The sequence below is a fragment of the Argiope bruennichi genome, chromosome X1 (genome assembly GCF_947563725.1).
Source record: "Argiope bruennichi chromosome X1, qqArgBrue1.1, whole genome shotgun sequence".
NCBI classification, from domain to species: domain Eukaryota; kingdom Metazoa; phylum Arthropoda; class Arachnida; order Araneae; family Araneidae; genus Argiope; species Argiope bruennichi.
The window spans coordinates 96817093-96878040 of record NC_079162.1 but is presented as its reverse complement, the minus strand read 5'-3'; the positions used below and the strand labels follow the sequence as shown (position 1 = coordinate 96878040).

The 60948-nt window shown below is 27.8% G+C and overlaps 1 protein-coding gene across 5 annotated transcripts; it reads right to left on the bottom strand.

Moving 5' to 3' along the window:
• Nucleotides 1–1242: 1242 nt before the first annotated feature.
• LOC129958795 (GRB2-associated and regulator of MAPK protein 1-like) lies at nt 1243–46816 on the bottom strand. 5 transcript variants are annotated; one of them, XM_056071470.1, is made up of 5 exons: nt 46697–46816; nt 43824–44026; nt 42664–42860; nt 6413–6561; nt 1243–2486 (listed from the first exon to the last, which is right to left on the bottom strand). In XM_056071470.1, exons 2-5 carry the CDS (start codon nt 43847–43849, stop codon nt 1524–1526), a joined length of 1335 nt encoding a protein of 444 aa, XP_055927445.1. In that variant the 5' UTR covers nt 43850–44026; nt 46697–46816; the 3' UTR covers nt 1243–1523. The 5 variants fall into 5 exon arrangements, with proteins under 5 accessions (XP_055927445.1, XP_055927447.1, XP_055927446.1 ...); XM_056071472.1 differs by having other exon boundaries at nt 43824–43932; nt 46697–46805; XM_056071471.1 differs by lacking the exon at nt 46697–46816 and adding an exon at nt 44112–44204.
• Between the last annotated feature and the right edge of the window lie 14132 nt (nt 46817–60948).

The window sequence follows — 60948 nt, the reverse complement described above, 5'->3', positions numbered from 1 at the left end:
ATACATAAAGTTAAAGACAGATATCATCAATCTAAATAAGTAATTTGTATCAATATAATGCTTTAGAAAATTTGAAATTCGACAAATTTGAATGCAATTTTGATATAGCATTCAAAATTAGACCTGGTATCTTAAATCGGAGGATTTTGTTTCATTTATGTCGGTTATATAGTTTTCTTTATATCGTTTTCAAGATGCATCTGATATGAAATCTGCATTTTACCGAATATATGGTTTAAAAAAATTCAGTTGTTTTGATTTTGGGAGTTCAGTAAAATAGAAAATGCAATATAAGCATGTAGTGTAAAAATAAGATTAAAACTGATTTCAATATTTTGTTAACATGGAGATCTTTAATGGGAATAAATATAAAAGTAACAAAGGTTGCATACTGATTCTCAAATGTTTACTGGATAATATAACTTTTTGAAATTGAAAAACAATTGCTTGGGATTTCTTCTTTTTCTTGTTATTAATCTTAAAATTATGCTGATGCAGTATAATAAAAATATTTTGAATAATTAAAAAATTACCAATTTACATAATTCAACAGTATAAAATCGTACAATTCTCCTTTATTGAAACGTTCAGATTTACAATAATCATGAAAGTGTACATGTACAGAGAAAATATACAAAATGTTTTATAAAATAACACAAATAACAAAATATTTACGTCAGTATATAAAAAATAATTCACCACAGCTGAGTAGTACCAATACAGCAGAAACCAGAAGCTTCTGTGAGGTCCACTAGCTGTATTACCAGTACTAATCACTAAGTGTACCGTAATCAAACGGTAACTTAACGTGCAAATAATAAAGAAGTGTTTTCTAAAAAAATTAAAATTCCGAAATTTGTTGAAATATTAAATTAAAAGGCAAATTCTTAATGAACTAAAAATTACCATCCTATTTTATAAGCAATTTTTATTACAGAAATGAAGAAAGGTATTTTTTTAATAAGCAAATGCATACGACTGATAAAGAATTTTACAACTAAAATTTAATAGACTAAATTTTGTAAAGCATACATAGCGAGAAATATCATGATAATGAATACAATTTCTAAATCTTACTAATTTAGATATTTTGATGAAAATAAAAAGTGTTATAATTTCCACTTCTTACTAATTTATATATTTCAATGAATGTAAAAAGTGTTACAAAAGAAATGATAAAATAAGAATTTCAAACACTGATAAGGTAAAGATATTATTGTTTCATTCAAAGCAACCATTATAAATAAAGAAACTTAAAAACACGTCATAATTGTAATATATACATTAAAATATATTTTGATACATTATAAGCATCTTTTTTTTACACATCTCAAATCAATAAATCGAATGATAGATGGATTTATCTTCAAGCGGAATATATAATTCGAATAAGATTCTCAAGGATATCCGAATTTTAACTTTTCAGTCTGATTGCAATATATGCAATGAAAGAATATATTTTGTCTCTAAAGAGCTTCTCATTTCTGCAGTTCAGTAAAATGGAATGCAGGATGCATTCTAAATTAACAAATCGAATGATAAATCGATTCATCATCGAGGCAAGAAGTGGAATATCCATCATCGGAACTAGATTGTCGCGGATACTCAAGTCTTAACTTTTCAGGTCGTTTAATTCTTAAGGAATCTTTGCAATTTTTAAACGAACCATTTTTGTTTCTACGCTTTGTGTAATAGGCTCTTAAGATATCGAGAGGAAGTTTAGAGGTTAAATCATCGTATTTAGCAGGAAATTCAAATCTTTTACTTCTGCGGAACATCCAAAAGCGTTTGGGGAAAATATAATCGCGATATGAATATCTTAAAAAATCAATCATATCGCAGGCTGGAAGGGACGGTTTTAATTCTCTGCATTCATTTTTAGGAGTAACAGAGGGTGTTAATGACGGGGTTGGGGTTTTACACTTTTCAGACGATTTAATGAGTTTTGGAATGACGTGATGTGCGATACGAATTTGCTGTCGCCATCTGTCTCCTTCTGTTGTACAAAGTTTGTACATCGTTCTGAAAATTTCCGTTCTCTGCGAAATAGTTTTATCTTTAGCAGCAATAAGTGAAAATTTAGAATTAGCATTAATTTCTAGTAAGATTGGCTCATCATTGACCATAGTACAACCTAAAATTATAGTTTCACGCCGTACCTCTTCCAACTGAATGACATTTGTGAATGGTAAGGCAATATGGGGTTTAGGGCCCGATACTATTCGAATGAGAGAGGGTAATTTTGTTACACGTAGCAAGTTAGATATTAAGTAAACATGATTCAGGGTATGTGAGTCAGGTGAGGATATACAGTAAAACCTTCCTTTGGCACTGTAAGGTAAATAGAGGACTTCGCCACGCTGAGACAGGCATTTTAAGTACATCATCAGGTCGGGATGGAGGTTTCCGCGACATTTCTCCAATATGCTTTGCCTATTTTGGTCTTCATATGATCCTATGACTTTCAGGACCTCTCCATGCGGAACCTTAAGCAGAAAAAGAAAAGTAAAAATAAGTGCTGATTTTTTAAAAAAATGTTGTTGAAATTCGAAATAATTTTTATTGAAAATAATAGACTCATTTTTTAAAAAAAAGCATGGATTGATTAGAAGAAGTGGATAATAAATTACATTGATTTTTTTAAAGAGAATATTGTGACTAATATTAATTCAGTTCTTAAAGGAAGCTATAGATGCAATCTTTGTTTCAAGATTGTAATTAGTGGATTTATTTTTATACTGTGGTTAGATAGTTAATATATTTTCCACGAGAGAAGCCTATTCTTTAAATCGGAAGATCGATTGTATGGGAAACTATGTTTTTGTTAATTTTCAGAATCAAGCGAAAATATTTTCCTTTTCTATGCCATATCCAATTATTGCATTGACTTTTTCAATCGATGACTCAAAAACATAATTTAAAGTGAACATCATTAAGAATGGCTGTCTCTGAAAGTTCGCCGCTTCTTTTTGAAATTTTTGTCAAGAAATGAGTCAAACATTCTGTGTTATTCAATATAAATATGAATAATTATATCATATACTGTTGTTTTTAGGATAAATTAGTAAAATGAATTTTTAAAATTTCATATTTTGATAGCAGTAAATGCAATGATCTAATTCCCAAAACACTTCGAGCACTTTTTTTCCCCAAGGAACGGTAAATGCATATCGATACTCTAAAAAAAATGTGCACACATATATAATTTTTCAAGGATTCTTCAACTTATCTTCGTTCTTTTCTGTTTATTAAAAAACTATCATCGGGTAGGCGAATAAAATTCCCGAAGATTGAGATATTATTTAATTTACTCTCAAATTTGGAGCCAAATTAGAAATTTTTATTGTGTCAGACAAAAAATTTAATGAAATAAATTTAATCGCTTTCATTAGAAAAAGACTGACGTTTTTCTTTATTTAATAAATGAAATCATATGTGCTGTAGTTTTGCATTTGCGAAGTCATAATCAATATCAACGCCATATTTCTTATTAAAGGCAATTTTTTTATTGACCCATAATTATTGATTATATAAAGTCAACAAAATACAGTTACTTTAATCTGTCGCCTTGGTATTTAAATTCTCTTAATCCAATCCATGGTAGATATTGAATTTAGAGATAGGTCTTATTTTCTGTTACTCTGCCCAGTTATTGGGAGAAGCTGTGTGACGAATTATTCCGTCAAATTTGGGCAAATCTACTAAAAGTCACCAAGGTGGATTTATATGAAATTCGCAGTATCGGAGCATCCAACCTAGACATATGTATTAAGGTGCATCCCGTAAAACGTCCTTAATTTAAATTCAAAATTTGAATTCTGTAAAAAGATGTCAATATGTTCATATATTTAAAAATTTTAGTCATGTTAAAATATTTAAGGCTCTCGGAAAGAAACTTAAGTTTCAATTTTTTTGTCAAAAAAGTAGATCTTAATTTTTTTAAAAATGCGTTAATAGAAAGAAAATTTTGGTTTTTGAAGTATAAAAATTTAAATGTTAAATATTAATTAACAGTATAAAAAGTTTATATCTATGCCGTGTGAGTTTTACCGAGTGAGTTTTAGCAGTAACATTATCAATTTCTCACAAAATAAATGCTTATTGTTGACAGGTTCATTTGCTTCTATTCTTCTCTTCTATTTACAAATTTCTTGCAATCATAAAGATAAAAACTATTTTGAAATTGAAATGTGTTCGCTAGACATATCTTATTTTTTATTTCACGAAAGTAAACTTATTTTTGGAATAAGACTAAATATAATTTTATATTAAAAATAATTTTACTGTAAAAAGATTATAAATAATATTCAATGTTCACAAATATTATATATTTATCTTCATAGAAAGTGAAATGTTTTTCCGTATTTATTTATACATAAATGTAAATGCAGTTGCAGAATAATGTTTCGTTTCAAACTTTGGAAATTATCATTTCTTCCAGCAATCTTGATGTGTGTGTATAATATGTGTGTATATATATCATATCCATATGACAATTTTTTTTTTTAGATTTTTAAAAATAATTTTGTTGGTTTACTTAATTGACGCTTTATATCCGGAATTAATTTATTACAAACTCTGTAATTATATTTTTTGCATCATAAGTTAAGTTTTAGTGATAACTGTAGGAAAGATGATAATACTTGTTAACTAAAATGATTTAAGGAATAATTCAAATAATTCTACTTCTGCCTTCAACTATCATTTACTGCCTGCAGTCGAAACAATACTCTGCATGACCTTGTGAGAACCATCAGGACAAAAAAAAAATAGGCATATCACGAAAATATAAGCATATATTTAAAACGGTACTTCTAGGGTTTATACAAAAACCAACTTTTTAAAAAACCGATTTTTGAATTCAATATTTCCAAAAAACCGGTTTTAGCCGGTTTTCAAATTTTTGTCAAAAAAAAAAAAAGAATAGGGAAAATATTTAATTTATATAAAATAACAAAAAACAAAATCGTTATCAAAATCAAAATATATATTAAAAAAAAATTAAGGATTCATGTACATATTACTTACACAAAATAACGAAAACTCAAACAAAAATTTCAAATAATATTTATATTATTTTCACTAATTTTAATTTCTCCTAAGAAAATAGGATTTTAAAAAACATAAAATATCTACTGAACGGTGGATAAGTCTTGTGCTTATTCTGGAGACAATATTGTCTGAAATTGAAAATACTCGTTCAATAGCTACTGAGCTTGATTTTATAGTTTTTATGGCATCAAATAACAATTCTAAGTTTTTTGTTCTTTTATTCTTTGCCTCAAATAATGAAATACGAATCGTTTGCTTTCAGTGTCTCTGGATTTGTAAGTTTTCCTTCAGGGTATTGAAAAAACTTATGAATTGATTTTTCCATGGCTTCCTTTACAAAAGCATTACTCTGATGATTAGTTTCTCGGGTTGCTCTTTATCAGAATAGGTTTCCACGTAAGAATTCGGAAATATTCCAGACAATATCTTTCCAGATAACTTGATCATTTCGGTTTTTGAAGCCAAAGAAAGTACACTAACTTTCTTCGCTGAACTAGAAATGTTTTGTGGATTTTGCAAATACAGCAAAAGAGTTGCTATTTCTACTTGTCTTCTTTTTTGAATGCGTTCTTCTAAAGCATATAATAATTTGAATTTTATTTCAGTGTTTAAATTTTTTGGTTCATTTAACAGAAATTCAAATATACCTTCACTTGTTAATAAATTGGGATTTCGTCACCCTAAGCCTTCAGCTGCTAGACTAATCGGTCCCAACCGATAAAATTTAAAATATTTGTTTGTTTTTATTGAAGAAGAGGAATATCCAGGCCTTTCCGGAAAACCGGTTTTCTTAAATTAAATCCGGTTTTCAAACGTAACAAATTTACTTTAAAAAACCGGTTTTTAAAACCGGGTTTGAAAAACCGTCAAACCCTAGGTACTTCCATGTATTGTTGGGATATAAAGGGTTAAGAAATGAAACGAAACGGATAGATTTGATTTTTAGATGTAAAACCCATATAAGCATCTACATGGCTTAAGAGAAAGGTACCTTTAGGTGAATGAATGACATTTGAATAGCAATATACAAAGAACTTTTATTTATGCAGCATTATCTTATTCAAAATATGCAGGAAGCCTCTCTAAATTATTTATATTTTTCGCATTTTTATTCCTTTTTCTCCATAGAATTCAAATAGTTAGATTTGTTAAATACTTTTGTAATAAAATAAATATGCAGCAGATTTTGAAATTGAAATAAACAAATAAACGAACAACAACAAAAAACAATGAAAATGCTGTGTATTGTCAACATTTAAAGCAGACGGATTTTAATCTATTTTATGTTAATAATAAACGAGCAAGATTTTTTTTTATAACCTTAAATGAATACTTGCTATGAATTAGAAAATAAGCATACCACTGTACGACACATTCCATTGGATGTCGTCTTCAATCCCACAACGGCATCTTGAACAAGAAACAGTGGAACAGCAGCTCGAGACACTTCTCCGATGCTGTTAAAAAAGCCAGCAGTTCTTCCGTCTCTCAAAACCATAGCAACCCATCCTATGTAAATAAAGAACTCCATAATAAAAGCATTTTGAATATATCTAATTGAAATTTCTAAAATAAATATATTGTTAAGATGTAAATTTTAATGAGTTACCTTAACAAACATCGGCTGAACATTGAGTGATCACTGAGTTACAGAATAGTAATTATCAAAACATAAAATAAGACAAAATAATCAATGATTTTGTGATTATGAATTATATTTGAGACCTATTGAATATCTGTTCGAACGAAGGTTAGACATTTTATTAATTGGAAGAATTCAGTCAGTCAAACATTAGATTAATTGATTTGAATCAACAAAATGCTTTCGCTTTAGAACTAATTGAGACCTTGAATAGTGACGGATTTAGTCATTTTGTTTACCTATGGAGGTCCCTCTTTTAAAAAATAGCCAATTTAGTTTCACATTTCAGCACAATTTTGATTCAATATAATATAATTTTTAATAATTTATTTTCTGTTAATTTTTTTTATTTTAACAATTTTATGAAAATGCATGCGTTTTTATTTATTAACTAAATTCTTGATTTTTTACTTATTTATTATGATTCTTGATTACTTATTTATTTACTATGATTCTTGATTATTTATTTATTTATTGTGAATCACATACAATCACGTTTGTACACGCTATTATTTAAGCAGACATGCTTGACATTTATTATTATTCTAATAACTAAACGAGCGTAATGAAAAAGGTAAATCATCCTGCCAGTTTTACTTAATAAAATATTAATATTATTTCAATTAATAGAAATTATATTTATTTACAAATTTATTTTTTTGAGCTAGACTAATAACATTTTGTTAATCAACCGGCTTGTGGCCAGTTTGCCTATTATCATCATTTTTAAAGCCTCATTATTATCATCATTTTTAAAGCCTCATTATTATCATCATTTTTAAAGCCTCATTATTATCATCATTTTTAAAGCACCATTCCTACGCATCTAAATCAAACTGGAATGAGCTACATCTCTTTTTTTTTCAGTCAAAGAATAATAGAGTAAACTGACAAATACGATTGTTTGCTACAAAATCATAAAACAAGTAGGACAAGAAAAAATAAAAACAAACATAATAAATCTCTCTTTTACAAAATCAATAAAATAACAAGGTAATTTTAACTATTAAAAATAATTAATCAGTTATTATAAATCCAAACAGATATTCTAGAATTATTGAAAACTTTTTAAAGGCTTTGAACAACTTTTTTCGATGCAAAAAAGGGATGGAGAACTATTCATAGTTATTTAAGATATAACATTAGGCAGAAAAATGCATAATGGAAATTATGTTCTTCAAATGTCTTCCATTTCTATTTCTGTTTGAGACTTAAAAGGATGAATTTTTCTAAAAAATAAATTACCCCTTTAAATCTTGAACATATTTTTAAAGGGGAAAAGTTATAATTGAAATAAAACTAATATTGCTAAAGATGACATCTAATCGTAATAAGTAATATAAAGTAATTGTAATAAAGTAAATAAGTTGCATATAAGTAAACAAATGTGATTCATCTTTAGGAAAGCATGAAATTATAGGATAAAGTAGTTCTTTCGCCCCAAGAAGATATTTTTAAAGGGGAAACATTATAATTGAAATAATAAAGCTGACATAAGTAATATATATATATATATATATAATATATATATATATATATAATATATATATATATTACTTATATATATATATAAGTAATATATATATATATATATATGTTACAGTTACAGCAGCTAATATATGAGTATGAAAAAGCTAGTTCGAATGCTGGTGGATAACATGCGGATAATCTTTAAAGGTACGAAACCGTAGGTCACTACAAAAGTTTTTTCATCCTATATTGGATTTTAAAAATATTATTTCGTCTGTCATATGGTAATCGAAGAATTTTTTTTATTTTTTTTACGAAAAATCTGATATGAGTTTTGCACTTCGATAATGATTGAAAAAATACCTGCAGGAAAAATGTTAGTGGATTTAGTATTTTCTAATTGCTTTGTTATGATAAGTTGAGATGATAATGGAGCAATTTTGTCTCAACTTTTTATTTCGTTCCAACTATTAAATGCGATACATTTTATTCTTGTATATTTTCTATTGTATAAAAAAGATTCAGCTATAACGGAAAAGGTTTTGAAACTCAAAAAAATCAGTAACTCCAAAAAAAAAAAGTATGACATAATATTATACTTTAATTGAAACGTAAAATATCTTTTGTTTTTATTTATTTTATACTCAGTTCAACGTAATTACGTAATTATTTTATACTGATGCTCATTTTGAATCAACAAGAAGGCTATTATGAAACCGGTCTCATAAATTTGAACCATTGTCCTATAGCAGTTAATCTGTCCAAATTGCCATGCCATACCAACAGGAAGACGTTTCACCCCCGATCAAGAGTGCCAAGAGATAGTATTTTTTTACAGCAGGAATGCATATAAATTTATAAACGAACACTCATGCAAAAACTATAATTTATTTTTCAATAATTGATGTTACTCATTAGATGGTTGGCTTATTCAGTTTAATAATGCTAAAGCCAAATTTAACCATATAATTCCCTCATTTATTACGGGAAAAATAAAAATACACAATTTTTCCCCAACATAAAATAGATAAACTAAAAATGCCAAAAGAATGTTAGGCGCATTGCAATTATTTTTTAATCCTGTGGTGTGTCAACTGGAAAAGTATTTTTTTATGTAAAGAAAAAAAAAAGTATCAACAGTTAAGCTATAACTGTACTTTCAACATTTAATTATAGAACATTGAGCGATGTAAAAACACTAAAATTCTACCATCAGTTCGCTCACCCTTTCAGTATAAATGCCTCTTTCCCTTCAACAGAACGTCATTAAAACTTGGCTCATGTTTCTCAATGTACCCACCTACTTTCACCTACCATTCTCCGAATCTTGTCTCGAGAGAATACGTCGTAACCATGCCAACCGTGGATTGCAGCTAGGGCTCCAGTAAAAATAATTTTTTTGTGATAAGTAGAAGCACTTTGGTAGATGCAGGATCAACGCCATTTCATTTTTCAAAAATTCAGGTTAATCTGAATACAATTCCTTAGGGAGGACAGCATAAGAGCTTTATTGCGGGATCCCCGCTCTATGCGCTTAAACGAAAACCAATCATGTTTGAATGGCGGATATTCGGGTTCAACGATATGCGAATGAGATGGGGAAAAAATGGCTGAACAAGAAACAAATTTATTTTGCATTGTGAGAAAACGCGGTTATAAGTACAAGGGTATTTTTTTATTATAAGTTAAAAAATTATTTAAAAGAATCCACAACCATATTAGGGAATGTAATACAGTAAACTTTTGATTATCTGAAGTTAATATTATAGTCCCAAAATATTATTAAAAATCTTTAATGTTAATACAAATATAAGTCATTGGGGTTATGTGGGTACGTATGTATGAATGTATAATAAGTGTATGCCAATCCTAATATAAATAAAAGTCATTGTGACTATTTATGTATACATGTTCCTCATCTGTTCTTGAACAATTTGGCCCAATTCAACCAAAGTTTGCCCACTTATTATTTAAGACAACAGAAAATATACTATCAAATTTTCAAAGTACAAAAATTAATTAAATTTTCATTTAATTAGAAATTTACTCAAGTTTTATCTTTTTTAACACTTTGAAATATTCTAACATGATTTTATAAAAAAATATCTTTTTTTTAATACGTCTGATATGGAATTTATTGGTTTTTAATTAATGGTTTAATCATGCTTAAAATCAAGCTTAAATCAATCGCTCAGTTTCAAACGAAGAACACTTTTTCCATACTTCTGCGTTTGTGAACAAATCTTTCAGTACAAATACAACAAATATAATAGCTTATGGAGAGTACAAAAGTAGAAAAATTAATTAAATTTTCATTTAATTAGAAATTTACTAAAGTTTTGGCTTTTTTTTTTACATTTTGAACTTTTCTAACATTATATTATAAAAAACTCTGTTTTATTTTAATACATTTGATAAGACATTCATTGGTTTTAATTAATGATTTAATCATGCTTAAAAGCAGAGTTAAATCAATAGCTCAGTTTCAAACGAAGGACACTTCCCATACTTCAGCATTTATGAACATAACTTGCAATACAATTATAACAAATATTAATATCTTATGGAGAAAATTAGATATCGTCTATAATTTAATTTTAGTTGATATTTTTTAAAAATAAAACTACACTTTAGATAATAATATAATTTTGCATATAATAATATTTTATACAAAAGTAGTTTCAGGTTTAAAATATTATATTTGAAAAGTGCATCATATTAACAGCTAACAAATATAGGTGTTTAACACACACACACACACACACACACACACACACACACACACACACACACACACACACACACACACACACACACACACACACACACACACACGATATATCCGATATAGGACCCATACTGAAAATAAAAAATTTTTAAATGTATTTTCATGTTGATCTCCGATCTTATTTGGCAGATTTTTGGATTCATTCCTCGCGTTTGGGGCGCCATCAAATCCTAGATTAATTAAAAGATTACAGTATTTTAGTTAACACTACATTCTTTTATTCCTTTACTTTGCTGTCAGTTATCAGCAAACATCAGTTAAAAAAAAAGGCAAATAGCTTTTCGAAGTGAAATTTTCGGAGCTAGAATTGTGAGTCAGGAAGAACTAACGTAACGTAACGTAACGTAGAATGACGTAGATCAAAATAATAAAAAAATTAAAGGGAGGGGCGCATGAGCATCAATTCATCGTGATGGGATTAGTCAGCTAGCAGGAAGTGATAGGGAGGAAAATAGGGCATACTTTCAAGTCCACGTTTCCTTTTATATGCTGTGGCGGATTTCACCACTTAGTGGTCCTAGATAGTGGATATTATGAGGCTCCAATTTTAATAAATTTATGAATTTAATTTCAGATTTCAACGTATTTTTTACTTAAATAGATGCTAATAATTTTTCTTCAATCATTTTATTTTAATGACTGTGTAAATGCATATATTTTTGAATAATTATTCATTAATATGATTTATGACTCTCGAGTATTCGCATTTGTACACAGTATTATTTAAGTAGACATACTTAATACTGTAATAATAATGTAAATGTAATGAAACATATAGCACTTTGACAAATTATACTTGACAAAGTGTTAATATTATCCTAATATTTTATAATGCGTAGGATTCGTATTTTTTTACAATTTTATTTATTTAGCAACTAGACTAAAAATGCTTTTTTAAATTGATATCTGATAAAAGGCTGCCTCAGTGTAACGACCCTCGGCTGAGGGGCGCAGTCGGCAATTCTCCATTGTTTATGTGTGTCGAAACGATAAAGCCGTAGTTGCATGCATTTTACATTAATATACGTTTAGTTTATGATTTCAGTGTGTCTATGAAATATGCTAAAAGCTTTGAATTACTTGTTTAAAATGCCAAAAATATCAGTTGAACATGTTAGAGAATGATGGTTGATGGTTTTTAGTGTTGAAAAACTGCGACATTAAAAATGGCTAAGACAGGGTGGAAGATATAATGACTTAGATGACCTAGGCAATGAGGGCTGATGCAAATTATGCGGGAGAAATCGAAAGTGTATTAAAGAAAATCGCGAATGCCTTTCATAACTGAAAGTCTTTAACAATGCTTTTATTGTGTTGCGCATCCTTCTTTGAATACTATAACATAAAAATTTAATTCATCTAAAATATTTATCATATCACTAGCTGATATACCCAGTGTTGTTCAGAATTTAAATACTTTCTGTTTAATATTTTTAATGTAAAATCTATTTTTCTATAAAATTTTGTGAAATACAAAATCTTCTTATCATCTGAAAGGGTTTTTGAATTAAAATAAATAAAAAAAAAATGCATCAAACGATTTAAAAAAAAAACTCTTGTAACTAATTTTCAATAATATAACTAACTAATTTTGTAACTAATTTTCAATAATATAACTAGCTAATTTTGTAACTTTTTTATTTCTTAATTTTAAAGAAAATTATTTATTACTACGATCAAACATGTCATCAGTTTAATTTAAATTAGAATAATAGCATATTGCTTAGTTAACTACAAAATAAATTTTTAAACAAATTTTATCTTATCCCTAAATAACAAATTAGTTGCTGCAAAACGTTTTATACTGAAACTAAGCGAAATTACCCTCTTATAAGGTCAGCAATTAAATACATTAAAAAAATAAAGAAAAATCATTGTTATCATCTAATCATTCATTTACATAAAATATCGCTTTCTATATATAATTCGGAATTATAAATTATTATATACCCATAATTATGATATTCAGGGACAGATTAAGCTTGTTCTGGACCCCTGATGGTGATGTTTTTTTTTGGGGGGGGGGGTTCTATTAAATTGTAAAACATTATATACAACGACTTGTCAAGAATCACGTTTCAAACTATAATTTAAGAGTTTTTGCGTATTTTAAGTATATATTTTGTAAATAATATCCGCATTTTATAATTGCTGTATAATTCATTTTTTATTTTTGTGAAACTTATAAGCTTTTATCTCTTTTCATTAGCTCAATAAAGCTATTATTAATTATTTATTGTCAAATACTTTTAATAATATAATGATATATTAAATAATTTTTGCATTTTTAGTTATTTCTAAAATTCAATCATTTCCAAAAATAGTGCGGCAATTTCAGCGAATAATTTGTTTACAATTGAAGGTAAAACTATCGGAATAATTGTTAGTTATTATATTAACATCATTTTTCATCACAAAACTATTTTTATTGTTTGTTTATGCTATTACTATTTTAAGGCAAATTAGAAATTCTTTAAAAAAATATTCTCTATTCTTCTCGTTCATTTTACCTATAGCAATACCAAATATATTTTTTAAAGAAATTAATAGGTGTTCCATTGAAATTTCAAAAAGAAAAAAAAATTAACTTTTAAATGATATATCAAGTTTATTGTCACGCTGCGGTTTTTCTTTCCTCACTTTCCATACAAAGAAATTAGATGATATATTTTTTATGAATTACTGCTCATACGATTCGTTTATATTACAGCGATATATTTGATTTCGCAATTAAACAAGAATAACGTTTGCGTTCACGAACACAAATAGATATTTTTGTCTTATGTTAGTCACGCAATTCGCGTATTGAACTGAAATAGAACCTGAGAAGTTTCGAGGAAATTGATTGCATTGCGTTAATAGAATAAGAGAGACAAACAATTAATTAATAGAATAAGAGAGACAAACAATTAATTAATAGAATAAGAGAGACAAACAATTAATTAATAGAATAAGAGAGATAAACAATTCATTAATAGAATAAGAGAGATAAACAATTCATTAATAGAATAAGAGAGACAAATAATTAATTAAGCATCCCCGGAGCACTTATGGTCTTCAATCTGTCTCTGGTAGCATTCATAAGTTGTAAAATATCAAAAAAGTTAAATTTTTGATGAAAATAATTATGACAAACTATCGGATATTTTTTAGTCATTCAAGTTACTCATAATTTTAATGATTATTGTAATAATTGTATTTAAGAACGATTATAGATTTCACGTTTAATCTAGTTATATTGCATAAATGAATAACAAAAATTAATTACTGCATATATTTTAACCTTTAAAATAAGGAGAATTGCTATCTTTTCATGAAATAAAGTGTTAAAAAATCTATATTTTCTTAAGTTCTGGAAAGTTCCCAAATAGTGCAAGTATACTTAATAAATATTATATGGCTTAATTTAGTTTAGCTATATTAACGTCCTGTTTTAAAGCAACACTAGAGCTATTTTGGGATGGATCTCATAATTTTGAGCCGCGGTCAGGGAATGAGCACGACACCTGAGCTGGCATCCCCTCTCTCCACACCACGCCACACCAGCGGGATAAACGAGTAGTAACGAAAGAGCTTGTTAGAGAGCGATTTTCGGCATTTTTTTTAATCGCTGAGATGCAGATGCTATTAATACACAAGTACCAGAAAATCGTATGTGTATTTTTAACACTTTTTTTCCAAACGATTACAGCCAATATTTGACGCAGAACTGCAACTACATTTGCATACCAAATTTTTTTTACATTTTTTAAAGTCATTGCATTTTCGAGTTACCACATGTATATACTGCTAATGAAAGTACAGTAGTCAACCCACTGGAGTAAACCACACCAGAGTAAAGATGTTTGCCCCCCCCCCCCCAACGGATGTAACGTGAACAATATTACATGGCAATTTTAATTCAAAGTGAAAAAAGTGAAATTACTTTTTGCTAAAATTTATGCAGATTTATGCAAAGAAAATCTGATAAATGTAATCTATAAAATTATTTACTGGCTTTTTATAGATTAAGAGTAAAGTAAAAATTTAAAAATTTATTTCAGATATAATGATCTTTCACTATAAAAAAGATTTAATGATCTAATGAATAAATGATATAGAGTTGTCTTAAATTTCAACTATGAAAATTACAATGGATATCACATTTGAAATTATTTTTAAAAATTTATTAAAATTCAGGTAAAATTATGGGAAACTGAATATATAATTCTGAATAATAAGTTTTGAAATTTTAAGCTGTTTTAAAATATATTATTCTTCAATAATGTTTTCTGGAATAAAACCTTATTGTACATTCATCATACAAGAATCCTGAAATTCTGCTCATTTTTTAATTAATTAAAATTCTAATAAAACTTTCTAAAAAATCACTTCGAAGTCCCTCAAAATATGTTTAAATTAAATGTGACAACTTTAAGTTAAAAAGTCTGTCCTGTAATGCGCCAATGGGCAGGCATATAACAAACTTGGCTATGATGAGTAGGGATTGCAATACCGGTATACCGGGATACCAAATGCCGGTATTTTGAGCCATTTGTACAATTTTGTAATACCGGTATTCACAAGTTTAAATACCGTTATTTCGAAAAATTGTTAAGATATTTAAATGTTCCCCTATAAAAAAATGGTTTTTATGGTATTTACTAGTTTTTAAAATTATCTCCACTATATATTCAGGGATCGCCAACATAGCAAAATAGTATACGTTTTTCTTTTTATGTCTCCTAAACGGACGAAATTAATTAGCTAATTAATGGCTTAATTAATTGCTCAAATCTAAATTAGCGAAACATGGATTATCCCTGAAATAAGATATTGTATCCATAACGACTGATGGAGCAACAGTTATGAAAAAAGATGGAAAGTTGATTGGTACAAATCAGTAATTGTGCTATGCTCATGGAATTCAATTAGGAGTAATAGATGTATTATAACAAAAAAATAAAGAACAGAATAATCCAAATACTGTGGATATAGAAACTTCGGATTCCAAATTTGAAGAGAGTAAGAGTGTGAGTGGTATTGACAATGTAATTGTTGAAGAAGATATTGCTAATGAAATGAAATATTTACCCATCAAGAATTGCTTCCTATATTTTATAAAGTTCGAAAAATTGTTAAGATATTTAAATGTTCCCCTATAAAAAAATGATATATTACTAAAATATATACTAACTGAAAATAAAACACAATATATGTTAATATTAGATTCTAAAACGCGTTGGAGCAGTTTACTCATAATGATGGAACGAGTTTTGAAACTGAGAAATCCAATCCAAAAAGCAATAATTGACTTAAACCTGTAAATTAATTTTTCAGATAGTGAATTCAACTTAAATCCAGAACTGTATCAGCTCTATTTCCAATAAAACTGACTATTGAGGCATTATGTCGGAGAGATACTAATTTATTAACAGCTAATGTAACAATAAATTTCATGTTGCAGTCACTGAAAGAACAGCACACATCACTATCTGAAGAATTGTATATTATATTGAAAAATCGCACAGAAGAAAGACATACCGAAATAAAAAAAAATGTCTAGTGGTATTTACATAATTATAATGATTTTAAAAATAAAAATGAAAAAGAAAAGAAAATAACCAATTCAAATCTGATTAAGTTTATAGTAAATTTTCTTAAAATTTTTTACCCACAAACCTATCCACATTCAGAAGAATTCGGTTCAATTATCGAAGATTATGATGATACTAAATGTCGATAGTGAAAAGGAATTGTGTCTTGAACAAAAATTAGAATTAGCGATAAATAAAAAAATTTTCAACGAACCAAAATACAGAAATCAGCTATATCCAAAACTATTCGACGAGAAATCTATTTATTTGAAGATGAGGGATTTAGAGGTAAATACTTGGAAAAAGTATATCGCGCATTGTTAACAGTACCACTAACTAGCGTAGATGCCGAGAGAGCGTTTTCGACAGATGGTAATTTTGGCACAAAATTACTTTTCAGGCTTAATAACAATACAATTGATGCATTATATTTTTTAAGATCACTTTTGAAAAATTTGTAATAGTACCACAGACTGAATAGTGATATTTACACTTTTTTGTGATTTAAATAAATGAGATGTTCCTTTACTTTTTTGTGATTCTGTATATACTGTTATAATTTATAGGTTACAAATTATTTTTTGTGATATTTGCACTCTCTAATAAAGCTGTCAAATAAAACAAAGAAACATCTGAGTTTTCTTTCTTTTTCTAAAGTTTCTAATACCGGTATTAAAACCGGTATCCCGTATTAAAATCTAAAAAATACAGAATACCGGTATTGAAATTTTGGTCTGATATTGCAGTCCCTAATGATGAGCCAAACATATCAAAATATAATACTCTGCCCCGCCCTGCGCCACACAGAAATGAACCAAATATACGATGAATGTGCAAGCACACAATAATGTATAAAGCTATGTTGAAGAGAGAGAGAGAGAGAGAGAAAAGGAAGAATTTCAAGTGTAAGAGATAGCATTCATAGAGTGAAAGTATGTAAGAGCGAGGAAATGATATATCTGGCTTAGAAAAACTACTATCTGCACTGGCATTTCAGCTTTATTAAATCCCTTCCACCACTGGAAAAATAAGAGTTACTACATTCAACAAAAAATATTCTTTGGATGATTCATTAGCCAGATACGATGTTTATCAATAGTTGAAAATTAAAATATTTCTGTTGATTTCAAATTCTGGTAAGCTTAAAAAAAAAAGTGAGCTGTTTCAAAATTTTTACTGAATCGATTCCGTCGGGTACCTACTTACATTTTTGTCAAATAATACAAAATTGAATGCAGCTAATATTTATCACCTATTTTATGGAAATTTACATTTTATTTTGAAAGGACTATAAAGATATAAAAAAAAGACTTATATTATTTTTACGGTTACATTATACATTTATTACATTAATTTTATAGTATACATTATATAGTTATTGCATGATTTTCATGGTATACATTATATCTTTATTACATTATTTTTATGAATTTACTATTTTTAATAGAAACACTTATATGTAGTTTAACACAACGCGTTTAAACTGAAAAACCTCTATAACACACAATTCTATTATCTACTAATATATATAATTTCATTCAGGAGATTTGTAAAAATAAATTTTTCTAACGCTTACTTTTCAAAAATTAATTATTTTCCAATTAAAACAATTTTTTAATTTTTAATTGAATATTTTTAAATTTCCTTAAGTAATTTAATTTTATCGTTCTTAAATTACAAATATACGTTAGAAAATTATCCCTTTACTATCAATAATTTTTCAGAAATAATTGCCCATTGAAAGTTTTTTAATTAAAAGTTATTAAATAATATACGAATAATCAATATACTAAACTAAAAGAAACTGAACCTGAATCTTGGGAAAAGTTTAAAAGCGTTTAAGACTCTTCGAGACCTATTGGAATTCTGTATTTATTCAGCTTTTACTTGCCGAAAGGTAGAAACTGATGTAGTCGATATACAGATCAATATCTCAGGTCATTCCAGATTAAAAAGTGATGTATGAATCAATAAATTGTCTGATGATAAATGTTTTTTTACGACTCTTTTTTTAGATATAGCCATTTTTGAAAGAAAAACAATTTTGTAACGGGCTATATAATCTTATTTCCATCTGTTTTTTTCTTCAGATTTCGGTAGTATATTTTAAGATTTTTAGAAATTTTCACAAAAAAGTTTTTTTTAAATAAAGTTTTCAAGGAAATGATCTACAAACTGAAATTTACTCTGTTTTCATATCCATGAATGACATAAATTGATTTTTAAGGAAATAAAAAAAAAATAAATAGAATATTTGAAAAATTTGCAAAATGTTTCACACCTGCTAGCTAATTTTTTTATTCCACGAATAAGAACTTTTAAAATTATATAATTTAAAACAGTTTTTTTGAAATACATTGTTTCAGTAAAGTTTTCAGCTCTTCTACAACAGCCAATTATCTTTTTCTCTTTCGCACAAATTTATTTTAAGATATATATTTTTTCTTTTAGTTTTTGAACATTATTGATGTGCAGTGCTAGTGTATTCAATCAAATAGTTTAGAACGAAATGAACTGTTGTTTATAAGTAACGCTCAATCAAATAGTTTAAAACGAAATGAACTGTTGTTTATAAGTAACATGCCGAAATGTATGAAATAATTGGGATCAACGGAGAGATTTTACGATGCCAAAGGGAAAAGGGTAGTGAAGGAACCTGACATTTCTATTATTAAATTTTATTTATAAGCAACAAATTAAAACTACAAGGAACACATTACGTTTGTTATAGTGATGGATGTTGCGCTTTAACCTGACTTCCGGAATAGAGAATTTCTGGTGAATGCAAAAAGTGAATTATCAGTGAGTTTGTGTTCCGGAAATTATATTTTAAGTTCAGTGGGACAATGGCGTAATAATTTTTTATTAATAATATCGTATGCAGAAAAAGTGTAATATTTTGATAAACCAAATAATATTTAAACAACGAAGACCCTTCCTTTTCTCAGGGGCATTTCCTTGAAAATTACATTGGCATTTCGACATTGAATTTAGTTTCAAGATATTATATTTACATTAAAGAAACAGATCTGATCTCTAATCTCTTAAATTAAAGGCTTTTCTAAATTTGCAATTTTAAAGATCTTTTCTTGTTTAATTTGGGCATTAATTGGCTCACTGCCACTTAATGACAAAGAAACATGTTTGGAAATTCCACGAGTTTCGAGTGTTCTGAATTTGCTTACGAATAGATAGCAATACGGCAAGAAAAGTTTTTTTTTTTTTTTTTTGCATTGCATCAAGTTGATTTCACAATGTATACCAATTTAAAGGTGGAGATAAATTTTCCAAAGCGAAAAATTAAGCTGGCGACAAAGTCCATGGACAGCATTTCATTGTCATAACGAACTTCTGTAAATGTAAATTTTTTGAATTCTGATTGATCAGAAATTGTGAAATAATTTCACAACATTGTGCGTTAAAAAGTAGGTAATTTGATTTGAAATCGAAACAAGTAATTAAGGTCTAAGTAACTGAGATACAGCTAAAATTAAGTCATTAACCTGTTTAATTTATTCAAAAACAAAAAGTGTAGTTTCATTGCCGTGTCCTTCTAGCACAGTTAATGAAGTGCAAAGAATTAACATTTTTTTTGATTGAGTTAAAAAGAAAGTTCTAGATCAAAATCACTTTAATTTGACTCAAGCCAGAAAACATTGAAATTTAAAGATAATATATTTTATCTAATCTGAAATAATAATAATGGTATAAAAATTTCGGCATCCTTAATTTTTAGATTACTTAATTGTAGCTAAAAGAATCGATATAATTGTCAAAAAAGTATTAAAGATTCTAAATATTGAAAAAAAATTAAGCTTCTATTGAAGAATAGTTTTTACAAAGCGTCAACAAGCACCATTTATCCTCTTAATATCCTCTCTGAGGGGGTATTACAAATACAAGAAGCAGAAAATATGAGAAGTACCTCGCCTCAGTATGAAGGTTCCCGCTTGTTTTGAGGACATATTAAAGGTGATATGGTTGTGCTCGCCACATCTCAGGTATATCTGATTCGAGAGAGGCTGATGCATGCCATTTGTAAATGATCTTACTGTCTATATTATTGTCGAGCGACCTGGTCATTCAGGATCCGGATACCACAGTCCAATCGTTTTCTTAAACGTTTATTCTCTAAGTAATACTTAGGAATAAAGTAAATTTAATTCGGCCAATTCTGTTGATTTACTCAAACTCTGATATTATTCAAACTCCCATGAAATATCCAGCACATCTGAGCTTTGGAGTCAAAAATGGTATTATAGAAGACAGATTAGTTTAGTTAAATCAATGTTCTGTTTAGAAACTACGCGAGGGCTATTTAGGAATGGACCTCATAATTTTGAATCATCGTAAGAACCGAATTTATTTTCATTGTCATGACATTGGACCACCTCTAAGGATTTAGCATGTGTCAAGGTCGTAAACCGGGAAGATCTTCCATAAAATCCCGTTTTGAATTTACGAAAGCCTGATCACGAATCTGAGGTTCTGATAGTCACCATTTGTTTAAGTATTCTTGTCCCCTTCATTTAGTTATTACTTCACCAAAAATTGAATACAGTCGTGTAGGATTTGACACTGATGGGATTCTCTCTGGATATCCCTGGATGGTTTGTCGTCTCTTTCTTTCTTTTAACATTTTTTCTTTTTTTTTCCTTCCATCTTGTGCTCATCCAATTAATTAGATTAGTTAGTGTTATAGGCACCGGGGCACAGAATGGCGTTATGCTACAAAAGCACAAGCATTTTATGAATATGTAATATTACACAGAAGGAGCATGAAACTATCACTAGGAGCTTCTATAAACTGATGTATCAGTTATTAAAAAATAGCATTAACAGTCAGTAATGACACTTATTTGCTAAAATACCATCTTGAGATAATATTCTTTTGTATCTATTTTTTTATGCAATCAAAATTTATTTTTAGTTTACGAATAAAAAGAAATATTTTAGTACATTTTGCATTCTAGTTTCCACCATCATTCGGAATTTCTTTAAATGTCAGTTTTATTGCACTCATATCGAAGCAAGAAATTCATTTAAAAATGTTTTTATTGCACATTGCATTTAAAAAAAAACTATCTGTTCATTTTTAATCTTCCGCTTTCTTTTACATTTATATCATTTGACCATTCATGTCATATCATTTTTTTTATTTAAAAATTACTCTTTATAAAATATCTTGAAAACAACATTTCGAGTGAGAATTTATTTTCTTTTTCAGTCAGTATTTTCTTCGATCAAATTTGATTTTCTTTTGAATTTCAAAATCGTAGTGGAAATTATGTATCTGAAAGCACTCATTTATCTTTTCTTCAAAATTCAGTCAATCATTATATATGAATTTTTGTGATTCAATAACTAGAAACATTTTTTTTTGTAAGTACGTTATCCCAAACTGAAAACACTGTAAATCTTTTTATCACTGAAGTTTAAAATATAGTTGAAATATTTTGACAGAGTTCTTCTGAAACGACATAGTATAAACAAGTATTACTTTCGAAACCCAAAAATTGTTTGGTCGTTAAATTTTTGCAGCTTTAGAAAAACTACATATTTAGGTTCCATTCCCTTTGTCGTTAACAACGTTCTTTGTCGTTCTATGTGCGTACAGATTTTTTTTTTATTACTTAATACTTGATTTATAACTGTTGACTCATATCCATTTTTAATGAGTTAAGTCAATTTGACTGACACATCAGAACTAGATTTTATTTAAAAAAAATTGATTTCATTTAAATAAATTATTAATTAGGAAAAAAAAATTATTGAAAACATTTTTACACGTATATATTGTTTTTGAAATACCTTTACTTAGGAATTTTTATTGCATACGGCACAAACGCCTTTACATCTTACGACAGCATTTTTGTAAGATTCAGTAACATCATATAAACTATGAATTTTGTATACAACTAATTAGAGAAATTTACAAGACTGAACATGAAAGTTGTTTTTAATGGATAAGTTGCATAATGCATAAGTTGTTTTTAAGGTTTTTCTAAGAAACTTTTTAAAATTCTTTTTTATGACAGATTTTATATGTATTTCATAAAGAGAAAAAATAACAAGCTATAAAATGAATCAAAAGGTTAAATGGAACTATAAAATCATTTAAAGAGCCAATTTCACCCAAAATAGCATAAAAATATGTACACTACATGCGGAAATACAAATTAAAGAGTAAATGGAGGGATGAATTTGCATTGGTATGTAACCGACAACTACTTTAAATGTAAAAAAAAATTGTGAACATAGAAAGAAAATCTTAAATGAATCAAATTGACTCACTCTTTAAATATGGTGTTCAATAAAAGCTAGATAGTTATCTTTTACATCAATGTCTGGAAAATTATGATGTAATTAAACATGCTCTAGAATTATTGATTCGGAGATCCATTTGCAATTTGCAATTACATATTTGAAAAACAAGGACAAATATTGAATGAGAAAAAAAATATAAATAGAGTTTAATCTCAGGGAATTTAAACGATATAAAGAGCTGCTGTTATCAAGATAAAAAGATCTTTTGATGGCAGATGTTGAAGAGATACACACGGCTGAGCAAAAAGGAAATAAAAAAACAATTAGGAAGATTGTTATGTAAATAACTTGAAAGGACGTTTTCTCCGTCAAGCTCAGTTATTGTTCCGCTCTGTTCGCAAATAGCGCAATGATATTTAAACAACCAGTTGGAATTCGGATTTTTTCATCCTGATATTAACCTTGTTTCGAGATAAATATTCTTGCCCTCTTTTCATTAACAAGTCCGAAATATATTCGATAAAGAAAATCGTGCTTTTTCTGCAGTGATAATCAAATAATTATTTATAAAGTAACATTTGGATTTATACAGACACACGCAAAAAACTTCGAATTTTCACGAAAATATTTAAATCTTATATTGCTGTTTGTATTTATTATTTACATAGATGCAACGCATAAAAATATTTTGCATTGTAAGTGCACAAATCTACAGATATCTATCTTTTTTTTCAAGTATGGAGAATGCTTATTCTTAAAATAAATGAGTTCATCGCAGCTTTAGTGCGATAATGATGAATTTTTTTTTATTTTTATAATATAATAGCTGAGTAAATGTGTACAATATTCTCATAAATGAGTTAAAAAATGTTAATTATTTCAAAATGTTAAAATTAAAAATCATTTATCATTAACATTTATCATTTATCAAAAATCATTTATCATTAAAATTAAAAATCATTTATCATTAAAATTAAAAATCATTTATCATTAAAATTAAAAATCAAAATCATTAACATTTTTAAAAATGTTAATTATTAAAAATGTTCTGAGAGGGAAAGAATCCATTCATAATCGTTAAAAATCGAAACAATTTTCTTATATTTTTAATAAGGAATTATTCAATGTACGCTGATGTTCAGTTTGTTTGTTAGTTATCTATCTTCAAGAAGAAATTAACATTCAATAGATATTATGAGTACAAACAGTTAAATGTCAAAATCATTACTATTAAAATAAATATGATTTCTGATATGATAAGCAACTAAGAATCTCCTGAGTTATTATGTTTCTATTATTTCCTTTCTTGGAAGTGTTTAGTTTACTATTTTTTCATTAAAATATATCTTTTAAAATATAAAATTTAATTACTATATAAATTTGAAATTTTCTAATTTCAATAACTTTATAATTTATTATTAAAGGGGGCTTAAATTCATTTTCAGGTAAAGAAAAAAGTTTTAGCTTTTCTTAACAATTTTATTAAATTTTTAGTACATAGCGAACTTAACAATCTTATACTTCTAGAAATATCAGCCAAATTTATTAATGATAATTAATTTGGTTTAACGCAAACTTTTAAATTGCCCGATGTCTGAGGAAATGGATCAATAAAACTTAAGAAAAATTACTAGGCTATTGATAGTTTTTCCCTAAAATAAGCACGATTTTAAAATGAATTTTTGATGCAGTTTTGGTAAAGCTTGTTAGGATTGCATATCTGTAAAATATCACTTCAGAAAGGGGGGAAAAACACCTGTAAATTTAAAAAATTGATTCACGTGTCAACCCCCCCCCCCCTTCAAAAATACCCACGCATCTTATACTAGATTGTGATAAAGTTTTACATCTTAGATTTCATACTTCCGAGAAATTTTGGGAAAGAATCAGTTTATAAAAGCAGCAAAGTATGCCACCGCAGAATTTTCTTTATTCATTTCTTCTTCAGAAGATGACTCATAATGTAGCTCTTACATAGAACAAACTCTATGTATTTACGGTAACTTTAAAATAAAATAAATAGACAATAATAATAAGACATAGTAATAAATAGACAAATGATAAAACTTACTAAAATGCAATAAGCATTAATACAAATGAAAATTCACATAATTTATTACAAAAATAAGTTTGTAACAGCAAAGTAATTTTTAAAAATATTATTTTGATGATTATATCAATCAATTTGCTCAGAAGAGTTCAGAATCAATCGCCCCTTTGTAAATGGAGAGACATATAATTAAGGCGTAATAGTAAAAAAAAAAAAATATATATATATATATATCAACAAAGCAGTTGATTAGCAACAATAATATTCCTTCTCTAAAGAAATTAAACAAAACTGTGGCTATAAAAGTTTGAATAAATTCATAAAAGCATATTAACAAATCTCGGAAAAAAAATTCTAAAGAATGTTGAGAACTCAGAAAGAAGGTAAACACCAAAGCATTTTAGATAGATAATGCTTCCTTTGATATTTTTAACACACAAGATGGAATACCTTTGAAGGAAGAACTACATTTGTTTATAGTTTTTATTAAATTGTTTGCTTGTTACCGATTTAAGGCAGTTTTACCGAAATAGCAGAGTGATTTTGCATTTTGATATGGATATTTACTAATAAGAATTATAATTCACGATGACACATTAATCTGTAAAAATCCATGCAATAAATTATTAAAAAAATTGACATGAAAACTTAAAATATACATATCTAACTGAAATTTCCGAAAATTACATTTATGGTCTTTTGATACCAGAATATCAAAACACTCTCTCTAATATGGATCCCAATGTTGAAGTATTAATTTTATTATTTATTCACTAACCAAGATAAATTTTCGCCGAGAGTATTAAAGAAGACAATAAATGCTACTTTATAACAGAATCGTTTGGCTATATTTCAAACATTTCATTCATTATATTCATGAAACATTCGCTATAAAGAATTCTTCTGTAGTAAATCACATTCTTTATTACCCTCTTTTTGTTCATAATATCTAAATAATATTCCAGAACTAAAGAATGATTTTTCAATAAAACAGTGACACTATATTTTGAACTAAGTAAATCATTTTATAAACGCTCAGTTTGAATTCATCTGCCACAGAGTTCTTATATTTTGACACTTAATCTAATGATTGAAGAAATAAAGTCATTAGAATAATGAAACAACATAGAAAAATAAAAATTCTCAAAAAATATGAAAATAAATAAGAATAAAAAAGTACGAAGCAGTTAACTAATTTTTAAAAAATGCTGGAAAAGATGAAGAAACAATTTGCTGACACTTTTAAGATTCTGTTTTTTTCAGTCAGATTCCTCATTATTTCAGTATGAAGGCAATTGACTTTTTTAATACGTTGATAATTATAATATGGATCAATCAGATATTAATTTGATCCACAATCCAGATCAAAATTTCAAAAAAGGAGAATATATTGTCTAATCCTGGTCTTTTGTTCACATTTTATTCACATGAATGTTTAATAATTTAAAATGAACTCTTTAACTGGCTTTTAAAAAAAAAACTAAATCTAGTTTATATCTTTAATTTCAGTTATTTAATTTAAGGCAATTTTTCAGTTCTAAGAACAAAATCAGAAAAATTTTCAAACAAGAACAAATAATCTAAATATGAATAGTTCTGGGCCATTATTTTCCATTTTTCGCATATAAAAGAGCATTATTCATTTTTATATGAACTCAAAAGTCAAGAAAAATTTCTTTCAACGGCAGTTGCTTATTTTTTATGACATGTAAAGAGCACATTAACGAAAGTTCATAAACAGCTGTTTTAAGATAACGCATTTTTTTCAATTTTTGCATGCATATATTATTCGCTTGGGATGAGTATAGCAGCATTAAAAACGTTGACTTCTGACTGCTTGTGTAATTGCGCATGATCAGTTTGAAAACAAAAATGATTAATAGTTTTTGAGAGGAGAATGGACAAATATTTTCATTACAAGAAGAAAAAAATATTTTTTTTCTACTCTAAATCGATAAATATTTTTAAAAGTTCGGATGGTTTGTTTTGAAATTCCGTATAAAATGGTATAAACAATATCTTCATTTTTTTTGCGTTTTTTTTCATTTTCCAAACACTCTCATGAAATTTCCAAACACTCTCATGAAACTTGAAAAGTTCTACACCATTGAGCAGGAAGGGATCAATGATTTGCTATTCAGAAATGAAAGAAAATGTTCGCATTATTATGTTTCTTTTTTTAGAATCAAAAATAAGATAAACGATTGAGCAATATATTGAAAGTGATCTATATATTTTTTCCGGCGAAAACTATGATTTGTATTTTGATTTTACTTTCTTGAATAATGGAATATTTCAATTATTGATTCAAATACAATTCTTTAAATAATTTTTAATTCCAAATTAAGTACAGTATGTTAATTTTACGGAAGCTTCCATTATTTATAAAATAATTATGAGTACCTCGTCAATCTTCAGCTGTTATTATTATGAGAATAAAATTTTTCCTGCATTTAAAGAATGATTTTTTTTCCTGCACTTTTCTTATTCTTACTTTTTCACGCATCAATTTCGTTAAGTATTTTGAAAGAAATACTGATGCTTGTAATATTTGAATACTCATGTTCCATGGCAATTTTTGACTGATTACTGTTTGAAACAATATTTCTCTCAAATAAAAAAAAACTAACCTTTCTAGATTAGAAAATTTAAGAAAGACGTATTAGGAGATTTTACTTTCAAAATTAATACCTTAAGAGACATTATAAAAAATATATTTTATGATGTATTAGTTAAGCAATTCTAATTAGTTAAAGAATACTAAAATAATTTATGACGTTGATAAGTGTTTGTAATTTCAAGTTTAGAAGCATTTATTAGGTAGCTAATAGTCTAATTATTTAGGTAGTCAAGTAGTTAATTTGATAGTTAAGAGTCCTGAAACACTCAAAACAAACCAAATAATGGTTTGACAAATACGGAATAGTACACTACAATTGTCATCATGAAAACAACACCTGAGAAACAATAAAGAAAAAAAAAAGGAATCAAGAAGAATCAAACGAGGATTCTGACAAGTCATTCAAGGTTCAAGATTAATTTTCCACACTAAGCATCCTTGAAACAAAACCCCCAGACTATGATGAAACATTTTGTAACGGAAACTTTCTTGAAAAGCTCAAAGGAGCAGAATAAATTCAGTATTCATTTTGTGAAGAATTCGTTGATTGGCTAGCCAGCTTTCGGCGTGTTTTCAGAGTGTAAGGAAATTTCATGGCTCAAAAATGCAACAAGCTGGATAAATGTAATTTGGTATGTGGTCGTGCCATCAAAATTATAGATCTGTTTCAAATTTCGGATCTGATAAGTCAAAAAAAAAAAAAAGGTTCACAATATATGAGCTATTTATTCTATACAGCGAAGCTAAACACAAAATGCGCCATACATACAGAATATATAAGAAAGTAGAAGGGAAATAATTATGTTAGTTAAATTTAAAATCTATCAGCCATAACTGGGGAAAAACTCACGAAAATTATAAATTTGAATAATTGTCAGCAAATAATAAATTTTTCTTGTTTATTTATATCTTAAATGTTTCATAAAAAATATAAATTAAAAAACTGAAATATTACTTAATCCTGATTTTGAAGAATAATAAATATTATAAGAGTATTACAATAACAGATATTTGAAGATAATTAAGAACGCCATGACAAGATTTCTATAAAACGAAACTTGTTATTGAGCATAAACATACTCTGATTATCTCGGAAGATACACCTATTCTTTCCCATTCGACCGACCTACGGTGGAATGTTTTTCATTGAGTGAAAAAGCTTTATGAATTCTTCACTAAATCCTCAGCGAAGCATGAAGGTCGCTAATTCAATGCTCTAGCACTTTTCCTTGCTGTGATCGGTGTGAGTTCTATTCATATATCTTTTCCGAGTAGTTGAGCACCAGACTTCTGTATTACTCATAGAATATTTCTTTTCTTCGCTGTCAGGCCCGAGGTTAGTAAGAAGTTAAATATTAAATGTCTAAGAAAAGAGCCTCTGTGTTCTGGGAATGAATAGATCAGACGGATCGATAATACCAAAATAGAAATATAATGTGGGAGGTGTAATTGACCTCCCAGTGGCGCTTTCGTTTTGTTACTGACTAGAGGCTTCCGTCAGGAAACAATACGAACCGTAATTGAAAAGAGTGTTTTCTTTTAAAGATTTTAAAGTGTTGTTTTAAGACAGATGTCGGAAGTTGGGGTTATTGAGAGTTTATTTCTCATGTAATGCGATAAAGAAAGAAATTGTTTTCGCCGCGTATCAACATTTAATAATTTACAGTTTTATAATCTGGCATTTAGGCAATCCGCTTTAATCCGACGGTTTCAAAAGGGCAGATGGGTTAGTTTAGTTAAATTATATCAACATCCCATTTTGAAGCAACATTGGGGTTCTTGGGGAAATTATCTTGTAATTTCAAACCCCGGTGAGATGACGAGGACAAACCTGAGCTGGCATTTCGTCTCCAAATTTCCACAACACATCAGAGGAAGGACGACAGATTTAATGAGTAGCAGACCCTCTTACATAGCGGCCCTTCAGTAGAATCTGATTCATTATTTAAAAAAAAAAATTATTTATTTATTTTTATGATTTTATATACTCCTCCTCCTCCAGCTATCATATTGCTCCAAAGTTCTTGAACATCCTGGAATGAAATTCAGGAAACTTCTGTCTAGTTTTATGGATTGAGCAGAATTCAGACGTCAAAAGCAAAACATATCTAAATGTGAAAGCAAATCATCATATAATTGCATGGTAGCGAATTAAAAAAAAGTAAGCGTTTTAAAATACTTATTGATTTTTCTATGGGAGTTATGTTTGCAACTATCTAGAAATTTTTTAAAATATTTTTGTTAACAATTATTAAAGTGTTTAGTATGAATCAACCTGCGCGATTCTTCAGTCAATGACAGACGCAATTCTATATATCATTTACATCTAACTGCACGTTATCTTATGTTATGTTGTGATATCACATGTGCTTTCCTCTTGAAACATGCGCAGTATACTACAAAATTAAATTGGAGGCAGTAATTATCCGATTATGCTACTGTAACAAAATTATATTTTATCGTTTGCCACTTTTGTTTAGAAGTGTTTTTTTTTACTTTTTTTAATATAATAACTCTTTCAACGAAAAAAATTTATCATACGAATTTCATGTATTCAAGCAGAAAAGCTGTTTCGAGAGAAGATATGATTAATCGCATTTTATTAATAAATTCAAAAATTTCTAGTTCAAATCATGCATTTCAGCACAAAGTTGATTGTCTGAATTCAAGTGTGAAATATGTTCTTATAAGATAAATAACCTTAGTTTTTTTATAGAAAAGCTAAAATTAATTAATTTTTATAATCAAAAATTTAATGAAAATTGTCACGTAAGTTTCGAAAACATTATTCACATTTTCTCACGATGTTTGCATAATCACTAGATAGCATACAATTAAAAATCATAAGGCATTTTATTTTTGGATAAATTATTTCCAGAAGAAAGAAATTTCATGAACGGTTCTTTAGATTTTCTGGTTCAGTTTAATTTAAATTAAACCAAATGTGTGTACCTTATTGTCGAACTTCTAAACTATTATGGTAGAATTATCATAATTATAATTTATCCAATAGTATAATTTTGATAATTCTTATCATATTATAATTTAATATCTATATTATAATTTATCCAACGAAATTATGTAGTCGCGATCCGTTTTCTGTGTAGAACCAAACTTTTGAATTTTTAATTTCAATTCTTTTTCTGTAAATACAATGATTTCAGTATAAATTATTATTTTGATTATATGCTACTTGTCGACAATATTAAATAAAAATTAATAACAATAACTGTATCGTATAATGACTACAATTTAAAAAATAATCTTTAATATTAAAGATATTTAATACAAAAGATAATAAAATATTTTTACTTCTATAAATTTTGCTAAAAATTATAAGTGAAATTATATATATATTTTATAATTAATATTTTATATAAAATATTATAAACTACTTACTGAAAAGAAAATAAGAACCAGTTTACTAAATATATAACATGCACGATTAATAAATTAATTGTGCGTGAAAATAATATAAATATAAGAATATTTCTAATTTTGAGAATCAGTAATTAATTTAGACCTTTGAGCAATTCTGCTTCAGTAGTTTTGCATATGATAAACGGAATCAGAACTAACGATACGAAATTAATTTGAACAAGAATCGAATAAAAACAATTCAATATAACATTTAGAGAATATTACTAATAACTTGGAAAAAAAAGATGAATAAAAAATCCATTGTAACTATTTAATTATTCTGTTTATTGAAGGTATAAGGAATTGTAACACTAAATCCGTTTTGTTTAATAAAGTTTTTCATAAATTAAAGAATAGCTTAAAGAATGGAAATATATCGAAAACATGAATCATTAATACATACAATTTTTGAATTCAAAAGTTAACGTTCCTTCTATTTTAATGTAGAACATTTCAAATATGATCGGAATGATTTCTCACTTAATTTAAAACGGAAGTTAATTTTTTTAAATTCTTGTTTCGAGACAGGTGCTGTGTAAAAGAAATTTAAATCATAGAAACTATTTACAATTGCAAGTACTATAGAAAATCTCAGCTATCAAAGATATGCATCATTACACGTACTGAAAATAGGCTTTTTATTTTTAATGTATCCTTCGAATAATAATAGTAATGCCATTTAAGTGTTACTTTACTGCAAAGTACAGACTAAGATTGCTTTATCTTTGCCTGTTATCTTTGAAACAAAGCTAGCATACAGCTACCTTTAGAAAGATACATAAATTAAAAGGGTTAATATATGTCAAGCAAAAACAAAGCAACCGCAACATCAGCAATATTTTTGCAATGCAGATGCAAATATAATTAATACAGACGCTGCAGATCTACAGCCGTGGAAAAAGACAAGAAAATGTCCAGCTATGCAATTTTTATGAGAGAAAGAAAATTACATTTTACTATTCAGAATGGGTGAAGAATTTGCTGAAAGTTTCCGTAAATTACGAAGGAAAGTAATATGGAGGAGACTAAGTGCATTATTTGCATGCGACAGAAACAACAAAAAGTGTTTCCAAGAAAATTTAGCATTTTGCGCGATGAATTTTTATGAAGTGTATTGATTATTGTTTCTTGCAATATTTTTGTTATTCATGTAGACGATTGATTTTCTCTGTTTTCGCTTCCAAAACATTTACACAATAGGAGTATTATAAATAGCCCACAGTGAATTTTTAACTGCTCCTTTAAATGCGTCATAAAATAAATTGAAAAGGAAGCAAGTTAAATGGCGGTAAGGAATAAAAGTATTTCACATGGCTGGTTAGAAATTATAACTGAATTTATTTGAAACGATGTTAAAATTAATGCGATTATATGTATCTATGATTGCGATTTTTCTACGATATAATTTTTTTCCGATATTATACTAGGCGGTAAAAATTAACATCGTAGAGAAACCAATATCGTCTTCAGTTTCACTAATGTTGTCTTTAGTTTCCATTGAGAGCTGTCTCTAATTTATACAAAAATTCAAGGTTTTTTTTCTACATTCAAAAATTTAAGAAAATTCTCTGTAAAAATAATCGTCTGTCTTCTATATTGATTAATGAATCGCTTAGTATAAAATATATGAAAAATAAAAAGTACAGAATAAGCATGTTGCAGCGGTATTATAAATTAATAAAGTTACATCATTATCATTGTTTGCTTGGAAGTCTACAATCATTGATTTTCTTTCTAACTGATTGACCATTTCTTTCCATGTAACAGCAACATTCGTTTATTAGGTTGATTGTAAATGAAGTTTATGAAATAGCTGAACCGTTTTTTTAAAAAAATTGTATAATTCGTTACGTTTCGGCAACCAACTGATTTAAAAAACTCGAAATCACGCGGCTAAATTAGAAACAAATTCCTTTACAGTTTCTTTGTAAAGTTTCCATTAACATATTCTGTGTTAATTGAAGTTTACATTTTGTTTTAAAATACACAGAATGAGAACATACGTTCCCAATATCTATTCACATTCTGCGTTGAAATTTCACTTCCAAAGTGCAAAGTTCATCCCTACATTTGCTTATAATATGCTAGAAAAAAGAGCTCTTAACTTTCACCCTTTGTTTTTTGCATTGCAAGCATGTTGGAAATTTGAATTATGTTGCCATGGCAACCATGCCGGACTTTAGTCCTGCCAATTTATGTTTCGTTTCTAGGTTTCTTTAAATCCCTTTGTAAGACAGATTCTTTGTTGAAAATTAAGTATACGCACAGAAACAAGAAAAACATTTTTATGTCACTATCAATCTCAAAGACTATTTCGACCAACTGCAGTATCATCAGTTTCTAGAAACCGATGATGCTCTGAGTTTTTTCCCCTTTTTCTTCATGTTTTTCTACTTTTTCTAATATCTAGTGATACATGGTGAAGTTGACTCAGAAAAAATTGCATGAGCGGGGGGGGGGAGGAGGAGGGGTAGAAATTTCCACCTAATTTATATCCACTTATGGGATGGAAGGATATCTTTCGAACACAGGAAGTGGAAGCAGCCGGGAAAGATACTTTTGTCGTAAAAAAGATAAATTTCTTTTGGTAGAAGAATATCGATTTCTGTGGTATCGACGAAGAAAAATGCGCCATATAATTCTATGATATAGGGATATACATCGATATAAAAGTAGCTGTATAACGAATGGTCTATTTTTTGCAACGATATAAATAATTACCAAATATTTTAGTGAACATAATAATATAGAAATGAATTAAAAAAAATTCAATTACTTGGTACTTTTAAAGAAATATAAAGTGATGATTCATAAGCATTTTAGGACTCTTTTGTAGTTACAAAGCTAATTTATATCCGCAATAGCTATTTTATGATTTAATCATTTCTTTACTTAAAGGGATTTCATAAGCTACTTGTAATGGAATGCGCTTTCTATTGCACTAATTACATTCAAGCTTAGTTTAGTTCAACTTCCGTAATTACACCAAAAACTTTTCAGATTTAGCTTCAAATGCTTTTATCATAGTTGAGACAAAATTTTTCTCAAGGACAATATTTTTTGCTTTCTTAATTATTACGCAACTAGAATTTACAACATTTCTCCTCATTTTATGATTCTTTGTCACGCAATAGTTTTAAACAGAGCACAAAAATTCATTTGATAATTTCCGTCTTCTTGCTTGTTTTGACAAAACAATACTTTACAAGACAGAATTATATTTATGGCATGAAAAAGTACATAGATAATACATGATGCATTTTTAATATAGTTTCATAAACTATATAATTTACTGATTTGTTCTAAAAAATTGTGATTTTGAATTGACAATAAATCAGCCTTTAAATGGTTATATTCTTTTGCTTCACGTCTTAACTTTTGTACTATCGACATGACACAATTTTCAGAGGCGGAATTAGGTATTTTGCGACCCAAGATAGTACACATTATGAGGTTCCCTTCTTTTAATAAAATTATTAATTTAGTTTCACATTTCCATATATTTTAACATGTTTATGATTTATTTTAGATTAATCTTTTCTATTTTATTAACTTTGTACAAATATATGTGTTTACCTATTATGATTCTAGACCACCCAGCCTCTATGATTTTGCACAATATTATTGAAGTATAGGTTCGGAACATATAACTATTCCAACAACTAAGTGAATGTAATAAAACATATCGGAGCCTGATAATTTATACTTGATCAAGTTTTGATATTACCGTAATATTCTATCATTCACATAATTTATATTTTTTACAGACCTATTTATTTGGCAACTAGAAGAATAAAGTTTTTTTTATCTACTTGTTTGCGGCCCTCTCACGGTTTAGCAGTCCCAGACAGATACCAATTCCGCCATTGATAGTGCTGCATCAAAATGAAAAGGATACTAATGACATTATAACGATTCCAGAGATTCTAGCTATTTTCTTATTCGTTTTAAAGTGACTACGCGATGTTTAGTTCTTAAAATTGTCCATAGATAACAGAACTTTTTCTGCTTTATGCAGATAAACAATTTGTAACTAAATTTTTGTTTTAGGAACTACAAGCATAGCATATTTTATTTCTATTAAAGTATAGAGCCATAATAATAAAAAAGTTCATTTTAAATGTACTGTTTATATGCTGTTTTTAAAAATAAAGTAATATATGCAGTATCAGTTGTTTGCTTTCGCCATTTTGCTAGATTGTCAGAACAGCCTATGATTTCACCCAGAAAAAAAATGGGATATATATACTTTATACTACCAAAGTTTCTTTCTATTTTCGTATAAAATCTGCTCCCAAATATCGTACAAATGAAAGAAATTTTTGAACTAAAAAGAAAAAATATAGTTTAATGGTTAAAAACGATTAACTGAGATGGTACGGTAGAACATTTTAGATTTATTTAATTGAACATATTTTGCTTAATTTGACTACATAATTGATAAGAATTTCTTTAAAAAAAGAGAGAAAATTCAGTCTCAACTTAAAAAAAGTATCTCAATTGTAAATAAAAAATCTCTAGATTTTTCTAGCGTCAACTTCTTAATCCATATATAAAGACTGCAAAAATGTTAAACTATGATTCGGTTTTCTCTCACCGCAGAAAAAGACGAAATAACCCTTTTTTTAATAGTTAATATAGTTGGCAATAAGTGTATATAATTCATACGATTTAGAAGATGAGTTTCCAAATCTGTCGCAAATGATTTTATTTATATACATCATTTACTTCACGGACTGTTGAACAGATCTAAATGTGGCACATTTGCAAGTAAATGGTCTCTTACCACTAATGGTCATTTCATCAACATGAAATCTTCCAGTGAATTAAGAGGATAGAAACTTGATTTATTTTGGAAAAAGAAGCAAGAGAGAATGGAGTATTTTGAAATATTTTCAAGTGGTATTTATTTTTCACTTCACCATGGCTTAGGTAATTTTGTATGTATTTATAGCATCAAGAAATCCTTCAGTTTGCATCTTAAGGTCTGAATAAATATTAATTATAAATAGTTTAGAGTCGGATTATTTCAATAATACATGTCTTCTAAACTATTAAATGGATTGAATTTTGATATTTTCACTCTTTCTACTGTCGTTTCAGGATTAATAAAACTTATTCCTTGAAAGGCAATTTTACCAACAATTTTATTATCTCAGATCCTATCTGTAAGATTTGCAAAGCCATGGTAATTTATATTATTGGAAAACCACTTCAGTATTACTGTTTTTATAAGCTAACATAATGATAATTTCATCCACAATTTTTTAATATTCAAAATTCAATAAAATGTTTTAATTTTTTATTATATTAAAAGACAGATAAATGTTTTTTTTCAGAATGAATCACTTTATTTTAAGAATATATGAAATTCTTATTTGTGTAATATCTAAATTTAGGGAGGTTTCAGGTTTGCAAATTTGAGTTATTATTTAAATATAATCGTTTAGATTTACATTGGAAGAAGAAGGATCAGCTAAGAAGACCAAGAAATTAGACAAGGTTTCATGAAGAAAATTGTTTTCTCCTCACTAGCTTCGCCATACTTTTTTCAACCGCTACCTGTGTCTTTTTCTGTAACTCTTTTGCTATGTTAGAATCCATCATTAATTATATGTTAAAAAGCTGTAATTAAAAGAAAAACAATTAAAGAACATGTGACTTGACTTGTGCCGCACAAGAAATATAAAGACCTGCTTTCAAAATCCATAAAACTCTGAAAGCGAGAGCTGTGTAAAAAGTCCTTTGCAAAAGGTTGCAACCTGTCAATAAACAGCATTCCGCTCCTGATATATTGTCCTGTCACTAAGAAACTAGCTCTAATAAAAGGAAGATAGCATATAAACTACAATATTCCTTTGTATGTTAATTCATTATATTATCCAGTTATTTCAATTTTGTCTACAAAATGTGCCTCAACGTGTTGATTGGTACAGTCCACAACACTATTTTGTTGGGATTATAAAACGTCAAAGCAAAGCATTGGTAATGAAATGCTATCAAGAAACTTCAAGAAATCTGAGCTTTCTAAACCAAAAGCCTGTAAAGCTTTATTGGGTGAATTTTCAAATTATATCTTATTAAAATACAGCATACGGATGTTAAGAAAAAACTAAGCCATTATTACATTCTGACTGAATGAAAAGTTCAGTGAATGGTTTAGTGATTAAGTATGTATTGATTTTTTACGTTGGTTCTAAATTCCCACAATGCATTCCCACTGGCACTTATTTTCACAGAAGGAAAAGATTAACGGCATTTTTATCCCAGCTAAGTTTTGGCTTATGACTGCCTTCCCAGGATTAGGAAATATGATGAAGGGGTGAGAGAGTCTTAAGCACACTAGGGGAAGAATTAGCCGAGATTCAACGATACGGAACGTCTGCATCTCCATGACGTAGGGAAATAACATTAAATATCGCAATGAAGTCCATTAGTAACTTATTATAATGCGAATGAATCTGTGTCCACCTAATGTGTAAACTGTTGATAGCAGCCATGAAGAAAATCTTTGGACAATGACTAGACGTAAGTCAACATAATAAACTTACTATGACAAATCCCATTGATATGAATTTTATCTTCATGGTGTCCTTTTAAATCAGTGGTTCTCAACTTTTAATATAAATATGAACTCATCATGGACCTAACTTTTCTGCCAATTTTAATCATATTGATTTTAATGATATTCAAGTAGGATAAAAGGTCCAAAGAACAAAAACTGTTATGAGTATTTTAATCTAAAAAAATTGGGTATCAAGGTGTAGCTAAAACGAGGGAAGGTAATAACTATTTTGTGGTAAGTGGAAAAATAAACTTTTTCGGATCTCAAAGCGAAGCTATCCTTCAACACGGAAATGGTTCAAACACCGGATAGGAACGGAACAAAAATGAAAATTTAACTTCGGGTTTTTGATTAGAAATAATTTATTACATTTTGTTTCCAGCTTTTGAAGATGGAAAATTGTTTTTGTATTAATGAAAAGGATTTTAAAAATTTATTTTGGTTTCAATAATTAGTCAATTCAGCACATCCCGTAAATAAAGAACAAGTGTGTGAGACAAAAAAAAAAAAAATGAGAATTTTAATTTAGCTACAGTTATCATATAAATAAATTGAAAAGTCATTTTACTGCAAATATGACACTACATCGAAATTTTGTTGAATAACTAACATTCTTTTGAATTTGTTATGTTATATATTTGAAAATATCGACAGTTTTCTGTGTGAATAAATTGGTCAGTTATGGACTGAAGTCTCCATATAGTAAAGTTATTGTGACCTTTAAGATCCAAAAGACCACGGGTGAAAAATTCAATTCCACGAAAGATCTCTCATATATATGGGTTTGATGCACTTTAAAACCACCAACTTTTCTCTGAAATCGCGAAGAATTTTGATGTTCCTTTTCAATTGTCCTCTTATGGTTCAAAATTACGAGATCCACATCGAAATGACTCTTATGTATCTTCAAAAGTTATTATAGCTAAATTAATTCCATCAATCATAAGGTAAAATAACGCAATATTATTGTTCGGATTCTGGATTTAGTTTTAATGGAGGACTTGAGAAGCTTAAACTTTTTTTGAAAACGAAAAACTCCCCATTATTCCTGTATGAGTATTACAAATTATTTACAAAAGTACCCTTAAATTGTAATAAATGGTAATTCGAAAAAATGTTAAAAAAATTTTGTTCACAAATCTCCACTGACAGCAGGAGTACCGACATGATGTAGGAAAGTGGCACATACAGGACATCCTAGTTTATGTGCGGCACCAAAATGTGACCTTTAAGTGCACATCTGTATCTTCTTAAAGATGTAAATCCTAAATAAGCTCTGAATGGAGAGAAAGGATGCTTTCCCTGAAGGTATGCCGACAAAAGTTAGTCATCATATTAGGGGTACTGAACCAGAAAACCTTTCTCACATTCAGTCAAATATAATTCGGTTATTTTCAAGGAGTCTAACAATTTATTAACTTTTAAACGAAGTACTTAACACACGTCTGAAGCAGTCAAGTAGCATTCCAGCGGAATGCGTCTTGCTGCTTTTGTAACAATATGTAAATACAAACCATTATCGATAAGCAGATATGTTCAAATATATTTTTAAAAACTTATATAAGGAATTAAAAATGATCTGTTTTCTATATTTACATGCGATTGAAAATAATTGTGAAAAGTTCTGACAAATGAAATTGTAAAATATTTGTAATTGCAACTTATGGGAGAAAGAGATGTAGCATCAAATACATAGTTTTAATTTCAATTAAGTAAAATATGACATTTAATTTTAAAAATCAGAGAAAAATCATTGACTAAATTTTTGGTGATTGACACAAATTCTTGCAAAAATAAAATATATTCTATGCACTGTAAGATGAGATAAAATAAAATAATGCAAAATGAGTAAGAGAAGTTGAGCATTTGAAATAGAAAACACAATGCAGTAAAATTTCAAGCACGTACCAACCATTACCAAATTATAAAAAGTAAACACGTATATGGAGCACTGTAAGATAAAATAATTTGATCACAAGATTCGAAATTTATAAGTATTAGACACTAAACATGTTTTTCTCGTCTTCTCCTCCATTATACCCAATAAATTTACATTCCAATGGGTTTGAACTTTTCCTTCTTTACAGTAAAGTGCAAACTCAGCAATGTAAAAATAATTTTATAAAAATGTCACGTTTTTCTAGAATAAAAACAGTTTTTAAGGTTTGTTGATAAATAGAAAGATTTAGTGCAAAAAGATTGAACTTTTGATTTTCAAGATATTTGGATTATGAGATGTTAAGATATACTTGCACAATTTATTTGTACAAAATAATGAATTTATTTATAATTTTTATTTTTATTTTTGAGAGAAAGAGTTTATTCAAACGGTTTAAAAACTTCGCTTTACAATATATATATGCGTATTAATAAATTTTTCTGTTTCTACTCTTTATTTAAAAAATTTCTGAAAATTAAGCTTGTAATCCATCATTTGAAACAGGAATGAATAAAATAAAATAAATCCAATTGTTTCTCTTTTTTTTAGTTGGAAAAGATACATAACTACTTATTCTCTATTCTTGATTTTTACATGTTTTTTTAAATCTGTGTTTAAAACTAATTTAAAAAATCATCATGCTCCAATTAGAAATGAGAAATTCTATTGGTTAATACTAAATCTCATTTTTCAAAGATATTATCGGGTCATTTATGCAGCAATACATTCAGATAAAAATATATTTAATTATTTCTTCTGGAACTGTAGAACATTTATGGTTATGTATAAAATAGGACAATAGAAATAACGACGCTTTCCTAATGAAGCAGTGACAACCTTGAAGACTACACACACGGTTTCTTCAGATTTATTTCTCTACATTTCTCCACTAAAATGAAATATCTGTGCAACCTACCAGTACATTTGATTTTTAGCAATGATGCATAATAGTTTTTAGTTGCTGAAATATGTTAGTTTTCTTAGCAATAACTTTTCTCTTAAGAATAATAATTTTTTACTTGTGACATGTTAAATGCGTGAATTTAAAAATTTAGATAGCAAATGACAAAGACAGGTGATCCTTATATGATGCATTTTGCAGCTTTGTCATCAGATGATGAGAGGCATGTTTTCAAATTTCTACATACTTTACCTGAGTTATTTGAAAGTAAGGGAGATAAACAATTCTTCTAATATGAGACTTGAAATTAATGGAGAGAAACAATTCTTCTAATATGAGACTTGAAATTAAGGGAGAGAAACAATTCTTCTAATATGGGACTTGAAATTAAGGGAGAGAAACAATTCTTCTAATATGAGACTTGGAATGAAGGGAGAGAAACAATTCTTCTAATATGAGACTTGAAATTAAGGGAGAGAAACAATTCTTCTAATATGAGACTTGAAATTAAGTGAGAGAAACAATTTTTCTAAAATGAGCTAACTGGACTGACCGCCTAAAAATTCAAAAAAGCATCCGTTCTTAGATTCTTATCCCTTAGGTGAGATGATTATTTAAGATCAGCTCCTACTAATATTATTACAAAAAATTTCAGGAGAAGTATTCAAAATTCAATCATTTATCGGCCTAAATCATTTGAAGGTTAAAGATAATAAAATACACATAAATATTATTGCGTAAGCTAATAGTGGCTTTAGGATGAGCAAAATATGACATTTCGTTGCTACAGAGTAAGTTTACTTAAAACTAAACAGCATTAAAATCTGTTAAATTAAATGAAAAATTGATGGGTTTAGAAGAGCACGTAAATAACTTACTCAATTAGTTTAATTATTAACTTTTCAATGATTTACACCTAACCTTTTAATTTTCAGTGAGATCTTATAAGTAATTTATCAAGTGAATTATTTTTGAGTTTTTCTCAAAACGATTTTTATGGTTGATATGTCTTAGGCATGTTTCATACGTTTTGATTTTTGAGTGAATTGCATGAAATTTACAAGAAAATAAAAATTAGTGCACAGAACATTAAATTTTTTAAAAATGAGGCTACAAAATTTTCTTCTTAATTAGATTTAGTTTAAAAGAGTTTTAAAAGTTTTTAACATAATTTTTACATTGTTAGTCAATAATTAAAAAAGGCTTAATAAATTACATCATTTTCTTAATAAATAGAGTTATGGTTTCAGAATCATAAGATGCATGTTATTAAAGTGTATTCAGTTGTTGGAGAGACAATATAACAATAAATAATCAATGGAATAATTCCTTGCTTGTTGCATTTATGAAAAAGAATACTCAACAGTTATTAATTTCATGATCTTTATAAAAGAAATGAATGAATAAAGATAATAAATTATGAAGGCATGAGAATCAAAGGTATTTTTCACATAAGAATCCTTTTTGGAATTCGGATTTCAGTAAAATATATTTGATGAGGAGAAGTAAATATGAGCACAGTTGCATGTTATTTTTCATTAGTATCTGTATAAATAGAAAAAGAAATCTGTTTCTTTATTTCTGAAGCAATTGTAAACTTCTTGCAGTAAGATCTAATAGAAAAACATACGTGTCATTTATGATACTGATTTAAAAAAGGTTTTAAACATCCAATAGCAGTTATTTTTTTAATCCTAACCGTGAGTGTATCTAGAAATTATAATGGGTATTTTTCGGATATCTGTAATAAGTATCAATAAATGATAATTTATTTAGAAAGATTTGTGGAAAAATTAAGCATGAATAAAAAAAAAGACCAGTCTAAAAGTTTTCTTACTTTTTAATACTCATGAAGTGATTTTCACAGAACAAAAGTTTTTCATGATTAAATTTAGGTAGGAATTATATTAAAATAATAAAATCAGAAAATTAAGTTCAAATTAAATTAAATGTCACAACAGTTGCCTAAAATTATATTTTAAAATTACTAAAGATTGAAAACTGATGAAACTTGAATGCACTCAACTTAAAAAAAATTTTTTTTAGGAGAGAAACACATATTTACACGCCGGAATATATATTAATATTTTTAAAGTATCTTATAAACGTAAAATGAATTTATTAAAAAATACAACACATTGCTTAGATCAAATATTAGCAAAAATCATATTAATCCAATTATGAATGAGACCAATAAAAAAATTAATTTATGGTTTATATTGTGGAATAATTTAAATATCAATATAGCTTATAATAGTATTTGATTGTATTTTAATAAATAAATAAATGTTTTTAAGTAATTTTTACTAATATTTTTCTAAAAATCACTGACGCTTTTAAATCAATATATAAGCAGAAAAATAAATTGCTTACCTGGATATATATCTGGAATAATCAAAGTTGGTCCAGAAGGTTTTATGTGACCCTTGTCATTCATAGACAAAGCCCGTCCGTGGATTTTACGACACGTGTACACCTTGTACAGCAGTATAGGTTGCTGAAGATCAAAATTAGCTGGAACTTGGAGTCGTTTGTTTTCACCATCATATATTTTCACAATCTGAGGTAACCTGAATTTATCAATAAATTCATAAATTGACATGGGCTCTTTGGACCACTCGATATTCATTTCAAAATTTAAATTGAAGTAACTGCAAAAAATATCATCAAAATCCGTGGTGTAATACAGACGTCAATTGAGTTTTTTTTTAATTATTAATTTTGCATAAAATCTCAGAAACTGATTATATTGGATATGACAGAGCCCAAAATTAATTCATTGTCAATTAAAATTCGCCGACATATTATCACCCATGTAAATCTTATCGGCTGTGTAAATTTAGAGAGAAAGAACGATCCGACAACGTCCTACTTGTCTGGAGAAGAAAGCAGTTCTGATGGAACGTTTATGGAGATCTTTGAAGCGAACATCAAAATTGAAAACAACAGATGATAGATAACCTTTTTTTTTTCTTGCGGTTTTTTTTCTCCTGCTCTTCTCAGTATGTTGTTCTTCACGGTGTGGTGATAGCAAGAATCGCTTAAAGCCTTTTTAAAATCATCGTTCCAGTGATCTACTGCAGTGAACGTTTAGATGATCTGACATAACGGAAATAACTTATTCCGAAAGCAAGTTATGCCAACCGTGACTTCTGTAACAGTTAAAGAAATAGTGACTATATGTGGGGGAAACTGGAATTTGAAAAGGAAACATTTGATTGTAATCGTTCTTGGAAAAACGCCGAACATTGTTATGTGATGGATACTGGATATTATACTGAAGAAATTAATGATTAATCTGTGTTTATGAAAATATTTATAAGCCATTTTAATGGATATAAATGATTGAACATATTCAAAATAAGATAAAGATATAACGAGATGCATTACTTTTTCTAGAAAGAATAATGTTTAATTTCAAATACTATATTTTTTGATACTTTAATCTGAAGTTCGTACATATCTGTTATGTTATATATCTATACATATACATCTGTATGTATTTTTCATATCTGTTATATTACCGTACTTACCTTTTTGAACAAACGAAGACAAGCATAAGATGATCCGTGGTTAGGTTGCTGGGCCCCTAAAAGTAGCTCAGTTATGACAATTAGGATTTTGTAGTCAGCTTGTTGTAACCTGTTAGCAGAGATGCGAATCCGTGATCTTATTTTGCCATGATTTGGTCAAAGATAAAATGGTCAATTTTTTCTAGACATCAGCATGGAACGCTCTAGATGTTTCGAGAAAAGAATGATTAATTAGGATGAATATTCAAATCAGGGAACCTATTTTATCAGAGAAGTTTATTCACTTACCATTGACCTTTGTTTCACTTGCCATTGACCCTTGCATTATCATTGTTACGTTCTGTATGTATTGTAGAAAAATTTTGTATGAGCATATTTTAGCTCATACAGCTTATATTTAATTTCCTTACAAGGAAAAATAGAAACTGTTGTCGGTTATTCGATATTGTTTAACAAGTTATACTATTATAAAAGTAAAAATGAGCATTAAATTCCAACTAGACAAATCCAGCTAATGCTGAACATGAGCTATTTATTAATTAGTAAATCCCGACAATTCAGGATATGTTTTGAAAATTGAGTCAAATGTCAGGCCCCATATTTTTTATCCTAGACAAAGAATCAAATAAATAGAATGTCCTGGTTAATTCGGAATGATCGGTCATTTTGCCGAAGACCGAAGCATATGTGATATCGATTCTTATTGTTATTAACGTGATATAAGGGATAAAGTGTTATGATCATTTAATTAACTCAAATATATAGAACAATTGTATCAAAGCGACTAATGATATAACTTATTTATGTGCTTCTAAGCAATTCAATAAAAAAAACAGCTTTATTACCCTAAAAAAACATTTTATAGTTTTAGAAACTTGAGAAAGTTCAAATCCGGAAAAAGTAATAGTTAAAATAGAAGAGAGGACAATCTGAACTCTACAGCTTGCACCAATAGTTAATATTTTCGGAAAAAATAAAAATTCATTTAATGAAAATAAAAAAAAAAGAAATCATCTTCATATTAGAAGAATAATTGCAATTTAAAGCTTCAGAACTGTGATATTTATTATTCGAATGAAAATCTTCAAAAAAGTAAAATAGGCCTTAAAACTATGCTATAGTTCTATACAAAGACTAAAAGAAAAAAAATGTTTTTTATTATAGTTTTTAAAATGAAATTTCAATCATATAGCCTAGTAGTCCAGCTTAACCCTTTCTAGGGCCGTGGGAAGTATGCTCCCACCAAATTTATCAATCTTTGTATTAAATTATATAGGTTGGCATAAGTTCTGACAAATTTTTTTAGTAAGTCAGAAACTTAGATGCTTCAGTTCTTTATCTCAGACAAAATGATGCGTCTTGATTTGTTACTTAATTATTAATTAAACAAATTAATTATTAAATCAAATTAAATTTATCTAATAAGCTAAATGAATCCCTTTTATTATTCTAGTTTCAAGCCTAAAAATATTTTAACATAATATGACTAGAAAAAAATGGCCCTTTAAAGGGTTAAGATAAACTACTTGAAAAATCTTACATCAAGCTTTTCAAAACAATTTATCAATTTATGACGAAGTTTATATACTTTTGAATTTGTAGCTGGTGTACTGAAAAACAGGAGGAAATTTCAAATAATCACTCCCAAACAATTTAATAATTCACTATGGAATTAAATGTAGAGTACTTTGTATATATTGAACTAATCAAAAATGATTCTCCTAAATCAATCAAGCGTCTTTCTTACATAGGCAGAGGAGAATACGTCTTTCTAAGGAAGCTATAGATAATAAAATATTTCGGAGGAGTTGAAGATAATGATCTACTTTAATTAAAAATTTTACCTTCGATTATAGATTGAAAGGTTTTTCAAAGATCTTAATTGGTTAATATATATTTTTAAATTTACATGTGCCAATTACAGATGTATTCATTTTAATTGATTCTTAGGACTAGTCTGACCAAAAGAAGGACCTGGTGAAAAGGTGATTTGCAGAGTCTTGAAAAAATTACATGCAGTAAAACAATATATTCTAATAACTAGTGTATTACGTCATTTACATTATTGTACAAATTGGTAATGATTTAAGGAATGTATGAAAATAATAATTGATTAAAGTATTCTTATAAATTTGTCATTTCAATCATACAACGCATCAAATAACAACTTAGAATATATACAATTTGGTATGGGACTTATTAGAATAAAGCTGCAATATGCATTTTTTTCATTTTCTTATAAGTTAACAAAAATTGTTGATATTATCATAATTTAGTTTTTCTGATTAATTTGGATTCGATTGATAAAACGGCTCAAGAGATAAATCATTCTTGTCTGAAGCTAAATTTCTAATAATTTTTGAGATATGTTCAGTCTTCAGATTATGCGACAGTAATTGGTTGGTTCAATCTAACTATTATAATTGAAATAAATTATTTTTAAATAAATATTGCGATTCTGGAAGGCAAATTCGAACGATTAATTTTGATTTTATTAATTTAATCAATGTAATAAATATAACCTTCTATTCTGCCTTTATGAACTTTAAGAAGACCGTCTTCAGTGAATTTGTAAATATTAACCGAATTGTATAAAAAATACCATCAAATGATATCTCGCACTCGTGATAGATTTTTCTTAAAGAAATAATGGTACATTCGATTATGACTAGAAAATAACGAATTCGGAGCTAATCGTTTTTTTTGAATATAAAAATTGTTTTGCTTTTCATAAAATTTTTTTAAAGATACAAAAATTCTTTTCTTCTGTGTTGATAAAATAATGTTTAAAATTTATTAATTATGTACATTTTTATTTAAAACACTTTATTTATAATAATAAGTTTTTTAACGTTAGGAATATGTATAAATACCTTATGTTGAAGATATATAAAAGTAAATTTGAAGGCCATATTGATTGCAGTGATTAAAGTGATGAAATCAAAGTTTATCTTTCGAGTCTGGCTACCAGCATACATGACACATAAATATCTCTGCATACTGAATAAAAGAAATAGCTCTCGGAGTCAGGCGCGTGAAAAGTTAATTGTAGCGTCGACGTTTCGCAAGAGAATTCCATTACATTGCCAAACTGTTTAAGACGTTATTATAGACCTCGCCAAAAAGGCGCAAGGATGGTTAGTTAATAGCTGTAAACGTCAATCCGGTATAATAGAATTCAATATATTACGAAATTTGCAAATTCATTATAATTCTCACCAAACAGGCGTGTGAATATTTGTTTGTAAGGAACAATACGGCGTAGCATTGTCATACTGGTCAATTTCTATTAATAATTCTCGCCAAATGAGTTTTTTAATATGGATTCCAGCAAACTGTCAGAAATTTTTATAAATTCTTGTTCCTTAACATTTCATAATGCTCAGAATTTTAACTTTAATTTTTTAATTCTAAAAATTTACTAATTAAACTCTTTTTGAAAAGGGCACCAGTTTGTGATATATCTAAATAAAATTTAAAATAAATTTATATATATATATATATATATAATAGTATTTTCATTATATTTTGTTAGAATAATTTTCATTAGCGTAATGAAACTCAAATCGTTTTCATTGTTGCCACAAATCTTTCGTCTCAATTATTTTTCCATTGTTGATGATCAAAATATAAAGAATCTGAATTGTACTAATAATTCAATTGTCCAAACGCTGATTTTGAAATTTCTAATCTAATGCAGAAGCAATTGATTAATGGAATTATTATTATTTGCTTCATTATGGAAACCACGTTTTATACACTTAATTAAATCTTGTGACTATGGTTCAATTATAACTGGAATTCCAGAATTTTTTCTTTCAAATCTGGAATCAGAAGATTAAAAAAATCCTGAAATTTCGCTTTTATGCATGACATTATGACAGAATGTAGAATATCTGCAAATATAAAGCCTAGGTGCTGCATAAACCTTAAAATATTATACATTTTAATTTTAAAAAATGCCTGTGCATTTATTGGGCGTCACAAAGAAATCTCTCTGAGAAACATAGTAAAGATTTTAGGCTTAACTTTCTGAATAGTTGGACAGCTTATCATGGTCAGGTTTACCTTAGGTGTTTTTGAATTATTGCCTAAGGGTACCAAAATGGTGGGGAGTTTATCCGTCAATGGGAGGTGCTATTTGTTCGTTGAACTTTCGCCCTTTAGGTTTGAAAGAAATTGAAAGTTCGAAATTCACTTATTTCTTTGGTCGATTTTCTCGCTTTTTAAAATTTTTGAATAGGACTGAATTGACGCACTTGTCATCCTTTGTGACTATCGTTTTCACCTGACAAGGGTGGGATAAGCAGGACAAATGCTCTGAGCGAAATTCAGGTATCAATCAATTGCATTTAGAAGAAAGTAAGTCTAACTTTTGTCCTGTAGATTCTGAAAATTTCAAAGGCTCTTTTCAAGTGCAGGAGAAAAGATAGAACACATTTTTCCTATTTCTAAAGAGCATAGAAGAGGAAGAATACTTTTTGAAGAAACAAATTAAGCTCTGACAGTGTCTTTATGCAATCTTAATTGTGACAATCTCTTTTATTTTCCAAAAACAAAGTATTTTTATTGATTTTAATATACAATCTACACATGCAGCTTTTAAAAAACACATATTATGACAAAAACTATTTAATGATTTGTTACTTTCAAGATGATTGGTTTCAGCATTTCGCTTATAAAAGAATTAAAGTAATTTCAAACAAAATAGTAAAACCATTTTAATGCATTTTAAAAACTAAAATAAAAAGTTTGCCAGGCTTTTGATTTTATAGTCAGTTATCCAACTGTAAATATTTGGACCACATTTATGAGCAATGAAATTTCAAAATATGAAAAAATAAATTTCTTAAGAATAATGTTCTGAAATTTAAACGATGCTTGATTTTAAGCTGAATACATTCAAGTACATGACTCTGTAAATCAAATGGATTCATCAATATTCGAATAAAATGAAATGAAATTTTTATTTCCGGATTAGATTTGGTATGTGATATTTCTTTATTAAATATGCATAAATTACTTAGGAGAGTTTTTCAACTTTTAATGTACAAAAATATTTTATCGTGCATCACATAACAAAAATGATAATTTTTCTTGCATTAAAAGTTTTAATAACTGTAGCAATTCAATTTTGTTATTTGTTTATGCGGTATAAATAAATTAAATATGATTTAAATATTTTACAGTTTATAAATGTTGGGTTTTTTTCTGTACTGTTATCTTGAGCATATTACAATTTATATTTCATAATTATATTGCCATGCAGTAGAGTTTAGTATGCAGATGAATGATTTAGATGACTCTTATTTCTTTTTTTTATTTTCTAGATGTACTTTTCATGAAAGAATAATTTCGTTTTTTTTTTTTTAATTTCAGGGCAAAAACATTTACAGCAATTAATTTGGTTTTGAATTGTGCGTTATATAATATTTATTTTAAAATAAGATAATTAATGTACAGTTATTGTAATTTAAATTCATGGTTGATCAATGATAAATAAATTTAATTAAATCTCATTTTTAAATAGACATCCTGTCTAACACTTTTATAATAGTTGAATGTGACGCAAAACATTCAATGCAAAATTTGAAATATTTCCATTTCTTTATCCATTAAAATTTACCTCAAATGGTAATGCCTTTTTTGTGCAGTTTTTCCAGCAGTTTCCAATTTACTTCTCGGTTTTTTGTAGCAATTAATGCTTTTGGCGTACCAAAAGCTAAATAAATTAAAGTTGTTTGCCGCTTTGAAATTAACATAAGGAATTTGATATGAGAACAAGCTAATCGCCGAATGCATCTAGTTTGTAAAAGCATTCAGAATTAATTAAAAAAGGTTTTATATATTATGATTTAGACAATCGCAATTTCAATATTACCGGTTCCTATTATATCATTTCACTGGGGGATATGCAGATTGCAGTTTTTAAAAGAAGAAGGGAGAGGACATAGTTTTGATATATGCCATGGGTGACATTTTTATGCAAGTACGTCTCTGTTCCTGTAATATAGCTGAATGTATAAAATTATATTGCCGCATTGAAAATAGGCCGAATGGTCATAGCACTGGTCTCTAATCTTACTGGTCTTAGTCAAGAGATCATAAGCTCGAATCCCGCTAGAGACAATGCGATTCACAGTCTGTGTAAATATTTAATTCCTTGATTTTATGTTTTCATTTATTTTATGCTCCAGAAGATTCTGGACATTTCTTTAGTTACCAGACAAGTGTTCTGGACTTTTCTTACTGTCTCCAGAAAAGTATTCTGGGACTTTCCCTACTAGTATAAAAGCAGCAGATCTGTCATTCACTGTGTTCAGAGTTGAGTTAATAAATTGGTTTAGCTCTACTTCTTGTGTGTGTCATTGAGTTCCATACTAAAGTATTTAAGTGACAATATTATCTCTTTTACCCTGAAATTTCACTTTCTCATTGTAGTTCAATGGATTTTTTTATTGAACCTAAGAAATTTTTATTGAATATATTCCTAGGATTTCCATTTAATTATGACACTTTTATACACAAAGTACACACAAATAGTTGTACACATAGTATACATTAATTTCAAAGCTGAATGAATAAAGTCTCTATTCATATATTTTTTAATGAACAAGTTTTCGATTCTGCAAACATAATATTAGATTAAATGAGATTCAATTATTTTCTGTTTCAAATCAATTCTCAATCAAATTTTAGCTAAGATAACAGAAAATTAATGCGTCTGTAGCACAATGAACAGAACAGGCGTAAGGATTTTTAAATAATTAGAGTTACATGTTTATCAAAATTTGAAGTGAGAAGATATTTTACGGAGGGAGCCATCAAGACCAAGTTAAAGGTAAAATATTTAATTGAAAATTTTCACAAGCAATAATAGTGGCGAATTAACTTGTAACCAAAAGAGGGAAGTTATTCAATAAAGTTTAATAATATATAACATTAAACATTTTTCTATCTTTTGAATGCACATATTTTATTTACAGACCTCGAGATAAAAATTTATGACGTGCAATTAACCGTTAAAATGCAAGTTCAATGATACACATTGTTTTTACTTTTCTAATTGCGTAGCGGCTGCTTACAATTTGAAAGCGTCTAAATACTCAATACTGATTTCGACTGATAGACGTGGACTGTGAATAAATATCGTGATACTCTTGAAATGAATGTATTTTCGGAAGGATTTTCATTTTGTGAAAGTCAGACGACGGGATGACGCTTTATAAGTTCTGTGGGAAGTAGCGAGATTCCCTTCTTAAAAGTATAAAAGCTTCTTACATTTTATGGCACTAACCAGACCAAGATAACGATTTATTTTACGCACACACACTCAGAAAACATAACAAGAAAAGTTAAAAAAAGAACAAATAAAAAGTGCCATCTCTCTGGACTTCGGAACAATATTTAATTCTGGTCGGCTTGTTGGCGTGATAAGTCATTACAGTCTAGCTGATATAGTGGATAGTGATAAGTCACTACAGTCTAGTTGGCATAGTAAATAGTGCTGAGTCGCTACAATCTTGCCAAGATAGTAGTCTCCACACACCTTTCGCAGTCTTCAGAGCTTTGAATAAATGCGGTTTGTATAAATCTTTGGACGTCGTGCTTGAATAAATCTTTTTATAAATATTGGAGATCTGCTCTAGGATTTACAGAATCCAAGATTCATAAATGTGTACAATTACAATGCTATAAGAAGAAATATCAGTTAGCATTCAATTTTCAATTTTTTCGAATCACATTTTCAAGGACTGTTTGAATTACTACTGGATTTCATTACAAATTACATAAGATTTTCATTTTTTATTGTTATCTACTCATAATTAGAGGATGCTAAATTTTTGTGGTTGTATTAAATTTTTTACGACAATGATTATCACCTTCTTTGGGACAGAAAACAAACACACTTTTTTGTAAAACAGTTCTTTTGAATTCTTTATATTTTTTAACACGAATGTTAAACAGTTGGATGTTGAAGAATTACGATTTTAATGAGAACTTTTTGTGCTGAGATTTGAATGAAAATATGCTTTTGTAAATTATGAAATCTCTAACTGTATCATTTGTTACAGACTATTAAACTTCCCAAAGTTTTATGCAATTTTTTCACGATATTTTCATTTACTGTGTCTATCTATTACTATTTTTACTATTCCAATTTCAAATAAATAGTTTAGTTCGACCAGCATCGCGAGTTGCATTAAAATGCTGAATTACTGAACTGCCATCAATTCAATTGCATTCGCCCGAAAGAAAATTGTTCCTTTCTATAAGACATAAGCTGGTTGATACCGTCTTTCTTTGTTTTAGTTTAATGGAGAGAGAACATTTTAATCGCATTACCGGCTTTACAAACGGCCATAGTGTTTATCATAAAATTCATATCTTGAAGCTCAAATCTTATAACTACAAAATTATTCTGCAACAATAATCTAAAAAGGGAAATGGTAGATAATATTTATTGCCTTATGAAAAGGAATTTAGAAGAATAACTTATTCTTTTTGCCTTTTACAATGGTGAGAGCTGCATAGTTTATTTCATATTTTGTAAATAATGTGAGTACATTAGTGTCAATACGGCATAGTATAAACATTTTAAGTTTTGTATGATTTAAAGACAATACTAATTCATCACTCAAAGAGTTTCTAGTCAAAGAGCTCATTTTGTCAAAGAGTTTCCAGTCAATCTGTTTCTAATTTAATGGTAAAAATTTGTCATTTCAGAAATATAGAAATGCCTTAAAAACCTTTCGTAATAAATGAATAAATATGAATCACATTTTCACAATTTCGTTTATCTGATTACATTTTAGTACATGAGAAAAATTATAAAGAATTTCAAGATGCCTAAATTTTTAATTATACTGGAAAGATGGAAAATGAAAATGTGTCATTTTTTAGTTTCCTAGAAAGATCATATCTTATTTTGTAGTGAAGGTTAATCCATTAGAAAAGACAGAAATCAAAATCACATGACCCAGACAGAAGTTACAAATTTCTGATTCTACAATGTTTTTTTTTATATATTTATGCTTGTCATATAGATGTTTATAATGTTATTTATCAATTTTTCCCTTCTTTTTTTCTCTTCTAATAACCTCTAAATAGTTTACCCACAATAACGGCCTCAAAAATGTAAAGAAGTTGCGTCTGTAAATATCAGCATTTTTCTGTAAGTTCAGCCCATTATCACCATTTGTTTTTAGGTATTCTTGTTACCTTATGTTAATTATTACTTCGCCAAAAACCTTAAATATAGCCTTGCAGGATTTGACACCAATGGGATTCTCTGTGGAGATCCCTGGATGGTTTCAGGTTTCTTTCTTTCTTTTCTCCTCTTCTTTTCCTTCCATCTTGTACTCATTCGACTGGTTAGATAATTCAGTGTTATAGGCACCGGGCGAGTGTTATGTTATCGTCATCGTGCTTATTGTTAACTTCTCCAAAAGCTGGACCAATGAATACTATGACTCTCCTTTTCTTTATCTTATCTTTCCCTATGATAAAATACTATGATTTTGTAAATACAGTTTGGTCATCAGTGAGATAAATAAAAAATTTGAGTTATTTGAAGGATGGGTTGTTTAACTTTTTCTGCTTATGTAGAAGAAAAATGCATGTTTACCATTTAAATTAGCAAATATTAAAGCAAAGAAATTTAAATGAATCTGATTATTCACTATTCAAAGGAGATTCTCAGTTTCCTGGTATGAATTTGATTTTAATTACAAATATATTTGACCAAAATATTTCTAATGTCCATGCAGGAATAATGCTAAAATACATAAAATTATAATCTATTATTAAATGCCTTTCCATAAAAAAATACATCCACTAAAATAGTAGAGAATTTTGAGAAATAAGTTCAGATAGTTTCAAAAAGTTCCAGAAATAGATGAGATTCAAGAATAATCCATTAGAATCCAGGTTTGAAATAATGTAAAGAATTATATTTTATAAATTCAGACAATAAATGTTGTGCTAAAAAAATTTTGTTTACATGTTTTTTATATGTTTCTATATATTTCTTCGATTCTCTTAGTCGCATTTAGTAAAATACTTTTGGTACACTAAAACCTCAAACAAAAAAATTCCACTTTTCTGTGACCAACACAGAATCGGGAAATTATGAATATCTTTGCTAACTAACCAGGTTTTCAATGAATAGCAACTGATTGTGTAAAATAATGGAATTAAGGCTTCATGACAGGTCAGTTTTGATCGCAAAATGGATCATTTTTTATTTATTTAAATCTTAGTGTATCAAGAATATTTTAATAAAAATGATTATTAGGACATGGGACTGTATAAAAGTTTAGATTTCGTACTTTTTTAGTATTATGTGTGTTGTCTGAAACAAGCCTTTTTTGATTGAAACTATTTGACTATTTCTAAAAGTTCAGATATTAAATATGGATCCAAGAGCAACCTGTATGTTTTTCATCACCTTAAAAATATTTCATAATTTATCCTATAGTTAATTAATAAATAGCAGATATTAAGTAGATATGTATGTGTCATGTAAGTTAGACATAAATTATAAGTTTGCATGTGGAGACATTATTTTATTTGTAAAAATATTTCCACTGCTCTTTATAAATTATTTTTATGAATTTTTGTAATTATAACAGTTTTTTGAGTTGGTTTAAAATGTTATTTTCAGTAATACAGTTCCGAGGAATTATTGCTTCATATTTATCTCATTTTGATTTACTCTTTTTTTCGAATGGAATATTTGAAGTAAATTGAAATTAGAACTTTTTTTGTGTGTGAATTGTAATTTTTATTAATGCAGTTCACAGAAATTGCAGTAACTTATTAATGCCTGTCATTTTATTTTTGTTTTATGATGGAATATTAAAAGCGAAATGAAGTCAAAGCTAAGATATAACTTGGATGGTGGAATTTCTGATAACAATTATCATGCTTCTTGGGAATTTTTCTGATAACAAATTATCCCGCCGACAAATTATATGATGTCGTTTCAGATAACAAATTATCGTTGCATTTTAGTGAAGCCAGAATGCCTTGATAATTCGTTATCTTAACAATTACGAATTCTGAGCTCCTCGAAATACCATATAACTAAAATAACGCTCAACAGAAAACCAAATAAATGTTTATTATTTCAAGTTCAAAATTGGAAGTTAAACTACATTGTTTAAGAATTTTATATATATAAACATTCTTAAACTATATTTGTTTAAGAATTTGGTTCTGCTTTTCTTTTATTCGAAAATAAATGTTTTAATATTCAATTAGTTATAAAGTGAAAAAATTATAATTCTCAGTTTATCGATTGGAAATCATGCACGGTAAAAAATAATGTACCTCGTGGATTATTAGAAAAATAATGAAATCTTAAATAATAATTATTAAATAAAAGAATTCACGAGATTGTGAAAAAGAACGCAACTTTTCTTCTTTGACTTTTTCTGATCACGGTATCATTTCCAGTTCCATTAAATTTGGAAATTAAATAAATTTTGGAGATTCGACGAACTTTCATTTTTATAAATTGTTTTTTCAAACTGATTAACAGCTATATTAATCTCCCTTTTTTTACTTTATTAATTATGGTCATCGCATCATCACTAATTTCATCTTTTTTTGTTGTTGTTGGCTTAACAAAACTGCTTTGGTGAAAAATTTATAATATGAGAAATTTTGCTTCTACTCAAGAGCAAAATTTAAAATTGTTATCCAGAATTTCACATTTGTAGCTTTTAAGATGATTCGATGAAGAATTTCAATTAATTTTGAAATCTTTTATTACGCTTCTTTGAGCGAATAGAGGACAAAAGTTACACTGAATGATAGATAACAGCTTTCTATCATTTTTAATCTTGTCACTATTGAATACATAATACAATACTTACCAATAAACACGTATTTTTCATTTTCTTGATAAAAAATATTAATTAATAAAATTTCTTATTCTATGATTGTTGTTGTTTTGTGTTTTATAACACAAGAGTTAGTTTTGAGGCAAGCGTGTGATGGAGATTACCCTAAAAATAAAGATTGGACATGAAAATTTCAGATAAAATATCTATATGATAGATAAATTGCTTAAAGAATCCAAGAAAGTAAAAACAGAGAAATGATTACTTAGCACAAAACATTTAAATGTGAGAAATGAATTGTTATTTTTTTTCAAGCAATAAAACTTAAGAAACAAAACTTGATAGAACTTCATATATTCATGAGAAAAGTAATAAATGATTTAATATTCCAAATTAGTAGAAAAATATTAATTTGTGTATCATTCGATTGGGGAAATAAAATAACTGAGACTTTTTTACGGAGTTTTTTTTTAAGTACCAGTTACAGACTTTGCAACACATAGGATTTTAGCCAATATGAGAGCATTTTAAAGCAACTAATTTAGTTGGAGCAAAGAAAGTATTTTTAAAAAACAAATATGATTTATTTCATAGTCTAATTAATCATACTTTATTGCTATTTTGGTTTTAGATCATTCGATTTCTTTGTCATTATTTTGATTTAAAAAAGAAAGCGTTTTTTTTTTCTTCTTCAATGAAGAGAAAAAAATCTTTTTAAAGTCATCTCTAAATTCTATTTTATTTCACAACCATTCACTATTCATACTATAACACCAATTTCAAATTCATCACTGCGCGTGGTTGTATTTAAGGTCCTTTATTTAATTCTATAGAAATTGATAAAGATTTAATGTGGCTGAGTTTCAATTTGATTTTTTAAATCCTACCAGGAGTCATATTTCCCATACCTATAAGTTTTTCCATTTAAAATCGTCATTTTATTGTTATTAGTTATGAATCAACAAAGAACCTGGTTGTTTCAACCAAATGAAAAGTACAGGCGATCCGTAACAATGTATAAGGTAAAACCATTTCTATGGTTCAACGATTGCTGAGCCTGGACAATTGATTTGTCTCCAAAACGTGTTTAAATATTTTCTCACATACATCTTTCTTCATCTGTCGCGTGAAAGTACCCTTTGATATGAAAAATGAGCGTTGATTATTGAACCGAAATTATTTCTATGATCAAAAACTAATAACCTCGGAGGATTAGTTGAAACGCTGACTGAACGCCGGATCCAAGTCGTGAGTCTACGAGTGGAAGTCACGATAAATCTTTTTAATACTTATGATTGGATTTAAGTCCATTAAGCTTGTAATGTCCCTTTATGTTAATCATTAGCTGAACTAACAAATTCATTAATTAAATATGAGAATACTCTCTCAACAGGAACGAGGCTAAAGTGGTTTTTTCTGTATATACATATCTTTTCAGCTTTGGACTATGCTCTGGAAGGAAATCAAGAAATAATTTAATATTTATTGAGCAAGATGTGAGAAATTTAACCACTTAACTGTTTTGAACTCTTCAGAAAATGCGTACTAAATTATGTCTCAAAAATTTAGCGATGACGAGTATACTCGTTAAACTCAAATAATGTGTAATATGAAATTGTTATAATGAAATAAATTTTATTTTTTTATTTCAATGATTACATTTATTTATTTACTTAAATTAACATACATTTTTTGCATATAAACCATAAAAAATGCCACCTCTTGAAAACATGTAAAAAGAATGCAAAAGGATCCTCATCCTAGCATTTATTACCAGGCGAGTCTAATAAAATAGTCTAAAACAATTTATGTTTATCTAATTGCTTCTGGGATGACTAATACATCACAGCGATACATTTAAGAAAAACAATTCATATTAAATGCGGTATTTTTTATAATAATGATTAATAATCTTTTATTTGTTCCTTGTCCACTCGCTGTTGTGGTGCGGAAGTTTGGAGAGGAAGTGGATGCCAGCTCAGGTGTCGTCCACGTCATCTAACCACGGTTCAAAATTACAAAGTCCTTCCCAAAACAGCCCTAGTGTTGCGTTAAAACGGGATCTTAATATAATTAAACCAATTTAAACTTTATTTGTTCCTTTGATTTCGACTTGGCCTCAAAATATTTTAAACATCTTGAAATTTACGTATATGTTTGAGTTTTTACTAAAATTGTAATTCAAACTGCAAATTGTTACTCCTGATGAATAAACTCATCATAACGCAAAATGTTGTACTTCTCCCATGATGAGTGTACTCGTCAAAAATAGTTTACTGGTTAAATAAATTTTCTCATCTTTTGGTGTACTGTTACTTTAAACTTTCAGCATTCAAAAACATTCACTTTTCTGTTGCGGCACAGGAAAATAGATGCTGTACCATGAATGTTATGTTGTTCGATTAAATTTTGGCTAAATATACAATTATCATAAATAAATAAAATATTTTCTCTGCAGAAAACATTTAAAATGGTTTATCACATAACACAACATAAATTGAAACGTCATTTATTTTTGCTTTGAATATTTATTCTATATAGAATCGTAGCTGTAAACTGAATCGAATTTTTACTCATCTTTTGTAATTTTAACTGAAGTTTGATAATTAGCATATTTTTATCTTTTATCTCTTCTCTCCAATAAAAAATTACAAAGATATATTTATGAAGAAAAGATAAATAAATGACTACTAAGAAAGCTCATGTTTATAAAAAAAAACCCATAAAAATTATTTTCAAAATGTTATATGCTCTAAAGCAACTTAATGATATTGTTAAATATTCAAAAGCTGATGCTTCAATGTTTGATAACTATGCATTCATGTAATAGAATATTGAACTTTGACAGTGTTATAAATTTGAGATGAGCTCGTGGTGCTTATGCCACTTAATTCACGATACTTTCAATAGTAAAATGATTTATTCGTAGGAGACAAGCGCGGACGTTCACTTGTTACTTTTTTCGTCGTCTAGCGTGACGTACTTATGAATAATGTGCAAATATTTGAGTCAATAACATTGACCCAAATGATGTGATCTCGCTGGTTGGTAGAAGGGGAGATGGTTTGATCAAAAAAAATATATTTATGTATAAAAATAATTAACGAAATAAATAGCAATCAGAAGTCACACATTAGTTAATTATTAATTTTTTTTAAGAATTGTGAAAATATAAAAGATAAAAAAATAATGTATCTTGTTATTTCTTTTACTGTCTAAAACTTCAGGATGAACCATTCACATTGATTATATTAGGATGAGTCTCTTATATTTATAATAAAAGCTGAAATAGAGAATTCCACAGAAACAAAATTAATTGTAGTTTTGGTGTTTTTTTGAGATTTTTTTGTGATAAATAAAAAAAAACTCCGACTTTCAGGATATTTTATTTAAAATTCGGTACACTTTTTTAATCCTGAGCAAAGAGTAAAATATTCATTTTATTTTGGCTTATCCGAGATGCATAGTCACTTTACATGGTTAATAAAGGCTGCGTGGGAGAATTCTCATTTGTTTAATCTTTATTTAAAATTTAAATTTAATTAATCGTTTGTAATATGAACTACTTAATTCTTATTCAAATATAAGACATTTATATCAAAACAGGGTACTTATTCAAATCAGGGGAAAATTTGAAAAACGGAACTGTACACACAGTCTATGGTTGTAAGTAAATCTGTGAATTTCCTCTTATGTGTCACTATTTTAATTATATTTTTGTAACGATTGGAATTAAAAAATACAAAAAATATTTTGTTCTTGAGTGAATTGGGCAATAAACAAAGAATAATGGGATGAAATTTAACCAATTTACCAACAAGAAGTAAGCTGTTAAGAAGAATTTGATGTCCTAACTTATGAAAGGAATGAAGAGTCTTTGTTATCTTTTGCTGAGAATTTATACTTTCTGTCCATATAAGGACACTAGAGCGGTAAAATACGTAGGAAACCTCTGAAGAGCGCACATTCAACATAAGTTATGGTTGTAAAGTTTAATTTTTAATAAATCATAAAAATTAAACTTTACAACTATAGTTGATGTTAAGTTGATTGTAAAGCTCAATTTTTAATAAATCGTAAAAATTAAGTTTTACAACCATAATTGATGCTGAATGTGAGATAGGGAAATCTTTGCCTTTTTAATTAAAATATAATAATATTTGTAAATAAATATAATATTTATTTTAAAATATAATATTATGATGTATAATAATAATATAAAATATAACAATAAAATATAATATAAATATTCTCCTGTTTTTGATTCATAATCTATTAGATAATGGCGTTAATTTTCAATTTTTTTTCGTTTTGGATTTATATAATAATTTAATTTTTAAATGATTTAAATAGAATCAATACGTTGGCTAGTGATTCTTAATTAAAATGTGAAATTTAACTTTTGAATTGAAATAAATTAAAATACTTCTTTTTTTTATTACAATTGTGAATCCATTTGTGGAATTTTCATTTTTCGAGATGACTCACATGCTGAGTTGGTGATCGACTCATCTGATGTTCATAATCATGAAAATCAGAATTATGCAAATAAACTTACGTGCACCATGCCACGTACTACTTTCCTCTGGAGAAATGATTCCACGGTGAATTTCACAGTGAGACATCATTAATTGTGCGAGTTGATGTTTTTCAAAGGATGATTCACGCCAGGAGAGACCATTTACTTCCATTTTGCTTTTAGTTTTGTCTTTCTGACGTGGCACGAAATCCAATTTTTCGCATTATCGTCTTTGCTGAGAAAACAACCTACTCAACTATTCATATGTTGCTTTTGAAGAATATTTTGATATGGAATCAAAGTAAAACACTAAGTTTTGAAATTAGAGAGAAGTCCCATTTATATATGTAAACCCTTAATATCTTATTTCAATGAAAGTTTTTAATTTGTAGTATTCAGTGTGTTAAATTCTTAGATAATATCAGTTGACATATTGGTGATAAAAAAAACTCTTCTTTTTTTTTATCGATTTTTATCTTCTAAAGTGATTATAATCGATTTATAACCGGAATTTGCTTAGAATGCCATTTTGATATCCATTATATATTTTTACAATCCTTTCCATTTTCTTTTCATAAATCAATTTTACTGTTACTTTTATCGTTATTTCCTGTTTATTAAATATTAAGCAAAGTAAGAAAAATATTTAACTTAGAAAAGCTTATTAAAGTCCAAAATTTGATACAGGAATATCAAGCAATTTAATTTGTTTACATACGATACAACAAAATTAACTATCGTTCAATACAAATCAGAA

Bases quoted from the DNA above. Each gene is read 5' to 3' on its own strand.
- LOC129958795 (XM_056071469.1), bottom strand. From the start codon at position 42,919: ATGAATATCGAGTGGTCCAAAGAGCCCATGTCAATTTATGAATTTATT. The intron at 6,562-42,663 runs GTAAGCAATTTA...TTATTTACATAG, and splicing joins TATTCCAGATATATATCCAG to GATGGGTTGCTATGGTTTTG. The intron at 2,487-6,412 runs GTATGCTTATTT...TTTCTGCTTAAG, and splicing joins ATGGAATGTGTCGTACAGTG to GTTCCGCATGGAGAGGTCCT.